Raw genomic sequence first — 72,089 nt, forward strand, 5'->3', positions numbered from 1 at the left:
AAGGACTGTGATCTGGGTAACAACCTCGACGGAGGACTAGATCAACCAGACAGTTCAAGGAATCTGATAAAATCCGCACCGTTGTACTTCTCTGGCATACCCCAGAAAGACAGACCCAAAATGAAGAACTAAAACACAGATGCAACAGAGGATAAGAAGAAAAACACGTACCTGAGATTTATACTTTCGAACTTCACAGCTACGAGCAGGACGTGTCACCACCGGAAATGCAGAATAGAGCTCTGAGAGACGAAGCAAGCTTTCCACTACAAATGACCAAATGATCTTCCCTCCAAAAGAAAAGGCACAAATACGAAGAGTTTTTTCTCCAACGGATACTCCAAAAGCCGTGAAATGTGTTAAACACAAACACCGGTTAGTGGGACACGTGGCGGGCAGGGGAAGCGTTTTACTCATAAAACACCCACGAGTGTCCTTAAACCCCCACGTAATCACTGCTGCATTTAATGCTCCTGATTGATTAGACATCTAATCCACCGTTCTTAAGCAGTCGAAGGTCATGATGACACTACAAAGCATCATTACCGCAGACAAACAACGACATGTGACTCAAAACACTACCGCATCTCATACACAAAGACATATAGCTCACGACCTTGTCACATAGACAACACCGCAAGCTAGGGGGCATCTAATCCGGATATAATATAGACCTAACCAGGGCCCAATGAACACATGGAAGCCCAAGCCCATAAAGGACCTAGAACAAGGCATAAAAGACAGGCACAGGACGCGATAACCCTATCGCGTCACACCAGCGCGATGTCCATATCGCGGAACACCAAGCACGATAGTCCCGTCGCGTCATACACGGCGTAATGCCTCATCACAGCATGCAAGATATACTTACTCCCCACGCAACAAGATACCTTCTGCAGACAGTAAACTCAAGGGCCAAGGCAACACCACCGCGCCCTCACACCAGTAAGCAATGGACAGCTCCAGCTAGCCACAACTCTACTAATAGACACCATGGCGGCAAGCTCCTCAACATTTAAACCATGACAGCCACACTACGTTGGCACCAAGGAACCTTTGCCTTCACCATGAAGAAAGGTCTCCTCCAAACACACATCTCGATTACTATATAAACATACGTTGTGCCACCAAGGGACGATCATCCTTTACTTTCACAACATAAACACCTGCCTCTGATACTGACTTGAGCGTCGGAGTGTCTTCGCAGGTACCCCCCTCATTCGGTGCAACGTGAAGGACGAAGGACAAAGAGCTTAGGCTCATCCCACATCAACAATACCAGGCCCAGGCTAGTAACCATCTAAGGAGTCTCAACCGTGTGTGATTTGGGCTTGATCGCATTGGGTTATCCCTACCGTATCTGGTCCGATCAGTATTTATTTATAGAAGGGTAGAATATTCCTTTGGTGCTGAAAGTGAGATACCAAAATTATTTGCCTAATGAACCCCACTCTGGCATGACCCCTCATATGCATCACCGGACCTGTATTGTTGCAAGTGTGTGCAAGTGCACACACAAATTTTTGGAAAATAAAATAAAATATATTGAGTCCTCAATAAAAATTGTTTGGGCTAATTTAAACTCTTAGAGAAAAAAAAGTCGACTCTCGGTCCTCTGAATTTCAAAATAGATCCGATTAGTTGAAATCATGATCTCTCTGAAATTCAAAGAAGACCTACATTAATCCCTCAAAAAGATTAACACGGGTCTATTTTGAAATTCAGAGGAATCACGAGTCAATTTTTTTTAAGAGATTAAATTGGGTCCCATAATTTTTGTTGAGGACCTAAAAGATACTTTATTTTTGTAGTAAGTGCAAGTTTTCTTTTTTTGTTTTTGTTTATATTCTTTTATTTTTTAATACATTTAAAACTTTCTTTAAAAAAAAATTTCGGGAATATTGTCTCTGAACCTCCATCTCTCTAAATAATATTTGTTGGGTCCGCAACTACTCATATGGAAGGGACACAGGTGCATGATGTTAGAAAAAAAAATTATGTGAGCAATATTAATTAATTAGTTTTGTGTTTTAAAATTAATCTGGTTAATGGATATTCCAATTCTAATATTTTGATTAACTCATTGTGATTATGTTGAGTTGAGCTTATGACATCTGTTGGTATTGGGCTTAATTGGGCAGTATTGTAAGTTTTAGTGTGACCCTAGTTTTCGTGATGGATGGACCCAATGGACATAAACTCTTTTATGAGAATCTGGCTAGGTCCCATCTCTAGCCTATTCAGCATAGAGTTGGAGTATGTCTGCCGTCTGCACTCTCATCGCAAAGGCTGCCAAGAACATATGTGATTGAGAGGAAGACCATAACATTAAGTTTCCTTCTTTCCTCTGGTTATGTGATGACATAACAAGGTATGCACATTTACACTTTTGATTCTATTGTTGTTTGGTATTTTATAATCCTATACACGATCCAGAATTATTAGATCTATCATTTGGAGAGACACTACACTAGGACTTTCCAGGAGGGCACCTATCCTAGTACTACTCTTGCCCAAGCACGCTCAACCGCGGATTCTGATGGGATCCAGTGCATTAGTGCTGTTATGATCACATCGACAGCCCAAGATCCAACATAAATCATTGATCCACTAAGATCAAATATTGGCACCATCTGTGGGGAGTGATAAACTTTGATCCTCATCCCAACATGGTCAACACACACAGCGCCTTGCAGAACCAGCAGTTGCAGTAACCATAGCTGCAACGGGGGACGTAGCAACAATGCGTAGACCCATCGATTGGCAACCACCAAGAGAATGAGGTGATCTCTGTTTCTATCCCTTAGACTCTACCAAATCCGCCAGTCGCGAGCCAAAGGGGAGACCCCATGAAGGCCAATGTGGCCAAAATCCTGCAAGGCCTTGACGACATGGAGAGGAGAATAAGGGAACAACAAGGAGAAAATATGCCACCCTCAACCCAGCCAATAACAAGCCAACCGGCAAGCTACCCAACAATAACAGGGAGAGAACCAACCTGCCCCCACACAAGACCGCCCTCTATCCCATCTCTAAGCCGGCAACACCATCCACCACCAACAAAACAACGACCTTGATGAGGAAGGATCTTTCACAAACCGAGTCATGAATGCACTCCTGCCTAACGGCTAGCAGCAATATGTCCTCCCCTAGTACAATGACACTCAAGACTCCTAGGAACATCTAGACATCTTCAAGATGAGCATGTTCCTAGATAGAGCACAAGAACCCTTCATTTCCAAGGTGTTTTACTTCGACTTTTCAAGGGCTGGCCCGATATCGGTTCAACTTCCTCCCACCACGCTCCATCAACTCCTTGAGGGACTTGGCCTAACCGTTCTAGACTGTAACACCTCGTGTATACCTGGTTTGTTAACATGTCATCGTATTAAGCCACGCTTAATTAAAAATGTGGAATAACTTTTTACTTCCAATTATGACGTCATTATCATTAACCAAGTTGATTATTAAATCATATTTCAAAACATTACATGTATGTAATTGCAAATGAACAGCTATCTACACTGAATAACCTCATAATATAAATAGGCGAGTATCTAAGTCACGGAACTACAACATGCAGTCCAGACCATAATCCTGATACATTAATACAACTCGAATCTGAAATAAGACATAGTCAATCAATGTGGCATGTACAACCCCATGCTCACCAAATAAGGCTATATAGCCCATCAGAGTCACAAATCAAACAACATGATAACAGATAAATGACATATCAGCATCCAACACATCATTATAACAACAGATTTCTAACTCAGCTCTGGCCTCCTGCCGCCCGAGGTCTTAACCCCCGAGTTACCTGAACCTGAAATATGTGCGCCAAACGTGGGGTGAGATCTCTAAACAGAAATCTCAGTAAGGAAAGGGGTCCTCAAGGAATTCTCCACCCCAAGCTCACTTACATGTGCAATATAAGTTCAAAAGCAGTAATATAATATAAGTTCCAAGATCAGTGCAATGAAGAATATAATCATGTCATGTGTGTCAACTATTCTGCTGGCCAGAGAAATGCAGGATGTATGTACATCTACAACCCACAATAGTACACGCCCATGCCGTACCTGCCCACAGGATCGCCATCCCGTCTAGGCGAAACACCACATACATATCATAAGGCATTTGCACTTAACAGCTCAAAAGCATTTTAATAAATCAATACATGGAAACACATCATGCATATAAACCATCCCCCTATGCGGTATGGTGGAACCAACAATGGCTAAACCGATGACACGAAAGCTTACCTTGCAAGCTAACTATCCAAGCCAAGCTCACACTAGCTCAATGCCCACAAACAGCACAATCACAATCTGTTTATACAATAATTAATCATCAATAATCATTGTCAAGATTCCATACGTGATTAAGGCTTTCCAACTCATTTTAAGTCATTGCATACAACTTCTGCAGGAGGTATTCGAATACTCCTCGATGAGTATTTGAATACTCCCTGTCTCCTGAAAGTATTCGACTATTTTCACTCAAGTATTCGAATACCACAAGGTATCCGAATACTTTACACCCAGTATCCGAATACCACCAGGTATCCGAATACAAATACCACAGTATTCGAATACTACCCAGTATTCGAATACTTACTCAAAGGTATCCGAATACTTTTCTTCCCAGAAAAGTATCCCAATACTCCTGCAAGGAGTATTCGACTACCAAGGGATAAGTATTTGAATACTACACGAAAAGTATTCGAATACTTATCTGACAGAATGTAGAAACTCGAGCATTCTTCTGCATAAGTCCATATTTAAGGGTCCATACTCGATTTGGAGTCCAATGACTCCTTAAACAGATGTTCCTTAACATGTTTAAGACTCAGAAACACAGTCCTTAACTCAAATGATCCAAGATTCACTTTTTAAAAGGATTAAACAAGCTTCAATCAAGAAAATGACAAAGAGGTGATCATGGTATACCTCAAGTGCTCAAAACTCTGAAAATGAGACACACAAGGGGTCCTCTACACAGCACCACAACACTGACTTAGAAAATACACAAATTTGACCACCAAGCTTGGCCCTTTAAGCCAAAAGATCACTTCTTGGCACCACAAAAGACATGAGCCTGGCCTCCACATGGTAGCTCATGAACTCAGCCCCCAAACAACATAACTCAGAAGCTAGAACTCGCAATGAATCAACACACTCCTTCACAACACTAACTACCAAGGGTTCACAAGGTTAGAGGTGAATAATCTCTCATAAAAGTGGTATCTTGAGGGATTTTGTGAAGAAATGGCAATGAAACAGTGAAGGAGAAGGGAGACACCAGCTGCTGACGAGCCACTCACGTAGAAGACATAAGGAATCAACCTATGTCTTTATGCCACTTTCTATTTATAGTTACATTAAGCTTAGCCACATTGTATTAGCACTAATAGCTACGCTTAACATTTTAATCCCAAACTTGAGATTCTGAATCTACTCATTTTTCTAAGATTTTTCATATTTTTATTTTATTTTTTGCAGCACATTTCCCGTATGCGCTTTTACATAGCCAGTATAAGTTCTGGCACCAGTTCTTATTATTTTGACTTGAAACTTGTTTTACTAGTCCTAGATATTATTCTAGGAATATTCCCACACTTATTATAATTTTCTGGGATACTTCATCAGTACGCATTTATACCGAGGAGCAGAACCGGTAACTGCACTTTTCGTCAGAAAAATGACTTTCAGCATTATTAATTACTTTCTATAATTATTCAAGCTTTCTCATAATTATTAAGGTCAATTATGGAATTATTTCCTAATTTCACATAATTAATTAATTAATTTCCTTAATTAACGGTGCGGGTTCTTACATAGACGAAATTCGCCATTAGTCATGTATTGTCAAAGTCATCCTACACCCTCTCTTATGTCAGACAACATGAGGATGAGCTATAGCAAGAGTACCTAGACCTGTTCAATGTGGAAGCAAATAAAGTCCACAACCTAGACCAAATGATACACCTTCACCTAGTCATCGCTAGACTTTGCAAAAGACCCTTCTGCAGATCGCTCTATAAGTCCCCGATGGCTGACCTGAGGGAATTCAAGGATAGGGCCTCCAAGTAAGTCAACATAGAAGATATCAAGTGAGCTCGCGATGAGATCGACTACAACCCAGCCCCACCCCCTAGAGACACGGACCACATCATGGATGTAGAGTGCTAGAAGTCAGGCCTAAAGACGTGGTTATCAAGCCCGCAAAGGGGAAGTACGACAATTACACTCCCCTCAACGTGCTGAGAAAATAAATTTGGAGAGATGTTGCCCAAACTGAACTCCACTGCGTCAAGCGACCACGACCTTTCTACAGTCGAGGTAAATGTTGTGCTTTTCACGATGATTTCAGTTACACTACAGATGAATGTTGCAAGTTGTGTGATACCATAAAGAAGTACAATACACTACCTTCTTGTCCAATTCATTTTAGTAAAAAAAAATTCCAATGGGACGTTGCGCATGTTCTTCAACTACATCGACCCCAACAAGGCCTGCCCAAAAAATTCATATCCACTGCTAAACATGGATCAACTTATAGATAACTCCTTAGGATTTTGCCTCTTATCCTTCACCAATGCCTACTTAGGATACAACTATATCGCCATGCACCCAAACGACGAAGAGAAAATCGCCTTCATCACTGAGAAGGCCAACTATTGCTACACAGAGATACCCTTTGGCCACAAGAAAGCTAGAGCCACCTACCAGTGCATGATGAGCAGCGTGTTTGGAGATCATATTATCAAATTCATTGAAGTATATATTAACTACATGATAGTTAAAATAAAGGAACCTAGAGACTTGAACTTCGATTTCAACTAAGTCTTCTCAGTGTTTATGCTCACAACATATGCCTGAATCCCTATAAGTGCACCTTTTGCGTCTCAGCTAGAAAGTTTCTGGGATTCATGCTCACACATAGAAGAATCAAGGTCAATAGAAAAGTGCAAGGCAATCTTAGACATGCCCAGCCCCATAAACAAAAAGAAGATCCAATATCTAATAGGTCAACTAGCTGCCCTGACCAGAGTCCTCCCTAAGTCGACCGAGAAATGTTTTTTCTTCTTCCGAATATTCAAGAAAGAGTAAGAATATGAGTGGACCTCAGAGTGCGAGGCTACTTTCACAAATATCAAAACTTGTCTTGCCACACTATCCGTCTTGTCGAAGCCTAGCCTGGGGGAACAACTGGTCTTATACCTAGCAGTGGCAGAAGAGGTCGTCAGTGCAGCTAGGGGTGGCAAAAATGAGCCAGCCCGTCGGGGTGGCTCGTAACCCGCACAAAACGAGCCGGGTTGGGTTAGCAAAAATGAGCTGTCAGCTCGATTTAGCTCGACCCGAGCCAACCCGAGCTCAAACGAGCCAGCTCGCGGGTTGAACGAGCCAGCTCGCGGGTTACTATTTTTTTTTTAATAAAATACAATAAAAAACAGTCACACGCATGAGTCACACGCACGAGTCACACTCATCATCAGACACTCTCACTCTCACTCACCGCTCCCTAGTCACTACCAGCAGCAGTCACCCCACCCCACCCAGGTCCCCCACCCCACCCCACCCACACCGACGGCGGGCGACGACATCCTCTCTTCCGCAACTTGAAGGTTTTTTTTCCCCCTTTCTTCTTGTTTCACTGATCTTGCATTTTATTAATTTTTTTTTCCATTTTTATTCCAGATCTTGGCAGCCAGTCAGCCACCGTGCTCTTCCTCTCCACCGACAGCCACCTCTGTGTTTTCACTCAGGTATTCTCTTTTTTCTTCTTAGTCTTAACCTTCAAATCTTCCTTTTTTTTTTCTTTTGGGGGTGATAAAATCAGAGATCTCAGATCAAGATGTATGCTTTTCTGTATTTTAGGGTCTTTTGTTGAATGTTTTACGATTTTGATGATATTCTAATTCCTTTACGTGGAAGAAAGGGAGGGGCCGAGGGGGATGGATTATGCAATCAGTAAGATGTTGTTTTGATTTTTTATTTTTTTAACTTAATAATTAATTTTTTTTACGATTCTGAAGCCTTCTCTTTTGAAAATATAATAAATCTGCTCTCACCAGTAGGCAGTAACCAAGTTTCTTCCCAAACATATTCAGGCTTAGCTATGCTCTAACAGAATAATAAAGAAGATAAAGAAAAAGAAAGCCTTCTAATGGCAATTTCTATAATCCCATTGACTTGTCTTTGTCTCAACCTATGGTTAAATAGAATATTGATTGCATATTGATTGCATAATAAAGCCTGTGATTGCATAATAAAGCCTTATTTTTTGTCATTATCTAGCATATTGATTGCATAGCATACTTGCTTTGGCGTACCTTCCAAATGTCATCAAAAGAAATATAACCCTTAGCAATGTTAAATAGAATCCTGTAGTAATACTGCAATTAATGAAGTTTTATTGTGTTAGATGTTTTCTTTGATTTTTATGATTGACTGGTCATGTTTATATTTTAAGGAAAATATTTTCTACTTGTCTGAAAAAGCTATAATAACTACAAAGAGATTCTGAGAGCTTTGATTTATAAATTTTGGTGTCAAATCAAGAGCTATCAAGTTTGGTTTTATGGCTATCCTTTTTGCCCAAATCCTTACTGTTTTAATTATGGAATAAACCTATCAGTGCTCTAATTTATATGGTGTTGCAACTGTCCTAGTAATTCATTTTCTGTTTTAAGACATGTCATTCCATTTCTCCATTGTGTATGTTGTAGCTACTGTCCTAGAAATTAATTTTGTGCATAAGAAAGGCTAAATTGATCGTGTACTAGTGATCTGTGATGCATTATGCTCTGCAGTCTGCATAACCCGTTTTGTTGGTTCATAAATAAATGCTTAGACTACTAAATATATTTTGAATTGCCGACCAATTATACACCAACCCTGCATACCATTAAGTGCTCAAACCTGATGCTTTAAAAGTCTATATGGAAGAACTTTAATTCAGACAAGATTTTAGATATTATAGTTGTGACTTTGTCACTTGATACTTATGGTTGTCATATGGTTGTTAGCTATAATCTAACTGTTGTATGATCTGTAATTAGGTATTGTTGTGACCGAAATCCCTCTCTACTACTTGGATTGTATCAATGCTGATGAGTTGTTTATATGGTCAGGAACCAAAGAGGAAGACAGATCATTATTGATCCTTCCCTTTACTTATCTTCGACTTCAAGTCTCTGAAATGGCTGATTCAAATAGGTTAATATTCTTCAATTTTTTTAAAATCTGTTTTAGTTTAAATTATCTTTTCCACGCTATAGTAATTTTATATTTAACTTTGATGTAGGGAAAGCTTGGCGATGCTTGAAGAAGGCAATGATGTTGATGCAGAAAGTGATGAATTGGAAGAAGTTGAAGAAGGACCTGCTTTTAAAAAGGCTAGGAAAAGGCAAGCTCGTTGCTGGAAACATTTCACAATAATAGGAGAAAAAAGGAATGAAAAGGCAAGATGCAATGGTTGCAAGACAGAGTACAAGATTGACAGTAAGACTTGTGGTACGTCTACTTTAAACCGTCACATTGATAAATGCACACAAATTAAACATGAAGATATTGGTCAAGTCATATTGGACATGCAAGGTAAAATGAAGGCTATAAAAATAGATATGAAGGTAGCACGTGAGATGTATGCTGAAGCTGTTATTGAACATGACCAACCTTTTAACTTTGCTGAGTATAGAAAGTTCAGGCGTTTCCATAATTACTTGAATCCAGATTGGACTGGCATTTCTAGATATACTCTTAAACAAGATGTTTTAAATTTGCACATGAGAGACAAGCTGAAGCTGAAAAAGATGTTTGGTAGCATTCAAAGTAGGATATGCTTAACTTCAGATTTGTGGACATCTTGTAATACTGAGGGTTATGTTTGCTTAACTGCCCATTTCATTGATGTCAATTGGAAGCTGAATAGTAAAATTATTGCCTTCCGTCATATGCCTCCTCCTCATACTGGATTTGAATTGACTCATAAAATACTTGGTTTGTTGAAGGAATGGGGCATAGAGAAGAAGATTTTTACCATTACTTTGGACAATGCATCTGCAAATGATTCTATGGTTGGTGGTTTGAGAAGCCAATTGAATATGCAAAAATTGTTGTTATGTGATGGGAAATTTTTTCATGTGCGTTGTTCTGCACACATATTGAATTTGATTGTTCAAGATGGAGTAAAAGTTGCAAATGATGCCTTGACTCGGATTAGAGAGAGTGTTAAATATATAAAAGGCACAGAATCAAGAATGATCAAATTTAAGGAGTGCATTGAACAAGTTGGTGGTGAGAAAACTGTAACTGCATTGATAGCAGATGTACCCACTAGATGGAATTCCACTTATGAAATGCTTAATCGTGCTCTCAAATTCAGGCGTGAGTTAGCAATTCTCCAATTGAGTGATAGAAATTACAAGTATTATCCTTCAGAAGAAGAGTGGAATAGGTTGGAAATTCTTTGTCGGTTCTTGCATCCATTTTGTGAGATCACTAATTTGATGTCTGGCATTTCTTATCCTACTTCTAACTTGTATTTTCTACAAGTTTGGAAAATTCAGCGGGTTCTCATTCGTATGAGTAATGATGAAGATGTGGTTGTAAGTAGCATGGCTAATAAGATGATGGATAAGTTTCAAAAATATTGGGAAGATTATAGTGATGTGCTTTCACTAGGAGCTGTTCTTGATCCTCGCATTAAGTTTACTATATTATCTTTTTGTCATAGAAAGATTGATGCTTACACACATGATGACAAGATGGAAAATATAAAGGCAAACGTGTATAAGCTCTTTGAGAATTATGTAAAAATTAATTCATCAACTACCATTGATCAAAGTCAAGATAACACCCACTCTTCAAGTCAAGGGTCAATGGAATCGAGAGGATGGGATGATGAGATATTGGATGTAAGTTCATGTTTAGCAAAAAGCTTTAATTATGTTATATCATATTCATTTTCACGCCTTTATTTATGCATGTACTTACTTACTTAAATTATTATGTTTTTGCACTTCTCAAATATGATAGGAATTGACCTTGCACACTCAACACCAAGCAATAAATGCTGGAAAATCTGAACTTGATGTTTATTTAGAGGAGCCGCCTGTAATGGTTATTCACAGCTGGAATAGTTTAGATGCATTGCAATGGTGGAAAGATAATAGTTGTCGTTTTCCGAGTCTATCATTAATGGCTCGTGACTTGTTAAGCATTCCTATTACCACTGTGGCATCTGAATCTGCTTTTAGCATTGGATCACGTGTGCTTAACAAATATAGAAATAAGTTGTTGTCAAAGAATGTTGAAGCTTTGATATGTACCCGCAATTGGTTGGCTGGTTTTGTTGCCAATGGTAATTTATTTATTCTCTCTGCAATTAAAATTTCATTTTTCATTTGTCATTGTAACCTTAATTGATTATTTACATTTTATGGTTTGTGTTTTGTAGATGATGATGATGATGAGGATGGTATTTCCCATATATTAGCTTCTTCGCGGGGATCTAATGGTCATGAAACTTTTTAGATGATCTAATGATGATGGTGTACTTTTGGATGTTTATATTTTGTTATTGTACTGTATTGGTCATGGGAACTCATAGGACAATTTTTATTTTGTAATGTGTTTGTCTACTGCTATGTTGGGATTTCTTAATTTATTGGTTATGTTTTATTAGTTACTGTATTTACACCATTATCCATTAGGCAATCAATAGTTTTGGCAGTGTTGATAATTTGATAATTATATACAGGAGAACAAACCACAAAAATTAAAATTTTTGAGCCAACTCGCGAGTCAACCCGCGAGCCAACCCGCGAGCCAATATTTCGAGCTAACCAACCCGCGAGCCAACTCACTGGCACCATTTCGAGCTAACTCGTGAGCTTTTTTTGAGCCAACCCGTGAGCTTTTTTCCGAGCCAACCCGCGAGCTGATTATCGAGCCAACCCGCGAGCCACCCTAACCCGGCTCGGGTCGAGCCGGGTTGGGTTTTCTGGCTCGTTTTTTTTTTCGAGCCAACCCGACTCGACCCATTTTTTTAGGGTTGAATGCGGGTTGGGCCGGGTCGAGCCGGGTTGGCCCGTTTTGCCAACCCTAAGTGCAGCACTGGTAAGGGAGGGTATAAGTAAACATCAATTAGTGTACTTCGTCAGTCGCTCACTCTAGCTCCTTGAGTTAAGGTACCAGAAGCTTGAAAAGGTAGCCTTCGTCCTACTCGTCATATCACGGCGCTTGCGCCCCTACTTCCAATGTAATTCCATACTAGTAAGGACAAATATACCATAAAGGCATATCCTTCACAAGCCCGACTTGGTAGGTGAAATGATCATGTGGGCAGTCAAACTATTTGAATATGACATCTCCTACGAAGCACTACACACCATTAACTCCCAGGAACTAGCTGATTTCCTAGCAGAAATGACGCCCAACTCGAGCATCCAACTGGTTGAGAAAATCCTGTCATGGACCATATACATCAATGGATTCTCAAAAAGTAAGTTAGTAGTGTAGGAATTATAATCGAGACCCCAGAGGGGTTCAGTATCGAGCACTCCTTCAATCTCAGGTTCCTGACCTTAAACAACCAGACAAAGTATGAGGCTGTCATCACAAGACTTTGCCATGCCAAAGAGAACGGGCAACCTGAGTCAAGGTATGAAGCGACTCTCAGCTTGTTACCTCATAGGTAGAAGGAAAATATCAAGCCTCATGGCGAAGTATCTAGCCTTGGTCAAGGAGCTCCTCGCAGAAATTGATGAGGCTAGCATCTGGTATATCTCATGAACGAGAATTCCAAGGTAGACATACTATTAAAATTGGCAAACATTAAGATCCTAAGCAACCATAGGACAATGGTGCAATAAAACATCCCTGAGTTGAGTTGCATCCTAGCCATCACCACGACATAAAACTAGAGGAAATCCATAATGACCTAACTAGAGAAAGGGAAATTAATAGGAAAACCCATGGATGCTAAGAAGCTAGTGAGAAACTCCCCATGATACTCACCGATGCTGAAGTGTCTATATTCGGAGGAGGCCGAATATGTCCTAGCTGAGATCCATGAGGGGATCAATGGACACCACATGGGTGGCAAGTCGCTAGCCAGGAAAGTACTCTGGACTAAATACTACTGGCCAACCAGAAAAGCAAACACCAAGGCTCATGTCTAGAGGTTCCAAAAGTGCCATGACCCCACACAAATCCAAGAATGAAGGCATTGCTATCCCCATCATACTCCACTGTAAGATGACCAATTGACCATCAAAGTTATACCCTAATAACTCCATCCATATCGGAGCCGTCATGACTATGTCCACACCGCAAACAAGGGACCTCAGCTCACCCTGTGTATAGTTGAGGTTATGGTAGAAGGCCCTCACCATAACCTCTGAATATGGGCACAACATCTCAGTCAGCATTCTCAGATGTGACCCCTCCAACAATGCCACTATGTCAAATCCCTTCAACGTAAAGAATATCGCATCCAATGACTTCGGCTGACAAATGGGTCTGCTAACAAGATCACGCATAAATCTAGCATGCTACGAGGGGTCATCATCAAGCAAATAGCCAAATGTGGCCTCAAAGAAGAAGGACAATCCTAGAGTTGCTTGGTCCATCTTTCGCCATCGGTGTTCCTTGAAGATCGTCCGTGGGAAGCCATAATAACAAAGGAAACCCACAATAACACATGATAATTTATCAACAAACATAATAAAAAATAATAATACAAAAATCAAAACCGAAAAATTCGACAAAAAAAATTATCTATAAAACCTAAACCCTAAACTACATACATAACCCTAAATCTAAACTAAAGAGCCATCAAACCGAAGATTCAAAGAATGGGAGTGAGCCAATCGAACCAAACTAGGGTTCATAAATCAGGAAAAAAAACAAAGAAAATTTAAAAAAAAAAATGAAGAATACATACCAATAAGTGAGAGGAATGAGCGATTGATGTTGTTTAGTGAACCCTCCATATGTAACCAATATAAAAATTATAAATTAAAAGATAAAAAATTAATTTTTCAAAAAATACGTATAATTAATACAAAAGAATTATGTATAAAAAAATACAAAAAAATTAATTCAAATAAAAAAAATGATATGACACCCCATATAATTAAAAATTTCATTATTATGATTGAATTATGGATTAGAGGGCTTAATTAGTGAAAATCCTGAATTACAGGTAAATATACGCTTGAAGGGCAAAATGGTAATTTGACAATTTCTGAACCCTAAAATTATGAAATGATATAATTAGACATTATTTGGAGAAAATAATGTTGGTTTTGGATTTAGAATGAAATTTGGAAGTGGGCAAACACTTTTCTGGATAATTGATAAATAGTGATTTTTAAGGGATGAAATACTGCAGTATAATTTTAGAGAGGGACTCAAAAATTGTAAAAATATTCTGGGAATGGATATATGTTGAAAGAAGTGTTTAGAACCAAGAGAAATTATTATTTGAATTATTTGGTGAATTTTGATATTTTTGAAAAATACAGTGAGTTTGTGAATAGAGGTAAAAATGGAATTATTCAAAAATTGCCCTGATCTTTTTAACACTGTATTGTGACATTATTAAAATATAATTGTGCATCTTGAATTTATGAAAATACCTTAGTCTTGAAATTAATTAAGATTTCAAGAAGATTAATTAAGTAATTGAATTTAGATATTTTTATAACTTTTTGTAAAGTGTCAAATAAAGTGGCTAAGCTTTGAATACCCTTGTAATTAGTCATTTTGGCTCATCTTCTTCCTCCTTTAGCATGCATGACCGAAACCTCCATGGTTGGTGAGCTTAGGTTTTTATTTTGACACCGAAATAAGAAAGTTACAACATGAAAAATACACGGAATCTCTTGGTGATCAAAAATCCTAAAAGAATTTCTTGAAAAAGTGAGTGTGTGAGGAGATCCAAGATCTTGAAGGTGGAGATTTCTTGGTGTTAGTGTAGCCATTGTTGGCGGTTTTTGTTGCTTGGAAGCTTGTATATTGATCTCTTGAAGCCTAGGAACCTATTGGTGGGAAGATTTCTCAATTTCACTGAGTATTTTGTATGGATCGAAATTTTGGTTATAATATGATGTGTATGTTGGTGACCATGGTTAGAGAGGTTTTATGGGCATGTTCCTTTGGAATTTATTGTTCGTATGGATAAATAATCGGTAGAAATGCAATAAAAATTTAAGTGATTTTGGTTTCAACACTTAGACAAATTTTCAAGGAAGAAAGAATGATGATTTGTGAAGGAAGTCTTTGATGGATGATGTAATTGATTGGTGGTGGTTTGGATCATAAATTATGGAGTTTTGTAAGAGTTTTAAGCTTGCGAATTGTTGAAAATTACCTTGACTCCATTGATCTACAATTCGGCCATGTTGAGAAAATTAAGGAAAAATGATGTAAATTGTGTTATGGCTTGATGGAAGATGTGTAAATGTATTAGTGATTTGGTTGATAAGGTTATTCAAGTGATGTAATTGGTTTGTTGAAATTAAAGCACAATTGGTAATACTTTGGGATTTAATAGCCGTGAGCTAGGGTTTTTCTGAGAGTTGTTGTTTATGTTTGCTTGTGTATTCTTAAGCATGTGATTGATCATATTGTGGTATGATCATTGTAGGTTGACTCTCTTTGATCCAATCTTGGAGGATTAAGCTTTGGAAGCTTCTCTCTGTTGGTTGTGAACTTGGTTGTGGAACTTTTTACAGGTAAATTTCGGTGTGTTCTGGGGTTTTTCCCTTTGTGTACTCTGCTATGTCTTTTGGGAATGGTTGAATTTGTGATCTTTGATAATGTGTGATAGAGTATGATCATGCATTTTTACCTGTATTCTTGTCTGGTATATGTTTTTATATACTAGTATCTCTGGCCAGTAGATAAATTTATATGGACTTCCACCGGATAGGACTCTAGTTAGGGAGTTTCGGTTGGCGCGGTGCCTTAAAGTTGCTCTAGGAATGTATCAAAAGTTATATGATGGGATCCTTACATAATATCCTTGTTGGGATATTCTTGGATGTTTTCCCAGTGCCGGGATCCTTGAACAATAGCTCTTGGATGTTTTCCCAATGGTAATCGTAATTGGGATCCTTGAGTAGTAGTCCTTGGATGTTTGCCCAGTTATTGTTGGAATTGTGTATGTTATACTATTCATATGTTTATCATTTCATGCACATTGAGTGAGCCATTGGATGGAGTGACCCTCCAGGACCCGTGTTTTACTGAGATTGTCAAATCTCACCCCTCGTTATGGGGCATTATTTCAAATACCACTAGTGCTGCTGGAGAGGCTTTGGGCAAGAAGCCCACTTAGTGTGGATACGATCATATGGAGTAGCTTGACATGTACAAAGGAGTGCATGAGATTTACTTGGCATTTTAAGATATCATTTTGATGCACTTGGTAGTTGTTCATTTTGTATCATTGACTTAGTACATGGACATTCGTCTTGTATGAGATGTTGTGGACATGTTAAAATTGTTCATGCTTTTGTGTCTAAGTCATTTGATTATTATGTTAATGATGTAATATTTAAATTTGATAGTTGATCTAAATGTAATTGTACCATTGAAGAACTTTGTATATGTAAGTATTGATGTATGTGATGGAAGGGCTTTAGGTCTATTGTAGTTATTGACGTTGTTAAATTATAATGAAAGATAAAGAGACATAATGTGAGTTGATGGATATTGTGGGTTGTAAGTGCACCAAGGTTTGTTGACCCTTTGGATGTCACCATTTTGGTCAATTAAGTACCTTTTTTGAGTAATATAACACACTTGTATAAAGTGAAAAAACATTGTAAAAATAAAGGAGACTCTGTCGAAATTTCTAGAAAAACAGTGAGATTTTACTCTAACTTTGAGAGACCATAACTCTCTCTACAATGGTCCAATTAAGACGTACCATACCTTATTTTGAAGCTTAAGATGTCCCCTATATTGTCATAAAATTTGGGGTCATTTGAAGATGTAGAAATTACCCAGTTTTCATTTGAATGAGGGTTGTTCAATTCGCGCTATATTTTACAACATTGATGTTCGTTTTTGAAAAATTCATATCTCTCATTTCTTACCCAAATTAAGCTTATAATATATGAAGCTGAAGCTTGAGGTGTCTTCGAGAACACATTAAAATTTGAGAGAAAATAGATGTGTGAAACATCTGCAGTTTAAAAAGCAGTGAAGTATGTTTGAGTATTGAAAATGTAGTTTTGACATTTTTAAGGAAATAACTTACGACGAGCGTATCCGGAGTCGTAGAACTAGAAATGGGACGTGTGATACCTTGTTGGAAAGGTAAAAAAGTGTAGAATAACATACCAAAAGATGGAAATTTATGGACAAGTAGTCCAGCTGCAGTTTTGGAAAAACTGAGTGTATCTTAAGTCTGTAAAACATCAAATGGTGTTTTTTGTTTTGTTGGTTTATAGGAACCACTTAGCAGTTCTTTTATAGACTTTATATGGTGTTAAGCAATAGTATTTATGATTCTGTAATAGTTTTGAGTTACGATCACATTTTTTAAAAATGTTAAATACGGACGTTTTATAAACGTAAAGATTCTGAAAATGGTATTAAAAAGAAAAAGTTTTACTGTATTTTAAATTAACTGTTGTGATTGTAACAACGCTTAATATCATAAACAATGATAACATGACCGGTCGCGAACGGGGTGTTACAAATGACATCTACCATCGTGTAAAAGAAAATTATAAAAATTTAATCACTATAAAAATGAATAATTATTTAATGACCAGTTACCATCCATCTCCTCCATCGTAAAAGATGTTTGGAATTAAGTATTTTAAATACTATTTTAATATTTCTCACTACTTTCTGCATGAATAATTATTAAGCCTATTAATAATTTTTATAATTGTGTTTATTGTGTGGGAAAATATGTAATATTTAAAATTCAAACTTTTTAAATTTGAATTTTAAACTTTAGGTGGGAAAAGAGTTGAACATTTAATGTTTCTGCAGTGGGATATATATATATATATATATATATATATATATATATATATATATATATATATGGGGTTCGCTTCTACAGTCAATGTAGATAACTTATCTACATTGAGCCCAAAACGACGTCATTTTGAGGAGAGAAATCAAGGTATTTTTATAATTATAATTTATTTCAAGGTTATAATAATCGTTTTCATTATAAATTTTTAATTTTTTATCTCAAAACGACATCGTTTTGGGAGCGAATGTAGATAACTTATCTACATTCCCTTTAAAAACATTAAATATATATATATATATATATATATATATATATAATATTTAAATTTCTTATAAAATTATATAGTAAAAAAAAATATAAAAATATATGTATAGTTGATAAAAAAATAATTTAAATTTGAAATTTAAATGCAAAAAAATAAGAAATGACATATTTATACTATAAAAGAAAATAAATTAAAAATTTAACTTAAAAAAATAATACAAAAAGTTAAAAAAATTTCGTACAAATATTTTTATTTTAACATAAATATTTTAAATATATATGTATAACCAATATAAACATTATAAATTAAAAGATAAAAATTAAATTTTCAAAAAATGTATAATTACTACAAAAGAATTCAAATTTTTGATTTAAATAAAATAATGACATCTCTCATTCTGTAAAAAAAATTATAAAAATTTATAAAAATGAATGATCGTTTAGTGTCTAGTGACTATCCAATTCCTACATCGAAAAAGATGTTTGTCATTAAGTATTTTACAGACTATTTTAATGTTTTCCGCTACTTTTTGCACGAAAATTTTTTAAGCCTATTATTAATGTTTATTATTATCTCTATTGGGTAGGAAAATATTTAATATTTTAAACTCAAATTTTTTAAATTTTAATTTTGAACTTGATAGGTAGGAAAAGAGTTGAGCATTTAACATTTCTGCATAAGGAAAAAATATGTATATATATAATAAATTTAAATATAATATAAAATTATAGATTAAGTCAAAAAATATTTAAAATTACAAAAATATATGTAGAATTGATAAAAAAAAACAATTTAAATTGGAAATTTAACAGCAAAAAAATAAGAAATTACATATTTATACTTAAAAAGAAAATAAATTAAAATATTAACTTAAAAATATAATACAAAAAGAGAAAAAAAAATTCCTACAAGCATTTTCTTTTAAAAATTTTAAACATAAACATTTTAAAATTATATCCATAACGAATAAAAAATTATAAATTAAAAGACAAAAAATAATTTTTCAAAAGATATACATAATTAATACAAAAGAATTATGTATAAAAAAACACAAAAAAATCTAAATTTTAAATTTAAATAGGAACATGATATCTATTATTCAGTAAAAATTAAATTTAAAAATAAATGATTATTTAGTGACCATCCAAAACTCTTGCATCATAAAAAGATGTTAGTCATTAAGTATTTTATAGACTATTTTAATATTTTTGACTACTTTCTGCATCAAAAATTATTAAGTCTATTAATATTGTTTATTATTATGTCTATTATGTGTGAAAATTCAAGCTATTTAAATTTGAATACTTGATGGATAGGAAAAGAGTTCAGCATTTAATGTTTTAATAGTGGCAAAAAATACATATATAATAAATTTAAATATAATACAAAATTATAGATTAAATGAAAAATATTTAAATTTATAAAAATATATGTAGTGTTAATAAAAAATAATTTAAATTTGAAGTTTGAATGCAAAAAAAATAAGAAATGGCATATTTATACTTTAAAAGAAAATAAATTAAAATTTAACTTAAAAAAATATTACAAAAGCAGAAAAATATTTCGTACAAGTATATTTTTTAATTTTTTTAGTATAAACAATTTAAATATATATGTATAACCAATATAAAATTATAAATTAAAAGATAAAAAATTAATTTTTCAAAAAATAAGTATAATTAATAAAAAATATTTATGTATAAAAAAATAAAAAATATTTTAAATGCAAAAAAAATAACAATGACTTATTTAGACTTTAAAAGAAAATAAACTAAAAATTTAAACTTAAAAAAAATAAGAAAAGAGAAAAAATAATTTCATACAAATATTTTTCTAAAAAAATATTTAACATAAACGTTTTAAATATATGTGTATAATCAATATAAAATAATAAATTAAAAGGAAAAAATTAATTTTGCAAAAAATATGTATAATCAATACAAAAGAATTCAAATTTTTAATTTAAATAAAAAAAATGACATCTATCATTCTGTAAAAAAGAAATTGTAAAAATTTAATGACTAAAAATTGAATGGTCATTCATTGACCAGTGACCATCCAATTCCTGCATCATAAAAAGATGTTTGCCATTAAATTTTTTACAAACTATTTTAATGTATACCACTACTTTTTGTATGGAAAATTGTTAAGTGTGTTAATAATGTTTATTATTATGTCTATTGAGTGGGAAAATATTTAATATTTAAAAATAAAATTTTTTAAATTTGAATTTTAACATGATAGGTAGGAAAAGAGTTCAGTATTTAATGTTTCTACGGAAGGAAAATATATATATATATATATATATATATATATATATATATATATATATATATATATGAGGTTTACATTTCTGCAGCTGCTGTACGTGTAGTAATCAAATACTTGTCATATATATACTTGAAAGCATTAAATGCAGGAAATCATAACCATACAAAAGATGAAAACAATAAATGTGGGGAATCATAACCATACACCTGTCGTAGCTGTACGTAAAGCGGCTGCAGAAATGATTTTACCTATATATATAATATATTTAAATTTTATAAAAAATTATAAATTAAATAGAGAAATATTTAAATTATAAAAATATATGTAGAATTGATAAAACAATAATTTAAGTTTGAAATTTAACAAAAAAAATTAGAATTACATATTTATACTTTAAAAGAAAATAAATGAAAATTTTAACTTAAAAATATAACACAAAAAGAGAATAAAAATTCGTACAAGTATTTTTTATAATTTTTAAAATAAAAATTTTAAATATATATGTATAACTCATAAAAAAATTATAAATTAAAAGGCAAAAATTAATTTTTCAAAAAATAAGTATAATTAATACAAAAGAATTATGTATAAAAAAGTACCAAAAAGTTTAAAATTTAAATTTAAATAAAAGAGCTATCTATTATTCAGTAAAAAACAAATTTTAAAAATTTAATCACTATAGAATTTAATGATTCTTCAGTGACCATCCAACTCTTGCATCGTAAAAAGATGTTAGCAATTAAAGAAGTTTACAAATTATTTTAATGTTTTTCACTATTTTCTGCATGAAAAATTGTTAAGTCTATTAATAGTGTTTATTATTATGTCTATTAGGTGAAAAATATTTAAATTTAAAATTCAAACTATTTAAATTTGAATTTTGAACTTGATAGGTAAGAAAAGAGTTCAGCATTTAGTGTTTCTTTAGTGGCAAATATGTGTGTGTGTGTGTGGCCGTTGATTTCCGTTAATATAATGGTTGTAATTTATTGGGTCATACTTATTAATTAATTATTAATTTATAATAAATTATAACAGTAAGATTGACGGAAATCAACGGTTAAAATTTTGTAGTAAGAGGTAGTAAATAAGAGAGGTAATAACTATAACCCCTCTCTCTCTCTATATATATATATATAATAATAATAATAATAATAATTTTAAATGTAATACAAAATTATAGATTAAATGAAGAAATATTTAAATTTATAAAAATATATGTAGAGTTGATAAAAAAGAATTTAAATTTAAAATTTTGACTGCAAAAAGATAAGAATAACTTATTTAGACTTTAAAAGAAAATAAAATTAAAAATTTGAACTTAAAAAAATAATTCAAAAAGAGAAAAAAAAAATCGTACAAGTATTTTTTTTTTAAAGTATTTAACATAAATTTTTTAAATATATGTGTATAACAATATAAAAATTATAAATTAAGAGATAAAAACTAATTTTACAAAAAATATGTATAATCAATACAAAAGAATTCAAATTTTTAATTTAAATAAAAAAATGACATCTATCATTTTGTAAAAAATAAATTATAAAAATTTAATCACTATAAAATTAAATGACCATTCAATGACCAGTGACCATCGAACTCCTGCATCGTAAAAAGATGTTTGCCATTAAGCCTGTTAATAATGTTTTTTTATTATGTCTATTGGGTGGAAAAATATTTAATATTTAAAGTCCAAACTTTTTAAATTTGAATTTCAACTTGATAGGTAGGAAAAGAGTTTAGTATTTAATATTTCTATAGTGGAAAAAATATGTATATAATACATTTAAATTTAATAAAAAAATTCGAGATTAAATGAATTTTTTTTTAAATTATAAAAATATATGTATATTTGATAAAAAAAATAGTTTAAATTTGAAATTTAAATGCAAAAAATTAAGAAATGACATATTCATACTATAAATAAAAGAAATTAGAAATTTAACTTTAAAAAATAATACAAATAGAGAAAATTTCAACACGTTTAAAGGGTCAGCCCGTCGAACGGGTGAGTTAACCCGCCAACACATTTTTATAATTAAATTAAAATTTCATTTTTTATCTTTTATAATTAAATTCCTAAATCTGATTTCAATTTTATAAATACTAATTTGTAAAGTTCCAAATACTAAGGTCATAAATCCTAGAAAAAAAATAATTATTTATTCTTATTAATTACTCAATTAAAAGGAATGACAATTCAATATATTGCAATATATTATTATTTTAATGTTATTTAGCCTGCCAACTATGAAGTGTTTGTTAGAATATTAAACATTATAACTTAAATATTTTTCAACTCTTCATCTAATATATATGTAAAAAAGACACACATCTCAAAGAATTGATTTAGAGGCAACTATAAAAAACATAGATAGACAGTAATATAGACGCGATTATAAGAACCTTTTTTTTTATAGATAAATATAAAAACCTATTACATGCAGATATTAAGTGCTGGCGGCTAGAGGTGGCAAAATGGGCTCGACCTGCCCTACCCGACAACACTTATATATATATATATATATATATATATATGGTTCATTTTTTTTACAGTTACTTCAAATAAGTTAACTGCAGTAAGCCCAATACGACGTCGTTTTTGGCGAAAATCATAGTGTTTTTGTAATTTTAATTTATTTCAGGTTATTATAGTCTTTATAATTATAATTTTTAATATTTCAATCCCAAAATGACGTCGTTTTAGGAGTAAATACAGATAATTTATCTGCAGTAACTGTAGAAATATTTTTCTCATATTTATATATATATATATATATATATATATTTACTGTACAACAAACTTGCCTTTGTGTGGCTAAGATCATTGGATTAGTGTTGTAAATATTTCATAAACAAGCATCAAAGCAAAATGAACAATCAGATTGTGATAAATGAAAGTCCATCTCTGATAAATACTGAAAGAAGCCGAGTCAAACTACATAATTTTTGAATGACTACAAGACAAGTTAAAATACAATGATATACTTTTACGATTTGCGTTAACTTTTATGAGATAAACAAATGGAAGGAGTTTTACTTATTTATTTTAATTGGGGTTGTTGTTACATTTACAATCAAAAAAATTAGCCATGATATCGAATTGTGGAGTAATATCGGCCAATTCTTTAAAAAGTAAAACAAAATAATTGAATATATATACTTAAAATCAAAGTAAAATTACACTTATAATTATATTTATTTTTTTAAAATTTTATGTGACTTTAAAATATAAATCAGGTATAGCTTATTATTTTTAAATATAAAAACTTTACATGCTAACATAAACTGTTGATAGTTAGAGATAACAAATTGGTTTTGGCCTAGAGGGCCGACCCACCCTGCCGGCCAACACATTTTTCTTCTTCTTATATTTACTGTCTAACAACTCCGTCTTTGTGTGGCTAAGTGTTTGTTAGAATATTAAATGTAATAACTCAAATATTTATCAACTCTTCATCTAATATATATGTCACAAATACACACACGTCAGAAAAGTCGATTTAGAGACAACTCTTCATTTATTACATGTTGATATAAAATGCTGACAATTAAAGGTGATAAAATGGGTTCGAATCGTGGTTAGCCCACCAACATGTTTTTTTTTCTTATATTTGTTGTCTAACAAACCATATTGATATAAAATGTTGACAGTTAGAGATGACAAAATAAGCTCGGTCGGAGGGCCGTTACTGTCTATCTAACACTATAAGTACCTAACTCCAATATTTTGTACATGTAGAGTTGGTTAAATATTTAAGTTAGTACGTTTAATATTCTAACAAACACTTTATAGTTAAAATTAAATGTGGTAATTCAGTTTACCAAAAAAGAAATGTGATAATTCAAAAGATCATTTATTATCTTTTTTTTTTTAATTTGGTACATATCATTCATTATCTTAATTGCATAAAATGCAGCGATATATTTTTATGATTTGCATTAATTTTACGAGACAAATAAACCGATTTTTTTTCTTACATCGCATGAATAATACACTAATATATATATATATATATATATATATATATATATATATATATAAGAATATAGTGACACATTCTTTCTTTTAGAGATTAACCAACGACGATCGCCGGCAAAAAATTTGATCTTTTTCTCTCGTGCATCGCACGGATAATGCACTAGTATTAAAAAATTCAAAAACAAAAAATTTGATTTTTTTCTCTCGTGCATCGCACGAATAATGCACTAGTATTACAAAATGCAAAAACTTAGTTATAAGGGTGATAGAGGGAGGCTACCAAGAAACCCCAATTTGGGAGATAAGAAAAACTTAACATTGTCTCAATGAGGTTGGTTGTTAAGGTAGACCTTTATGAATATATATATATATTTTTTGATAACATAAATATATTTATATTTTTAACAATGTTGCTTTCTTTTTTCACATGTATAAAATCATTCTCATATTTTAAATTCATTGAAAATATATGTGATTTTAATTAGTTTGTAAATTAACTTTTATATTTAAAGTAAAATAAATTTTAACTTATTATATTTTAACTAGAATGTTTCACTTATACATCATAAAAGACAATCAATATAGTATTAATATTTTTAAGTAATAATTTAAGTTTTATCATGATTAGAGTATAATTCTATCTTAATATTTGTGTTTATTATTTATTTAATTATCATAATTCATAGCTTGTATTAATATATGACTGCTAATTTCAATATAAATATAATTTTTGAAAAAACGACAATGAGATGATGTCAATTAATAAATTTAAAATATTTTACCTTTTAATAAATCTCTAATATTTAACTGTACAATTCTTTGTTTTCAATAAAATAGTATATTTCAGAGGAAAAAGTGGTTACGAAGCGGTGATAATTTCGAATATTATAATTTTTCAAAGTTATTTACTTTACCGTAGATGAAGATTAGCTGTACAACACATAGAATAAACCAGAGTGATCAGGATTCAGATCTCAATACAAAATAAAAAAGCAAAAGCAATGGAAGCTCAGGTTGTTTAACATAGAACAATTGGTTTTTGACCTTATATGACATTACATGGCATTGTCTATTAAAAGAGTATGAGACAAAGTTCAATTTCCTATAAGGCCTCTACACCTCTTACTCCATCTCATGAGCTATCCTCTGACTTTTTTAAAAGTAAAAAAAGGTTTGCACCGAAAGGACTATTTTGTTTTTCAAATATTTTAAATCTACTAAAATTCAAGTCTAAAATAAAAGATAAGGGAAGATAAAAGTCAAAACATTAAACCAATGAACACTTCACCAGAGCCTAAATGTCCTAAAACACATGAACATTTTTCACAAGTCACACACCCAATGGGCTCGCACTAATCCACCTAACAGAACAGATCCCAACACCATACAAAACAAACCCAACAATCTCCATAAAGTTCCATGTACCTCATCCAAAACCTTCTCAAGAAACTGTAGCTGTTGTAGATGATGGTGAAGTTAAGGATAATATCTTCTCCTCCTTATTAGCAGCTACATCGGTAACTCCGCCTTCAATACTATTCAAAACTGCAATCGTATTGATATCACTATCAGCAGGTTCTGTGTTTAACAGAACATCAATATCTTCCTCAAAGCCTGCATCATCAAACATGTCCATTAAATCCTCAGATTTGCTGAAAGCCAAGTCTGGGTCTTGAATGGGAAATAACCCATTATACAGACAGCTCCATGGTAAGTCCTGCTCAAGGATATTGTCCATAACAGCTACTAGTGATGATTCCTCACTTAGAGGGATATGGTTCTGTTGAACTTGTTGCTGCTGTTCCTGTTGTTGCTGGGGCAGATTTTCAGGTGGGGATGCAATTGTTGGTTCTACCTGTGTCTCTTCAGAATCAGAGGAGTTATGAGCTATTTCTGTTACTGGTTCTGTTTGTTGCGATGGGTCATTTTTCTTCTTTATTTTGTCAGTATATTTGCTTATATCAAAATTTGTCACTGCTTTGATTCCTCTGTACTCTATTGCTGCCATATCATATGCCATAGCTGCCTCCTCTTGAGTTTCTTCAAGGTTCAAATCAACGGAAAAATTATACCAAAAGATTAGCAATTAATAAAAAAGTAATAATTATGTACTAAAAAAAATAGAGTAGTAATTAAAAAATTGTTGGTGACTTATTAATTCATGAAAGAATAAAATTTGCAAAAAAAATAACTTTATGCATAGAATCTCACGAAGTTAGAGTATCACTGCCAGCATTAGAACGCACGTGTCCACTGGATTTTTTGGTGTGAAAAGTTGTTAGGGTGTTGTGTCCTGATCTAGTTTTCTTTTTAATTTTATTATAGCTTTTATGGCTTAATATAAAAATATTTCACAAAACTTCATTTTATTTATACTTTTGAGATTGACAAATTTTTAATTATTACTTTTGACCGACATGTTTGCAGGAGATTGTGGATATGGCATGAACTCTGAATCATTTTATGAACAAAGTACTAGTCAGGGATTGTGCTAAGGGAAAAAAAAAAAAAGTACTAGTCAAGGATCCGCTGTATCCTCCGACATGCTTGTCTACTGGGAATAGCCGAATGGGGGCCATTTAGGGTCTCTATAGTCAAATGTTAGATTGGACTTGGCCAACTAATTGTGCATGAAACATAGGTAAATAGTACAACAACATTATTTAGACAATTTTTTCATTTTAACAAAAATCTTTGCACATAACAATATTTAAATTTGAGGTATGACACATAAACATCTTTCTATCAAGTGGTATGCAAATACGTCTATAATATGTCACAATTTATTAAAAAAAAAATCAGTGTGGTTGCACAAGAACTAGAATTGTGGACATGTGACTAGCACAACTTTGGCTCTGTTAAAAGCAAATAGAAGAGCTATTACCCCAAAAATAAAAATTCAAAAAGGGCTTTTTTTACCTGTTTAGTGTTGAAAGTTAGCATTTTTTAAAAATTCAAATATTTTGTTAAAATAATATAATAAGATGCACATAAAATGTACACGTTCAAGTCTCTCAAGTAACGAATGAAGGCTGTGCACGACTTGTAAAAAATGAGTGTGCACTTATCATGTGCGCACATCTCACCATGTACACTGCATACAAACATTCATTTATTTTTGCACAAATCACGCACCAGCATTGAATATATATTTTATGTGTATTTATCTGCATTATTTTCATCAAATATTTAAATTTAAAATTAACACTTAATAGCTACATTTCTCACATTATTATGATAATAATAATAATAAAAACCGACCCTTGTTTCGCACATTATAGGGGACAAGGGAGTACACGTGCCTTACTACTTAGCGCTTGCAGCGGTGACTTTCCTATGCTTTAATTTTTATGTGATTCATACTGTCATACCAGAAATCGATACTGTAGCTAGTAGACAACAGTACTGCAGTTACAGTGCATGCAACGAGCACAACCCACACATGGAGCTAAAATCGGTACCTTTAACCGATTTCATTGTCAGTACTTATTAGAACTGCAGTTTTCCAACTGTATTGCATCTTTGTCATTTAAAAAAAATGAAATTTAGAAGAAGCTACTAGTTACTTATAATTATGGGATAAGAGGTGAGCATATGCATATCGGTGTATTATTATCAAATAAACAAGACAGATATCGGTCTAATTGCATAAATATATAATTAATGAATGCCTCTAGCTAGGATGACTAATATCAAAATCAATAAAATTCTAGGAGACTGAATAATATACGGTGAAAAAAACATCTATTAATTATGTGCAATTTACGCTTTTGATGATACAACGGAACAAATTTCTTTTGCTGGAGGTAAATGAATTTCATGCGATACAAATTGGAAATTAGTGCTTTGTGGTCTACAAATTGTACTTTCCCCGCTTATGGATTGTCACATGTCATCTGACATCTTTTTACTAGGCTTGGTTTGCTTAATTAGAAAGAGAAAATTACAGTTAGTTATCAAATATATATTACAATTCTTTATATTTTCCTATAGAATTTCTAAGAATTCACCTTAGTTTCATTAAAATGCTTTCTCAGAATCCAGAAATTCGAAATAATTTTATATTAGAAGAAAAAGAAGAGACAACTTACTATATGTCCCCAAGTAGATGTACTTGTTACCAGATACTCTTCCAATGCGAGCTTCCCAGCGACCATTATGGTGATGCCTATTCAAATTCAAATGTATGGTCTGTATTAATAACATAATATATATTTTATTAAAAAAATTGCACCATCTGAGATGTTTAATTCCAAAGCAAAAGACAAAATGTGCCTATAACTAGAGTGGTGTCAATTTTACATTGCTTCAATTCTTGTACAAGAATTGGTACCCACACAAACCTGGTAAAAGTGAGTAGTGAAAAAATAAAAAAACAATCCAAGATATTAATGATGTGAACATATCATTTCAATGCAACTAACCTAGCCACCCCACGATACTTAGAAACGCCCCTAGAAAAGCCACTGCTTTGCCGCCGCAAAGAAGCCAGGTATTCTTCTTTTGTGGTCTTCTCCATTTCCTCAATGTCTTTGGTATATGTTTCTATCTGCACAGTTCATGCACAATTAAGTAATGATGTTAGATACAATATTTTAATTATTTTATTATAACCTTATACATAAAAATTAAATTAAAATAAATTAATATACCGGGAAATTCAAGGTTGCCTTCTTTCCCCAATACTTAAGGGCTGCAAGATCATAGGTACGAGCTGCAGCTTCTTCAGATTCATATGCCCCTATATGAACAAAACAAATAATTAAATTAAAATTGGAGAAATGGGTCCAAGTCACCGCATCATGATCAGAATCTTTCTTGACCTTAATTTGGAAAAAGGGGTAGTGCAGTACAATTAAAAATTGCAAAAAAATGAAAAGCTGACTAGGATACTGTGAGATCTCAAAGTACATGAGAAAGGACTTACCCAAATAAACTATAACAGCCACAAATGCGTATACGAACGTTGCAATGACAGAGATATCAGGAATAAAACAAGGTCAGAATAGATAATAATAACTATTAAAAAAATACACAGCGAAAATAATAAACAAAAGATAATAGATCTCTTTGATTTCCTCTCAATTGTTTATTATTTTTTTTTTTATTTTTTTTTTCTTAATATAATAACATTTTTCTCACTATTCAAGGAAAATTACCTTGTCGTCCCTTCTTGTTCTGAATGCTGTTCCAAGAAGTCTTGTCCCATAAATGAGCTTCAAACCTCCCTGTCCACCTATGCCTGTTGATCAAAGGCACGAAGTTACATGCAAATGATGCAATTGAAAACCCATTAAGAAAAATTGCAAAGAGAAATCGAAAAAGTAACTGAAACCTGGTAACTCCTCTGTAAATGGAGCTTCTTCTGCCACCAGCTGTGGTTTGGTTCTGCTTACATTTCGGTGAATTGGGACTCTCTTTTTTATGCTTAGGACTTTTATTCTCTGATTGAATGAGATCAGTTTCAACCCCAACAGATGAAGATGATGATGAACTCGAAGATGTAGGAGACCTCTTCATTTTGGCCTCAATCTCAATGCCAACAATACCAACTTTTTGGTCCAAAAAAAAAGAAAGAACACAACGTGTGTGTGTGTCCTTGGAGATGAATTAGACAAAAAAAAAAATGGCCTTTGAATGTGTTACCAAGTCTTCTCTTTCCCCTCTTCTGGTAGATTCTATGATACCATCTTTGTATTTGTAGTAATAGTAGTAATCTGGTTACCTAAAGTGGTTTACCAAATCATAGAGAAAGGCAGAACATGAGACAGTGAAAGAAGGAAAGGAAATAGGGTGAGGATTAAAAGGAGGAGAAAAAAAATATATATATATATATAAAAATATGCAATTGAATCTGTAATTCTGGGTGTGGTGGGAAGTGAAGAAATGCTTTAACCTTGGGTTGAAGTTTAACTGGGTCAATTAACCATGGGCTAATCAAATTGCTTAGATTTTAACAACACTTGGCAAGGTGGTGCAGCCATGCTGCCAATGGGGTTTTGTTTTCTAAGCTGGCTCTCCTGGTTTAGGAATCTTAACTTTTTGTCAGCATTTTTTATTATTTTTTTAAAAAAAGAAAATTTAAATACTTACCTGGCTTTTTGTTGTCAAGTGTCCACGTCATCGGTTACTATTTTGCTTCTGAAATACTAGTTGGGACTTGGGACATGGGACATGGTATGTGAGGGGAGCAAAAGTATCTAAATCTGAATTTAGTTGAGAATGTTTTGAAAAGTTCATAAAATTTAACCAAATAGTGGAAATAAACAAATGTTCACTTAGACTATGCAATAATAGAAGATCATCATGTTTTGTTTTATTTGCTTGTTTTTTTTCTTTTTTTCAGAATATGATGATTTTTGGCCTTTTTTATTTTTTTGACACCGGAGTATAATGAATCTTGTCAATTTTGTTGTGCAATCTACATGACAGAGAATATTCGATGACTTAAAAGTTGAATCACATCAAGTAATATTGTAAATTTGAATACCTTACACAGATTCAAGCGTTAATTAATTCATTTTGTCATAATACAAAAACTAATTAGTTTGAATTAATTTCACATTATCTTTGACCCTAACTCTTTGATTTTATCTGTTTGGAGAGACAAGTTACATAGCCATTTGATAACTTTTTAATTTATTATCTTTGTTTATGAAAAATGTATTAATTAAGCACAGAGGTAACCAATAAAGTAATATTTAAAAATGTTGACATTTTACTGATAAATATTAGTTTAAAAAGTTCCTACTAAGGAAAGGTAAATGTTTTATTACCTTCTAAAAGTAGCTTCGCCAATGAGTTTACTTTGGCAACCTAAGATTATTTTGGTCAATGAAATTGAATTTTACATCTCTACAAGTTATATTATTCCTTATTTGGTAATGAGTTACACGTTTCATAGTCTTCTAATATTTGAACACGTCAAGGGAGTTGCTTTTTAATGTGCGTGACGCGCGTTTGTCTTGTCAATTTTTTGTTTTCGATTTTTTTTCTTTTTGAAACAATTTGTTTTCGAAAATTAATGACGGTGATAGTTCACAAAATATTTTTAAGAACATATATGAATATGTTAGGTTCATTGCATCTTATAATTAAGATGATTACAAATTTGTAGTGTATAAGACTATAAGTACTGCACTTAAAATCAAATAGTTCACGTTTTTTTTTTTTAAACAATTTGTTTTTGAAATTTAATGACGGTGATAGTTCACAAATGTTTTTAAGAACATATATGAATATGTTAGGTTCACTGCATCCTATAAGTAAGATGATTACAAATTTGTAGTGTATAAGACTGTAAGTATTGCACTTAAAATCAAATAGTTCACTTTTTTTTTTCTAAGCCTCGATTTTCACAATTCCTGATAATTTTTTGAGTAGTGATTTTAAGTCTTTGACGCATCAAAAGTTTCATATTATTTTTATACTTTAAGTTTTGAGAAAATATTTCTCCAGTCATAGAAGATAAAATTATCTTCAGTGAGCTTAAAACGATGTCGTTTTGAGTTATAAGATTAAAAAATTATAATGATAAAGACTAATATAACCCTGCAATATATTATAATTACAAAAATACATTGATTTTCATCCTAAAATGACATCATTTTAGACTCACTGAAAATAACTTATCTCTGTTGACTGGAGAAATCATTTACCCTTAATTTCTATGAAAAAAAAGTAAAAAGCATGTTGTTGGAATTTTGAAGCATGGAGATAAAAATTATTACCTAATTCCAAGATTTATCATCTAGGACAGTTCATATCAAATAATCAGAAAAAAAAATATAAAGAGTGGAAGTTAACCTAAATCCATAGTGATGGATGAAATTTCTGATTAAAAAATGGGTGATCTTTCAAGCTTTAAAAACTACAACCAATCTTTACATAGCTGTGAGCAATATCCTTAACTACTAATTTAGCCAATCATCAAATTAGAAATTATATTTTGGCCTCTATATATCGGAGGTTTACACTTAAAATGCATTAATAACTCTATAAATTCCTCATGAATTGAATTTAATGATTTTAATTGGGTTAGTCTTTTGCGAAAATATAATTTTTTGGTTTAACCAAATAATGTATGGCCATTTAATGATAAAGTTGGCCCTCCACAAGTTTTTCTCATAAATCTAATGAAAAGTGTTAATTCCCACGATTTTTTTCTTCTTCAAAATATACATGAATTAGTTGGATTTAATGCATCTTATAAATAAAATATTAGTGCTGGATGATATAGAATGGAATGCCACCAATAATGTAACGGAAATAATAGCATCATGTTGTATAAAAAAATTATCTTATGTCATATATCCTAGAATTTCGTCTCTATTTTTTTATATTTTTTTTCTTTTTAAATTATAAACCCCACATATTTGTGTTACCCACATGAGAATATTATATCATGTAACATGTTATTAGTAAATCCCACTATGTAATTATGTTTGTTTTCTTTTGACAGTTATATTTGAAACTTTGACTACCCTTCATTTATAATCATTGAATGCCTGATTGGTCAGTGCTCATTCGTAATAACTTTCATTGAAATTATTTTGCACCAAAAATATACCGTCGCTCTATAAATAAATTGTTACAAATTTTGATGGAGTTCAGAATTATTATTATTGTTTTCTTTTGGAGAATTATGGAGTCCAGAATTATAATTTGAGAATTTTCATCTCTTTATCAGAGCAAAAGATTTATCTTATCCTATATAATTGAATGTATATTATCAGTTAAATTGGGAGATTAATGTCTATAATGATGAAATAATCCACATTATAAAAGTACAAAACGTATTTCTAAAAGATAAATAAATAGTACAAAACAAAAAATTTCTCCTACTTTAGGAATGTTTTTTATGCACGCTAAGGGACAGCATATGATAAATATATAGATAAGTCACAATACAAATTTTCACAATTAAATTTGCGCTTTTGATTAATATCCCGAAGTGCTCAATAGAAGAATGTGAAATTTATTTTAACATTTTTTTATATTTTTTTATTGTGTATTGCTGGTGCATGCAGTCTAACGAAAGTTGTATTATTTGTATTAATATTTGTTTATATTTTGTATTACAAAAAAAAAAAAAATTTGTTTATATTTTTATTTTTTTTCCCGTCCTTTGTATTGTCCTCTAACCCGTTTTGAATCTAGAACCAAACATATTTTTGTCCTGTTAGTTTTTCAAATTTTAGCGTATATTTTTTAATTAAAAAAAATACGCTGAAATTTGAAAAAATAATAGTATATCAAAGAATTGCTCAAGAAAGATATTTCTGCCATAGAGTAGTGATTGGCGTCGAGTTTGTGAGAAGGCTTAGGAGCAGTATAACATCAAATTATTTACAAAAAATGAAATATTCCAATATTCAAATTAGTTTCTTTTCGAATAATAATGAAAATAGATTTTTCAGATTAAAATTTTACAAAATAAATTTATATGAAAAAAATTATCGATCTTTTTTTTCATAAGTATTTAAATGGAAATATCATAATTTTTTTTATTAAAAGGGTTCGATACAAGTAGGGGTGTGCAAAATAACCAAAAAATTGAGTCAAATCATGAATCGAATCGAACCGAACCGCCCCATAAAATAACCGATTTTTAAAAACCAGTTCATGAACCGAACTAATTTTTAGAACCGGTTTAAGAACCGAACCAGTTTAAGAACCGAACCGGTTTTTAGAACCAGTTTAATAACCGAACCGTTTCCGAACCGAACCGAACCATTCTCAAACCGAACCAAATTAATTTTTATAACTTTATTTTTAATTTTTTTAATTTTTTTTTCAAAAGAAGGTCGACCCGAACCGGTTTCGAACCAGTTTCGAACCGGTTCCAAACCACTTCCGAACCGAACCGAACCACATTCGAACCAAACCATTTAAACCAATTCGGTTCGATTTTTCAAAAAATCTGGTTCAGTTCGACCCATGCACATCCCTAGATACAAGAGGATTGGGATGTCCAACCAATGCTTGATAATTATATCTTAGATCAATACCCTCACATAAGTTCATGGAAGAGATGCTGCAAGGGGCAACAGATCACTATGCACAATAATAATAGCGTATAGCCGAAGGCGTGACTGTGTGCACGGAGACAACTAAAAGAGAATAGAGTTCGAAATATATACTTGGTTAGCTTAATCCTTTATTGATAGATGAGTTACATAGTAGGAGTAGAATTTTGTGGGGGTGTCAAAATAGGTCGATAGGACACGAATTTGACACTACATGAACACGAGAATTCGTGTCAGAATCTTCGACACAAACATAACATGAATTTTTTGCGGGTTGACACGACACGACACGAATGACATGCAAATTATGGTCAAAACGGTAATTAACCAAAAAAAATTTAAAAAATGGGTTGAAATTAAAAAACAATAAAAAATATGGGTCGAATTCGTGTTGACACGACACGACATGTGACTCGGTATGAATTTTCTATGTGTCATTTTTTCCAACATGAAGACGACACAAATTTTTTTGCGAGTCAACCCGAACATAAATTTTGGTGTCGTGTCACAGGTAGACTTGCATGCCATAATCTATTTTGACACTCCTAGAATTCTAGTCTACTAAGGAATATTGGAGGCCTGATCCACTAATGATATGATAAGATCGACATCTTATTTGATAGGATTGTTTCCTTATCTCTCTTAGGTAATTGTCCCTTGTGGGCTATTAAGATATGAGCCCATTGGATGGGTCCATAACAGTTGCCCCCCAGTCTAGCAATCTAAGAGCTGGGGTTGCCAGGCTGTAATGTTTCTTCTCGCACCTCGGCCACGTCCGAGTTTATTATGTCTGAGGGTTCTATTTGGAGTTATTGGGTTGTCTTGTGCCCTTTTAATACGGGTGAGCTCTACCTTGGTGTGACGAGGTTTGAGCTCCACGTCAAGCCATGGTCCCGCTCGCCAAGTTGCTTGTAGCCTGCTGGTGCTTCAATCGCTTCGGGGCATCTAGACAAGGTCCGATTTCGCATGATTTCACAAGTTGACTGAACGTGGTTTGGACTGGAGTACCTAGCCTTCATGGGGGCGGAAAAATCTGATTTCTTATGTTGCCTCGTCTGGGTTGACCATGGTGGTGGTTTTTTGGTTTCTCCACGCCTTTTCTGGCGATTACATCTTTACATGTGTCTCACACTTATTGGAGCGATGTGTATTGGGAAACGTGTGTTGCCCTTGTGCTTTGTATCTTGTAGACGAGCCTCAATTTTTCTTGATGTAGCTTAGGGAGGGCACCAGGTTGCTAGTCCCTAACGTGCCCGTTCAGGTTGCTTGGGCCTTTGCTGGTGAGATGAATTAGCAAAATTATGGCTTCTGAGTGAGGTCTGAACCTATTATAATCTTATAGGTCGGGTGGTGCGCAAATTTTCTTATCTTGGAGCTCGAGGCAATGGCTGAGCTGCTAAACTTGGAGCTCTAGGTGATGGCCAAGCTACTAAACTTGGAGCTCGAGGCTATAACCAAGCTTCTAACTTACCGATTTATTTTCCAATTTCTTGCTTTATGTTTTGACGCAACTTTTACAAGTTGCTTTGGCTTGGCATGTGGCCTGGAGCCAATTTTTCATTTTGAGGATTCCGTATTTAGCATCTCAACTTAACTTGTCATAGTAATTTTGGGTTCTTGTGGGAGCTCATTTGTTTGCCTTGATCCTTGGTTGTACCCTTATGAGGGTACTTTTGGTGCTTGGGCTCGTAGTCCGGAATCTAGGTTACAATTCTTGACCAATGTGGGCCTTTCATGAATAGACCTGGCTCATTGGCTGAGGCATTGGATTGCAATTTGGCTTATAATGCCAAAATCTATCCTTGTCTCTTTTAGCTTGCCACTTATCTTTATTGTTGCTTCTAAAAACTATGCACCATTAGATGGGTCTAGAACAGTTGCCCCTAATCCGGTAATCGGAGAACTCAAACTGTTGGGCTGTAATCCTACTGCTTTGTTGAACCTCAGGATGTAAACCAAGACCATGGCAAGTCTTGTAGGTATGTAAATCCTTTTTGAGGTAGAAAATCTGACCATGTAGTGGTCTTCTTTTGTTGGCCAGAGTATTACCAGTGTATCTTCATTGGGCTTGTTGGCCATTTGTATCACCTTTGGATGCTTCAAGTCTTGAGAATTACTGATCGAAGTCCTTTTGATGTATCTCTCTAGTCAGGTGTGAGAATCTGGCTAGGATCACACTCAGATTCTTCAATTCTTCTGAGTTGCTGACTGAAGTCTTCCGGTGTTTCCCTCTAGTCGGGTTTGCTGGAATTGCACTCAAATGCTTCAGGTCTTCCATGAGATTTGGGTCTGTGGTAGGTTGCTCTAGTTGGGACCGTGATTGGTCGCTCTAGTCAGACTGTGGTAGTCTTTTTGGCTAGGACTGTGGCAGGTCGCTTTGGCTGGGTGATAAACTCTTAGTTCATCAAGTTTTTCAGCATGAATTAGTATCAATTTTTGTGATTAAATGATGGAAAAAGAGGTTAATGTCCTAGAATTTCCTCAACTACAAGTTCAAGAAGCTTTATTGAGAATTTGTATTGTTCTTGTAGGAAAAGCTAGCTAAAAAGGCAACTGGAGAAGGAAGGAGATTTTGAAGAGGAGAAAAATGCCTAAGTGTTGAGTGCTAAAACGTCCACACAGAACGTTTTAGCGCCCTGTTGCAGAAAGAAGCCGAAACTTGCTGGTGTTAAGCGCTAAAACGGCCACACAAAACGTTTTAGCGCGCTGCTACATTCTGAGGACGAAAAGTTGCTGGTCTTGGGCGTTAAAACTTCCTTCAACGAACGTTTTAGCGCCCCAATGTTAAAAAATCTCTGGTCTCCAACGTTAAAACGTCCAAACTAAGTGTTCTAGCGCTGGAGTCAGTTGAGGACAGTTGAGTATTCACAAGGCATGGACGCTAAAACGTCCAATTATGAACATTTAAACGTTCAAGTTAGTTTAAAGCAGTTGGGCATCCGTCAAGCATGGACGCTAAAATGCTCATTATGAACGTTTTAGCGCCCATATTAAAATTCTGTTTTAAATTGAAAAACTATATAAGGCAAAGGCCTTCACAAGTTGGGAGATCTGGAGTCTTTCTCTCTCTCTCTCTTACATCAGAATTTCTGATCTGACTTCTCTCTAAAACTCTTAGACTTAGTCTTTGTATTAGTTAGTTTCTCTATTGTAATTGCACTTGGAGATTGAAGATTCACTACATGGAAATGGAGTTTGATCTTTCTTCTCTTTTATCTTCTTTTGTTATGTCTGAGTAGAGTCATTGTAGTCTGAATTCAATGGAACTCAATGATACTCTTATGTATATTTGATTAATATGATGAAGTGTTTTTCATGTGTTGATATGAGATTTTCTGATTCAATTCTTTCTACTAAGGGAAGAGTGTAGAACAGGAATGTTTACACTATTCATATATTTGACAATTTCATCATCAGGATTATAGTACTCAAGGAATTGATGCTATAGTTCTGATGTAGTCTTAAGACCTTAATATTTCATGCATATATTAAGAAAGGAATCACCAAGGGATTGGGGTCTCTGATTAATGTATCTATCAGGGTAGTAAGGGATTACATCTTGAGGATAAGTAAAAGGTTGATTAACATCACATGAAAAAGATTTCATCATATGATTAGTTTACTTGAGTTCATTGTTGAGGAAAGTTGTTTTCTGACTACTGGTTTTTATAAATCTTAATTCAAATTGTTAGTATTAAATTAATTCACTTTCAAATTAACTTTCTGGTGACAAAACATTCATGATTTTTATAATGAGGACCTTATAGTCATAAATGGAATGAGTATAAAATTATAAGAATTTTGATACCCATATTGAGGTATTATGCACAGATGAATTTTTATCTGTTAAATTTGACTGCTGACGTAATAACAGTTAGTAGAATAGCTCCAAGTTAGCAAATTATAGTTAGAGAGCTAATCTAATGATATAAACATCATGAATGAGGTTAGGATATGATTTGGTGAAGATTGATACCCATATTGGGGTATTTTTGAAAAGTCACTTCTGTCGGGTATTTTGTACTGCTGTAGCAGCATCCGGTAGAATCCCGGAACAAGAAAAAGATAAGAAAATAGAAATAAAGACCAATATATGCCTAACAAGTCATAATTAGACCAAAAATGTTAAAGTTAAGAAGATTATGAAATCCGGGTACAGTTAAGAACACCGGTAAAGACTAAAGTGCAATTAAACAACTGTTAGTGGATCTGTGATCTACTAATCAAATGTTTAAGTTATGAACATGATAATTAGACAAAATTAATGTTAAGTACTTAAAGTTAGAGTCTTGAGAGTTTTCGGGTAAAAATTTGACGACGGATCAGTTAAAAATTACACCGGGTCTCACTAAAGGACGAATATCACTTAAGTGACATGGCACCCCTCATTAGGGCACCCTCCTCTCCTTCCCTTCCATTTCTGATAAGCAGCCCCTTAATCTCCTTCTCTCTCTAAGTTTCAAATTTTAAAAACTCTCTCACTTCTCTCTAAGATTTCTTCACCTAAATCTCTCTAAACCACCAAACTTCCTTCACAAAGATTGTTCCCCTCACTCTCCTCTTCACAACCATACCATTTTCATGGTGTGAATCAAAAATTTCGTGTCCCTTATCATCCCAAACAGCCATGGTTTTGTGGAGAGCAAAGGCTATGAAGTTGTGTTCTTGAGCTCTCTTGAAGAATCACACTTGCTTGCTTGTTTCCTTTGATTTTTGGGTAAGTGTTCTTAAATTTTTTTCATGAAAAATATCATCTTTTCTTCTTACGTTCTTGAGCCTAACTCATGAGCATGTTCATGAAGGTGTGTGCTTGCCTAAAGGTGTGTTCTTGGTGGAAAAAGGTGGAGACTTGAGCTAAAGGAGAAACCTTGAAGATGTAAGCTCCCACTTGGGAAATATGAACCAAAAAGCCTCCCTTTTTCTTGTTGAGTGCCTTGGTTTTGATATGTTCATGAGGAGAATGTTGTTTAAAATTTCGTAATGTCATGGTTTGATGATGATTCTTAAGTGTGTGTGTGTGTTTGGAACCATGGAATGATGGATTGGATGACTAAAGGTGCCACCTTTGGACCTTTGAGTGATGTTCATGTAAAAAGATGACTATGAACTCAAAAATGGACCACGAACATTTCAGCCATATCATGTAAGGATAGGGTTTGATGACAAAAAAATGTGATTAAGTTGTTAAGTGTGGAAAAATGAATAGAAAGATTAACTAGGTGGGTTAACTCTAAGTAAAACTCACTAATCATGATTAATAATGGCTAAAAATCCTAATTAATATAGCTAATCAAATCTGCCCCATAAAGTACATAAGGGTTTAGTTGTGTTAAAATTAAGGAGATGATGAATTAGGTGATTAATTAAGGGTAGAGATTAATTAACAAAAGTAATCAAGGATTTAACTCTAAAATTGGACTAAAGTAAGGTTTAGGTACACTAATTAAATAATTAGTAAAATTTAAGTATCATGACATAATGGGACTAAGGATATTTCATAATGTGACTTAATAATAGAAAAATCCAAGAATTAATGTGAATTAGGATTTATAATCAAAAGTAATTAAGGTTTGTTAAGTAAACACATTTAAGGCTAAGTAACCAGTTTTTAGGCAAAATTGGGGAGAGTATATCTTCCTCCACAGAGGTCATATAGGGATGTGCCTTATATCAAATTGAATATTGAGATGTTATCTACGTGGTGTCAAAATTTGGTATCAATTGAAGATATATTTCATTCTGTATGTTCGTTTGAGTGAGAACTGCACAGGGAGGCATGTGCAGGGGCGCTGTACATGGCTGACACTTCCATGAATTTTTTCTCCCTCAATTATTACTCAAATTAGGCTCGTAATATGTCTAATTAAAGATAAAGGTGTCTAGTTGTCTATATAAAAATTTTAGAGCAATTTATTTAGTAGAATTTCCATAATCGCAGAAATGGTAAATGATGTTTAGGGCCCTGTTCGGAGTTGGCAAACAACTTTGTTTGTCCAACTTCAAATGGTGATAACCGGAGCTAGGAAACTTCAAATGAGGCATATGATACCTTTTTGGAAAGGTAATTGAGTCTAGATTAACATAATAAAAGATGAGAATTTTATAACAAGTGAGTCACGCCCAGTAACTAGAAAACAGAAGCATGTACAGTTATGGAAAAACCGTAAAAGTGATATTTAAGCTAAGTGGGCTTAGGGGAACACTTAGTAACTTATAATAATCATAAATATGACTTGGATGAGTTGAAAATAATCTAAGTGAGCCTTGCATGTGATTCTAAGCTATGTAAGTAATTGAAGATTAAAGTGGCTTGTAATAATGCACTAAAATATGTAATAAGTAATAATTGGTCTAGGCTTGTAATGGGCATATTATTGGCATATGAGTATGAAAAGTGGAATCATTAAATGATTAAGTTGTGGATATGACTTGATTAATTAATATGTAATTAATGATGTGAATGGTTCCTACTCTAGGTGTGCCTAGAGAACCGTGCACTTGAGGATTTTGTTGGAGCATACGTATTATATTGGAGTGTGGGCTTGTGCTAAGCTCCCTAAGGTAAGCTCCTAGTTCTAGTTGACTCCTCTCTCTTGTGGCCCCACCATGATGGTGGGCATTATGGTTATATTGTATGAAAGTATATGGTATGATGTATATGTGCATTCATTCACATTCATATAGATGTTATATGATCTTGATGTTATGATGATGCACTGATGATATATGTTATGAGGATCCTGGCCAGTGATCATGGTATGTAGGCTGCCTATGACTTGACTCTGGGAGCTATTTCATACTGAGGTTGTATTGACTGTCTATGGCTTGACCCTGGAAGTCACACATGTGTAACCGTCTATGGCTTTGACCCTGGGGTTACACAAGGATGATATGATGATGCTATGTTTATGCTGTATGTCTGTATTATATGCTTTGTATCTGACTTGTTATGCAGGAAGTGGGCTCAGGGGTTAGAGGATCCTCTATGAACCTTGAGCTTACTGAGATGTTGTTATCTTACCCCGTTTGGGGACATCATTTCAGGTACCCAGAGTAGTGGTGATGCTTCTAGGGGCAAGGTCCCCGCATTGGAGTAGTTGATGATGTAGCTGATGATTTTATATTATGTTTAGATTTGATGTTGGCATGTAGACTTGTTAACATGCTTAATTATTTTATGGAGATTATTGTATGTATTTATTTAGGTTCATGATAGTATTCTTAGAGCCATGGATTATTTACTGATACTTTTATACTTCGAATTAATATAGACTTGATGCATGTATTCAGTTAATTTGGGCATGGAGCCTTATTAGTTGTATTGACCCATTAAGGGGATTGCAGTCCGTGTGGGACTTGCAAGCTATCTGTTTAAATTGTTGTATTAATTAGGTTATCTGTATGTGTGGAATCATGTTTCTAGTTATCCGAAATACAGCCGTTATGCTGTCCGTGAGACTCCGTCAGGAATGACACTTGATGTCATATCTTGATGGTTAATGGCCACTAATACTGGCTCATGGGATTAATTAGTAGATGTATATTCAGATTTACGCTTTTGCAGTATCTGACGTGAACGTTTTTAGAAATGTTTTTATGAAATGTTTTGGAAAAAGTTTACTCGTATTTTTATAAGATGCTTTATTCCTTTTCAAATAAAGTCTTCCGCTGTGAATGTTAAATATCATGTATGTTAACAACCGGAGTACTACGGGATGTTACAGTTTTTATAAATCTTAATTCAAATTGTTAGTATTAAATTAATTTACTTTCAAATTAACTTTCTGGTGACAAAATATTCATGATTTTTACAAACTTTTGTTTAATTCAAATTAGTTTTCTATGGTTCATTGGTGTTTGAATACAAATCTCTGTGAGAACGATCTTTACTCATCATTTTATTACTTGTACGACTAGTACACTTGCTAAAGTTGCAACACTGGGATTGTGATTGGTCGCTCTGGTAGAGACTGTGGTAGTCCGCTCTGGCAAGGACTGTGGTTGGTCACTCTAACCAAGATTGTGGTTGGTAATTGGTATCCCTCAAATTGCTCTGGGCCTTGATGGTTAGCTTGGTCGCTAGGGTAGCAGTGCTTGTACATTGAAGGTGAAAATTGGTGTGTTACAGTGGACACCCTGCAACATGAAAGTTTACAACAAATATTGTTGGGTAACTGATGATAAGTAACTGAGGGTAACGTCTTTTGTCCACTTAGGCAATGTTGTCAAAATCGAGTTTCTATGCAAAAATGAAAAAGGATGGTAGAAACGTAAAACGTAGAAGCGACACGAAATGTAAATTTTCTTCTATATATATATGGGACATGATCATTTGACACTAATGTCAAAAAAAAAGTTGGACACCTTATCTGAAAGTCGTTGATCTTGTTTTTATCTAACGACTTTGATTTGTAAGCATGTGCACCGTTGATCTGCCTTAATCTAACGGTCCTCAAATAAGGTGTCAAATGATCCTACCCTTATATATATATACAATGTAAAATAAACACATAAGTCATTACTCAAAATTCACTGAATAACATATTTAAAAGAAATAAATCACATAACTATATAAGACGTAAATCCAAAAACACAAAAAGAGTTGTTAAACTCCTATAACCAAGTTCTAAAACATCAAAAGAATAAAGTTAAACAACTCTTAAATTATATTAATTGATTCAAATCAAACACATTATCTTGCATTAGTTGCAATTCCTCAATGTCCTCTTCTCTAGATCCTCTAACAAGTTCATTTACAAAACTTGGATTGTCCAAATCATGGCCATCCATAGGTTCCCTCATTTCAACTTCAACCATGTTTTCCTCATCATGGGCATCAACATCTAAGTTGTCTACATCTTCCCACTCTTCTTCATTTTCCACTTTTCTATTTTTAGGTCTAAGTAAAAGAATAAAAACTTGTGTTTATACCGTTTTTACGCGATGTTTTTAATGAGAAACATTTTTACTTATGTTTTGACACTTGTGACTTCAATAAAAACGTAAAAACATATGTCTCTACTTTTTTAGTCGAGTTTCTGACAATAGTGCGCTCAAGACAAGCAAGCTCTTTTTGAGAAATTGGAGATGATAAATGATGGAGGGCGGAAACCTCTGTCATTGTGGAGCTCGAGGTGCTCGTTGGGCTATATGGATCAGCGAGTGGTGAGGGTAGCGACCTTTTTGCAATTTTGGAATTTGGATTATAGGCAAGCTCTTCTTTAGCGATCTCAAATAATAACTGATTATGACGACCCATAATCCACCTCATGAGCTATGTGTATAGCCGAGCTCTTTTTGAGGTATTGTAGTGGATGAAGGCAATTTATTCGCTTAGGAGCTTGGCCTTTTAGTCTATCTTGGTATAGCTCGGAGAGTGCTCTGAGTTTATTGAACCTTAGCGTGCTTGACTAGGTTACTTTGGACCTTAGTAGTGAGGTGTCTGGCCGGGCTGTGACTTCTTGGATGAGGTCTGGATCTGCTTCATTCTCTCAGCCTATGCGCCGAGTTGCTTAACTTGGAGCTCGAGGCAATGGCTGAGCTACTGCCGTTTTGGAGCTTGAGCCGATGGCCGAGCTTGATTTGAAACTCGAGGTAATGGTCGAGCTATTTAACTCAGAGCTCGAGGCGATGGCCAAGCTGTTTGACTTGGGCTTGAGGTGATGGCCGAGCTTATTTGGAGCTAATTGTGATGGCTGAGCTACTGAACTTGGAGCTCAAGGTTAAGGATGAGCTGCTTACTTGGCACTCGAGATGAAAGTTGAACTGTTTAACTTAGAGCTCAAGGCTATGGCCAAGCTGCTGAACTTGAAGCTCTATGCATGCCTGAGCTGCTTGCTTGGCACTCTAGGTGATGGTTGAGCTATTTAACTTGGAACTAAAGGCTATGGATAGGCTATTTAACATTGTGCTTGCTTGACTATTCGTCTGGACCTTGCTATCTGGGTGCAGCTCTCCGTGCATGACATTATGTAGTTGTTATTATTTGATGATGGTTTTGTGGTGGCAGCTATGGTGTTGGGGGCTTTACACTACTTTACGTGTGCTCATCAAGATTGGGTGGGAATCGAAGTTTATCGTTTCCCACATAAAATGGCAATATTCTATCCAAGAGAATCAGGATGTCCAACTGGTGGTTGGTCATTATATCTTGGATCATTACCCTCTCGTGAGTCCATGGAGGAGAAGCCACAAGGGGCAACAGATGACTATGCACAATAATAATGGCGTATGGCCGAAGGCGTAGGGTGTATACACAGTGACAATTAAGAGTATGAAATTCAGTTATTGACACCTAAGATGATTTAACTTGTTCATCTTTTAAATCCTAAGAGATCATCATTACACAACTACTAACATGTGGACGTCTAAAATTGAGAGAAGACTGCAGCAGCAAACGTGGAACATCCCCTATTCGACTACGCTTCTTGTTTTTGGAGATTTTAGCCCTTTGCGTTTTCATCATACGAACGACATTATATGACTCATTGAGTCACCGATTTTGGCCTAGTCAAAGTCACTCCTGGTTTACTACATAATTGATCCAATATGCAACTCAGACCGCTTTATCATTAGAAACAGCAAGTCCAATTCGAGTTTTTTTACACTGATCCATACGTTTTCAAGCCTTGGATTCTCAAATACACTCTGCATTAGACTAATAAATAACTGTTTTAACATTATTACTTTGAGATTAGTATTTTCCATGTAGTAACAGATAATTTTATCTCCTACATACATAAAAATATGTGGAGCCATGCAAAAAAAAGAAAGAGAAAAAGAAAATATAAATCTTATATACTTTTATGTGTGTGTAGAAAATAAAATTTATCTCTTACAAAATAAAAAACATTATTCCCTATTACTTTAGTTCTCATAATAACACTTTGTAGACAAAAATATCTCGCGCATAGGGGGCTTAGAGAAACAGAAAGAAGCTATTATATATTTACATGTGCATTTCGATATATAGTACTCGTGAAAAGGACACGGTCAGAATAACAAGGCATATATGAATGAAGGTTTTTTAATCCACACTTCCCTAGTCAAATCCCTATTCCATAAGATTTAGATGACAATATGTTACCACCACCACAGAGTAATAAACTACCAGACTCAATTCTACTTTTTAGGTGTACCCTTTCAACAAACCAGCTCTCAGCTGATGATTGAAAATTATACTCACCGAGGTCATAATAATTTGACCTCTTGGTCGACAACTTCAAAACATTTTTTTCGAACTTTTTTATGTATTGTTGAAGTCCAGAGGTTTCAGATTCTGATGGTTTTTGTGCAAATGAGAAGGATTTGCAACCAGTTTCTGTGTTGCCAGAGATTGAACTGACTTCACCACCGTGAAAAGCTCCCACACTAACAGTGCTGGGAGCTGGTTGTGAAATGTTAAAATGGATGTTCATGGATTGTCCTTGAGTGCCCGATTCCTGTGAAAATGTAAAAGATTTATTTTCAGAAAACTCATATCCATAATATCAATCAATGTGGCTGTGCATGCGTTTATCTTAATACTCATTCTTAGAGATCTATAAATATGTTAGTATTACTTAATAATAATTGTGTATTAATTTCTTAAGCCATCTACATAATAGAAGATTTCAAATATTTACAATGAAATAAGTTTCAGTAAACAAGAATCATTATTTGAGAAGTTTGTTAATGGATTCAAAAAACTATTATGCAACACAAGAATATCAAGAGGGACTTGTTAATTAGTGAGGAAACTACTGATGAAGTTAGAAACAGAAGCATGTGAACTTGCCTCGGTTAAACACATATTGCTACTAGATGGAGTAGGTGGACCAACCAAACTGAGTGGAGGATCCTCCGGGGATGAAAAGTCAGAACTATCAAATGGTGATAGTGATACACACTCGTCAAAATAAGCTTTGGCATCTTCTGCAAGACGTTTTGACATCCTCCTCCTTTCAATGCTAGTCTGTCACCATGTTTTGGTTCATTAACAAAGGAATAGAAACAAAAAAACAAAAGCATGCACACAGCACAAATAGTAAGCCATAGTTTCCAAATATCTATCGCAACAACTACTATGCTATCTTTTACCCAAGAGATCCGTGAGGTTAATGAGTTAAAATATGAAATGCATAAAATCAAGTTGTCCGCATCTATGATTGAAAACATCAACAAGGGAAATATTGATATCTTCAACTCGTGAAAAGGAGATGCGGAATTTGCTATTTAATATTTTGAATTTCATGTGGTTAGAATTATTACACTTCAATAATAATACAACAAAAGTATAAAAGGTTCTGTTCTTCATGAAAAAATCAATAGATGAAGATGCATAATTAAAAAGATGAATTTTATGCTTACAATTAGGGCTTTTCTCAAGCCTTCACTCTAGTTTTTTCTGCTTTTAACCTATATCCCTCCCAGGCAAATCTTTCCTCTCTACATATGTAAGTGTAAAGAATATGTTCCGCATACAAAACAGAAAACATACACGCTATATATTTTGTGATGAGCAAAGTATTCAAGAACTTCATACGACAAGTTTGAAAAGATGCATTAGACTAAACAAAATGCAGAAAGAACCTACTTTTCTTGCTGGACGAGACTTTTGAACATTAATAGGAGTCCTGGGATATGGAAGAACTTCTTTCAAGATTCTATCCAGTTCTAGTCCACGATGTTCTTCAACAGCCAGATCTGCTCGAAGATTTCTAGCTCGCTCCTGGGACTGTAATAGTATGACAAGGTCTACTTAATAGAGTACAATTTAAAAGAGACAGACTAAAACACAGATACACAATATAACCAAAAGAGGAAAAACTCAATAAGGGGAAGATTATCTGTATTGTTTTGGTCTGGAGAAAAGAAGGGGAAATGAATTGGTGGCTCTTTTAAGAGTCTCCATGTAAAAGAATAAAAGGACTTCAAAAAAACATGATCTAGGACAACAAAGACACCCACCCTCATCTTGAACTATGACATAACCATCTACTATGTAGTAGAGAAAAATGATTAAAAATAAAAAAGAAAGAGAATTTAACCATACTCCATCTACAAGTATAAAAGGGAATATCACCTCTTCAAGCTTTTTAGCATACTCTCTTCTGATCTCCAAAACCAATTCTACCGCTCCAGGGTTTACCATGTCTGGAGGAATATCAGACACGTTGGCAACAGCGGCGGCAGTGACATTACTCCTTTGGATAGCCTGATTCCAAAGAGCCAGAAAGGCAGAAACAAGTTAAAGAATAGCATAAAACTTCCTTTTACAATCTTTGTAGTACAATTAAAAATTAGTCGTGCATGCATCAACAATTAATTGCACTAAACTATTTAGTCCTTATGATGATGAATCAAAATTTTGGAGTACATATGAAGCTATAAATTAAGAAATATAATAAGTAAATGACCTGTGCGAGTAGGCTTACATCCCAAAAAATAAATAAATATGAAATGAAATTCACAAGAAATGTAGGAATTGATATAATTCATGTAAAATGCAAAGTTGTATGAAAGTAATAGACCTGACCAGCACAATTTTTATATTCGAAAAAGCATCTGAGACGTGAAGAGTTTTTCCTAAGATTCTTATTGGCTAAAAGTTTATGAACCATTCCCAGAGAATGAACTGCCATGCCCTGCTTTTTGGCTGATTCTGTTATATTGTAAAACCTATGTCTAAACCTATTCATCCTCTCTTTTATTTTTGTTTTAAAAATTTGTGAAAAAACGACAACAATTGGAGATAAAAGCCAGAATCTTGAAGGACATTTTTTTTTTCCAATCACCATTTATATGGGATAAAGTGGTCCTTTTTTATTCTTTTTGTAGTGGTGCTCAACTAGTAGCTACTTTATAATAATTACTAGTGAATAATCCAATATTTTTCTTTTGATGTCTTTCTGCATATTTATAACATGAGGTAGGATACTTTGACACTAGTGTCAAATTTGAAATTTGACACCTCATCTGAGAGCGGTTAGATAATAAAAATCAACAACTCTGATTTGTAAGCATGTGACACCATTGATCTTTTTTATCTAACGGCTCTCAGATGAGGTGTCAAATTTCAAATTTGACACTGGTGTCAAATGATCCTGCCTCTTATAACATTGCTATTAATTATTAGTCTTACACATATACACACACATAACACACGGAGTGAGAGAGAGGGAGAGCTTTCCGTTAAACAGTGGCAAACTGTACCAATTATCATTGGCTAAATCAAATAAAATGCAGCAAGTTGACTTAGAGTTAACAAAGAGAAAGTCAGGAACTCATGAAACTTACACTCTCAAGGTCAATCTGAATCTCAGAAATAGCACGCTTCACTTCAGAACGAACCGTTTCATATATATCATTGGCTTCCAGTGGATTTCCTTGTACTGACTGCAGAAGTTAAGACCCAAATTTATACCAAAAATTATCTAACATGAAGAACAAATACCAAATTTCTGCCTGGTGTTATACTGTAGAAGCATTAAATTTTCTTCCAATGACGAATAATTTGTCATGGATTGAAATTTCCTAGATTTAGGATAATATGATCCACATCAACAAACCACGGCACCAAGTATTTTTTCAAGCATACTTGACAGCATGACAGCGTGAAAAGAAATGGAATAAAATTACTAAAGAATAAGTTAGTTTAATCTCATACCCTCGAAACTAGGAAAAAAGAAAATTAGAAAAATTGAATAGAATGAGATGGAATAAATTCCATCAGGTTCCATTTCATTCAACCTTGTTTGAAATCATCCAAACAATGACAACTAATGTCATTCCATTAATTCCACTCCGTTCCATCCCTTCCTGTCAAAATGAACATAGCTGCATAGATAACCTATAACTCACATTCATCTGTTCACAAACTGCTCTGATAGTTTTCTCATCAGAACCAAACCCAGAACTCGCCGTGGAAACAGCATCATCAGCATTTTGAGTTTGCAAACCAGACTGCGAGATTAAAAAAAATTAGTATAAACCCATCTCAATCATTTTAAAAATACTGCAAACATACACCAACCAGCAAGGGAAAGGAAAGTACAAAAGTTGCAGCAAAAAAATCCAAGACCTCAATCGACGAATGCCGACTGGACCACGTGTTCAAATCCTTCACTTGATCCCTCACACCATCATCACTTGTTCCAACCAAACCACCTTTTCTATTACTCCCCAATAACTTCAAACCATTCCCACTTTTAAATTCAGCTTCACTCTGCACAAACAACAAAAATATGCAAAATAAGCTTAATTCCTTTCCTTCCATTCCTTTCCATTCCCTTCTTTCAATGTCCCACATCAAAACAACAAAAAAGAGCCTCAACTCTCAAACACAAATAAACCCTCTCATATTAGAATTTCATATAACAAATATCTTATATGATATTGTGATGTAAAAAATTTGTATCTATCATTATAGACTTTAACAAAATTCATGCATTTATATGAATATACAATAAAATAAAATAAAAAGACACAAAATTTTCATTTAATAACTGAGAGTATAAATTCCCGCCATAAAAACACGAAAAAGGAAACTTTTTCATTTAATGTGTTTCGTGTACCTCGGAAGTCGAATAATTCAAATGCCGCCTCGAAACCGGGCATTGCGAAGCGGAGCGGGTGCGTCGACCCGAGTCCGCTCGAGACAAGCTCCGACCCGATTCATTCCGACCCGGTTCTGCGCTTCGCGCCACGGAACGTCCTCTTGCGATGCCCTCTGCGGGTGTGGAAGTTTCTAGAAGATTCTTGGTGGGTTGGGTTTGGTCGGCGGTTGAGAAGAGAGGGTTGTCCCTCTTGTTGAGGAACTCAGTGGAAAGGTCAGAGTTGGTCCTCGAGAACGCGCTCACGCTCCTTGACCTTCGAATCGGAGGAGCTCTGTTTGTGGGTCTGCCGGAAGATGATGAGGTGTTTGAGGGAGTGGAAGATTGGTTTCCTCTTCGGGAAGAGGATTTGAAGGCTGCAACTGCCATCACACAAAGTGACGGAAAATGAAGGAAAATGAGAGAAAAGAATGGAAAGTGGAAGGAAGGAAGGTTGTCTCCATCTTCGTATGAATCGCAACCACCGAAGCTTTTTGTTTGTTTATTTCTTTTATTATTATTATTATTATTATTTTATTTTCGCAGTTGCGTACAATTTTGGACTGAATCTCCTCAATATTTAATGGAAGTTTATTAATTGTCACGGGTCAAACGTTTCTATATGAACGAAGGGTTAAAGAATTGTTTTATCGTATCGTATGAGATTTTCAAGGGTCTTTAATTGTTAGAATTTACATTTAAAAAAAAAAATTATAGATTTAAATATTTTATTTAAGAGTCATGATGTATACTTGTTTTTGTGCGGAATCTAGTTGTTTCTTTCCTTTTTGACGTGAAATACTTTTTCTCTTTCTTTTTTGTGTCATGGTTCTTTCTTTTTGGTTTTTTTTTTTTTTTCCTTTTTTAATGTGGAGTTGTTGACCTGCTTTCCACTTTCCAGTAACATCATTATTCGATTCTATAATGTGTGCATGCTTCATTTTTTTTAGGATAATTTTGGCTAGTGTAATAAAGATACCTATTGTAATTCCAAAAATCGTAATTGGATAAAATATTTGGAAGGTATTTTATTTGTCTATAATGATATACAAAACCATCATTATCTATGAAGTGAAATCTTTCGCATAAATCAATGCAATTTAGGAGGATTCGATGAAAGGACATCAATTAAAATCCTGGATTTTCGAATTGAGAGAGATATTGAGAGCCTCCCGCCGGGGCCCGCTATACCCAAAGCGAGAGAAACTACATCCCTCTCTTTCCTTTTTTTCGCCCCACCCCGTAGGAACTGCGAGATCACCCCAAGGACGCCTTCGGCATCCAGGGGTCGCGGACCGACCATATAACCCTGTTCAAAAACAAAAAGCGGAACGCATCAGCTATCCGCTCTCAGATTGGACAGTAAGGGTCAGGCTTTCCAACCCATTTTAGTACAAGGGCGTGCTATTTGTTTACATCAGTCAAATAAGATAAATTATTTTAAAGGTTTAGAGTGATATTAAATCATTAAAAGGTTTGAACCCATGTACATAACAGAAGAGATTAATGATCAGAATTATCAAACACAGTGCAATAAGAAAATTAGAATAGACTTACAGGATGTCAGATTATGAGACAGAATGATCAAGTATGCAGTATGATGAAATAAATCCGAGCCCACAGAATGTGTCTCCTTAAGACAATTTGCTCCCTCATTGATGCCAAAGGTTGATAGATTATGCTTCCCGGCAAGTATACCGATCACACAAGTAATATAATAATAAGAAAAGTTCGTCTCCACATGGATTGTGATCGTATATTAATTAATAGTCCTTTCAAGAATGGAGGAGTTCAAAGAGTTTGTGACAAATATTGTCGATTTGTATAAAATGAAAACTGAAAATAAAAACTTGTTTTGAATTTTTATATTGAAGAATAAAAATACAAACGAAGATTGATTTTTGCAAATAAGAGAAAAGCATTGTAGCTAGAGTACATTCACCATATGATCCCTACTTCTTACTTTGGATTGATTTATAATATTCAATTATATAATTACTCAGATAAATTATTATCTAAAGATATTAATAGTTAACACTCAATTCCTTGTAAGGTTAACCCTTTAATCCCAATTGAAACCCCAATTTCTTGCAATGTTTCTCATGGCATTAAGCAATGAACTCAATAATTTAAGCATCCCCAATTAAATACATATCTATTCCTAGTATGCATATAAATTGTTATCCTACCCCCTTTCAAGATCAAAACCTCAATATTCCTATTTAGGGTTCTAACCCTCAAACTATCATCAACTATTAGATTGATCAAGTCTAACAAAGAAGATATAAAATACGCATAGGGTAGAGATAAAGACAATTATACAAATGAAGAATTATAAACCAATCTGTCGTAACAAGGGTTCACATAGGGTTTGTGACCCTAACTACAATAAAAAGTAAATTAGCTAACCATTATCATGGCTAAATATTCAATATTCATAAACCTGGTAATTTAAAAGTAGAGAAAGAAGAAGAAGAAGTCGATCTCCGGAATCCTCTCTGAGCACCACCGTCGTCTCTCTTCAATAGAATAGGTCTAACCCCTCAATTCTGTCATGAGGATCATATTTATAAGTCTCTTACTTTCTTCCAAAATTGTCCTTCAGAAAACACGGTACTGCAATTCCCGTAAACCGGCGCCAGTTGGCGCCGGTGTGGCGCCCCTTAGCGCCACACCTCTGTCCAATTAACAAAAGTCGGGACAATTTCCTCGTAACTTGGCGCTAGGTAGCATCAAAGTGGCGCTAGGTGGCTTCATTTTGGCGCCAAGTAGCGCCACACTACTGCCACCATTGAATTTTTCATGAATTTGGCGCCAGTTGGAGCCATATTGGCGCCATTGGGCGCCACTCAAAAACCTCCGCTGTGCAGTTCGTAAATTGGCGCGGGTTTGCGCCAATGTGGTGCCGGTCCATGCCATGTTGCTGGAAATTGTATTGTGATACACCCGTGTGGAGTCGTGTCAACATGCTTTTTATAATTTGTAATTTTCACTTCTTTTACCTGTATAAACACAACCAATAGGTGAGAAATATTATTGACATAGAAAGTAGGGATGGGCATGGGTCGACCCGAACCGGATTTTTTGGAGAACCGAAAACCGGTTCGGTTCTTGGAACCGGTTTTTTTTTTAAAATGAAACTGGTTAGGTTCGGTTTAAAACCGGTTCGAACCGAACCACTTATGAACTGGTTTCAAACCGGTTTCGAACTAGAACCACTTCCGAACCGGTTGCGAACCACTTCCGAACCGGTTCCGAACCACTTCCGAACCGGTTCCGAACCACTTCCGAACCGGTTCCGAACCACTTCCGAACCGATTTTAAAGAAGAATTTTTTTAATAGCATTTAATGCTGCTATTTCTTCTATGTTCTGAACCAATTTATGTAACGTTCAGGTAAATCCACATAGTTGAAATCATCAACTAGGCCCCGACCCTGTATGGAAAAGTAAGTGTTTGAATGTTCATTCTCTATGTAAGAAAGTGTTGTAGTTAAGGAAATTGTTCCAGAAAATTGTTCCATCAAATCACCATCTCAGTCTAAAAAAGGTATAAACACCATCTTCATTTCTTCCAATTTTTCTTTCTACCAAGAAAGGACATTAAATTTTCAATACTCAACGATTTATCCTATTTTTACTTTTTCTGCTTTTGATTCTAACAAGCACATCCTTGAACCGTCATGGATGCCACCATCATTAGATTGTCCAATAAGAAAAGCTTCAAACAACATTCTCATATTATTGTAGCTATCTTCTTTGCATTTTGAATCTGGAGACTGGTTTTGAATATTGAGAATCAGGAACCTGCCAAAATCAAATTCATGATTAATTGATTATCATAGATTTAAGACGATGATAAAACTGCAAAGCATCATGGTACAAATCAGTAAATCTCCCTGTAAGGAAGTTGATCTTTGTTCTCTTGAAGTTGTTTGAACATTCTCAGCATGCTCTATTATGGAGCCTGTAAAAGCATGCATAAAATATTTATTCAAGAAAATTATCAGCTTCAATGATCATTCAATGTAATCAGAGGTTCTTCCAGCAGCTAAGGAACCAATGCACAAAGGTTTAAGATTCCTGCTAGAATCCCACAACCCCTTTCATAAAAAAAATAACATGGAAGAAGGCACTAAGCCAGCCATATGGGAGGTATTATAATTCATAAAGCAAAAGCTTCATAAGCAGAAAATCAGACTGAAAAAGCAGTGACTTTTACAATCCACCAATTACACCAACATATACCATATAAGCTTAACAAAATCATCACAATAGAAATTGAAAGTACAATTCATTTTTGAAACACAATTCAACTGAAAATAAACAATGGTCAATCAATATCATGGGCAACTGAGGTCGAACAGGTAGCATTTTGTTGGGAAACCATCTCTACAAAATAAAAAATCTGATTAATTATTAAATCACAATATAATAAAAACATCTTAATTAATTTTATTATCTTACCTTCCTCAATTTTCTCAAGCTCCTCAAGGTCTTCATTTGAAAGCTTCAAAAAAGGTGTTCGTTTTACCCAATCTTGTGTGCAGACAAGCGCTTCCACTGTTTTAGCTGTTAATCTACTACGGTAAGGATCAAGTACCCTTCCTCCAGTGCTAAATGCTGACTCAGAGGCTACAGTAGAGACAGGTATAGCTAACACCTTTCTAGCAATGCTTGCAAGTATTGGAAATCGACTTGAATTTGCTTTCCACCAAGTTAAGATATCAAAATCTGAATAGTTCTCTATAGCTTCATCCAGGTACTTATTTAATTCAGATTTAGCATTTGATTTATGCCCAGTTGTTTGCTGAAAATGATTAACAAAATCATCATCATCATCATCGAACTGTGTTTCCTGTGAATTATCTTGAGACACCCCTTCATTGCCAATATATTCTTCAAAAATGGACTTCAAACACCTCTCTAACTTCTCTCTCAAGCCAGCTGCCTCACCACTATTAAAACTATCTTTAATAGACCAAGTTAAGAAACTCATTTTGCACCTAGGATCCAGTACAACTGCAATCATCAACAACATATTCAGATTATCAGGATTTTCCCAATACTTATCATATTTTTTCTTCATCCTTTGAGCCATCTCACTAACACTTGAATCATTGGACTCGCACATCTGTCGAATCCTCTTTGCAATTTTGAATACCTCTATCATATATCTATTACTAGTAACATAAGAAGTACCAGAAACAGACAAAGTAACTCGATAGAAGATCTTTAAAAATGGCAAAATTAACCGAGCATAGTACCAGTCTTCATATGTAGGCACACACTTGCCTTTTTCTAACTCATGATAATAATTCTTATCTTGCAATTCAAGCTGCTCAAATGCCCTTTCATGCTTCAAAGCTGCCTCTAACATAAGATAAGTTGAATTCCATCTAGTTTCAACATCTAAACTAGGTGCACCCTTGTATTCAATCTTTTGCTTTTCTGCACACGCCTTGAATTTTTCAAACCTGGATGGAAAAGATCTAATGTATTTAACTGCAGCACGGATTCTTAAAATGTAACTCACTATACATCATATGAACACATCAGATTAAAAAATCATTAAAAGTCTAAATGTTTACCCTCATAAATACACTATCTTGTTATAGGAATGAGTATGAGTTTGGAAACTCCACAGTGTTTTAACAGTCGAACATCACTTAGTTGTCTCTTTGAACCTAGTTTGTGGGATCTTCACTCATCAAGGTAGAGTTACCGCAATGATCAATAATTGATAGGCCTTAAACTCATTCCTTTTGACAAATTCTCAACCAATTCTCTAGAAATCCCTTTGGTTAACAGATCCTCTATGTTCCCTTTAGACTTAACATAGTCAATTGTAATGATTCCATTCGAGAGTAGTTGTCTTACGGTATCATGTCTATGATGTATATGTCTAGACTTACCATTATACATGACGTTCTTGGCCCTTCCAATAACAAATTAGCTTTCACAGTGTATGCATACGATCGGTACCAGCTTTGGCCAATTAGGAACATCCTCAATAAAATTATAAAGTCATTCGGCTTCTTTATTGGCTTTATCTAAATCAATAAATTCTACTTCCATGATTGACCTTGCAATGCAAGTTTGTTTGGACGATTTCCAAGACACATCACCCCCATCAAGGGTGAACACATATCCACTTATGAATCTCGTGTCATTAGAGTCGGTGATCCAATTTGCATCACAATACCCTTCTAAAACTGCGGGGTATTTCTCATAATGCAAAGCAAAATTTTGAGTGTACTTCAAACATAGACACATTTGTCGCATTTATTAATTCGAAATCCATTTGATAGCATAAAGACAAACAATGGCAAATCCTTTCTCAGTATTTCGAACATAGACATATTTATCGCATTCATCATTTCGAAATCCATTCGATAGCATAACTTTATCAAATTTTGCAAGCCATTGTTTTGGAGCTTGTTTTAACCAGTAAATGGATTTTGTTAAGCGACAGACTTTCCGTTCTTGCCCTGGGACAGCAAAACCTTCAGGTTATTCTAAATATATCTCTTCTTCTAAGTCGCCATTCAAGAAGGCGGTTTTAACATCCATTTGATGTATTTCTAATCCATTCAACGCAGCTACCGCGATCAACATCCTGATGGATGTAATTCATGTAACAGGTGAATAAGTATCGAAGTAGTTGAGTCCTTGTAACAGGTAAATCCTTTTTGACATGAAATACTTTTTCTCTTTCTTTTTTGTGCCAGGGTTCTTTTTTTTTTTAATGTGGAGTTGTTGACCTTATTTCCACTTTCCAGTAACAACATTGTTCGATTCTATAATTTGTGCATGCTTTATTTTTTAGGGTAAAGGATTTCTTCAGTCAGAGAAAATAAGTTATTTAAAAGGTCAACCATGGAAGCAAAACTGTTATTTAGAAGATAGCAGGTGATATTTAATCACTAAAAGGTTTGAACCCATATATAGAACAAAAGAGATTAATTATCAGAATTATCAAACACAGTGCAAAAAAAAAAATGAAAACAAATTTACAGGATGTTAGATAATGAGACAGAATGATCAAGTAAACAATATGATGAAATAAATCCGAGCCTACGAAATGTGTCTCCTTAAGACAATTTGCCCCCTCACTGATGCCAAATGTTGATGGACAAGTGTCTCTCAGAATAGAGCGGATTGTGTTTGAGGAATGGCGGCACTATCAGTCAACAACCCGAACGAACACAATAAGATGCCATAGGAAAGTAAATCGGAAAGCAGAAGGAAACATGCAAACCAGATAGAGGAAAAAAATCCGGCAGAGTGTCAGTGCAGAAAATCGGATAAAATTTCTGAAAGGGTCAGGGTATGTATATAGATACTAACCGGTCACAATGAACCGCCGCCAGCGGCGATGACGGCCGCGAACGGGTACGACCGGTGACCGGTGAATAGGTAAGAACCAATTTGGTTCAAAAAACCAACGAAAAGAAACGTTTGGGTTGAAGAATCTGGAGGGAAGCAACAGATAGAAACAGAGATATTTTGGACAAAAAATTAAAAATTTAAAAAAATTTATTTCACACACACGTACGAACCGAACCGAGCCGAGCTTGCCGGACGGACGACAGTGCACGTGTGTGTGGTGGACCAAAAGCCACCTAGCTCCTCTCCCATCCATAAAAGTGTAGTGCCCCAAGGGGCAATTTAGGAGTGTGAAGTGGGAGCTTATAAACTCTCTCACCTCCTATTAGTTGTCCAATGTGGGACTTCTTAAAATCCACACACCCCTTCAACTTCTCTCATTTCTTTTCTTCCTTAACCCATTTCTTATTCATAACTCATAGGATATATTATGTATATTCCAAAGAGTTGTTGACCTTATTTCCACTTTCCAATAACAACATTTTTCGATTCTATAATGTGTGCATGCTTTATTTTTAGGATAAATAATTTCTCCAGTCAAAGGGGATAAGTTATCTCCGGTGAGCCCAAAACGACGTCGTTTTGGGGCAGAAATCAATGTATTTTTGTAATTCTAATATATTGCAGGTTATATTAGTCTTTATTATTATAATTTTTTAATCTTATAACCCAAAACAACGTCGTTTTGAGCTCAATGTAGATAACTTTATCTCTAATGACCGGAGAAATACTTTTCCCTTATAAGGAAAATTATTCTTGTTAATTTGTGATAGCTATACAGATTTATGTTTTGAATTACTCATGTATAATTCAAGTGAGGAAAACTTTGCCTATATTATCTTCCTCAAAATAAAAAATATCCCTAACTTTTTTTAATGAATAATACTCTTTTTTTTTTTTGGAAATATAATGAATAATACTCTTGATGCTTAAAATACTTATACTAATAAATTTTAGATGTTGAGACTATTTGTTCGTCCAGCTTTTTGTCAGTATGAATTAATTACTAAAAATTTAAGCAATCACTCCATCCAACTGGATGGCAAAATTATCACAATATAATAAATTTAACAACATTATTTAAAATTAACATGTGGATATAAATATTTTAAATATTAGAAAATTATTAATTAAGAAAATTAAATCTAAGAAAACGCTAGGTGTATTTTTAAATTTTTTCCTGTATTTAGAATTTCTTGCTTTGATATTTTTAGGATAGTCTCATGCCTTGTACTTAAAAAACACTATGACCTTTAAACCCTATGAAGACAAGAGATATGATATCGGATGCTTTTGATAGTATATGGATAAAAATAAAATAAAAAATATGAATATTAAGGTTAGTGTGTACCACTAGACATTTTTCCAAAAAGAATTTTAATTTCTGATAAAAAATAATGTATTTTGGTATGAAAAGCGGAGTAAAAGCCCAAAACCACGATTACAAAAAAAAAAAAGCAACTATGAAAGAGCAAAAAAACATGCCTATGATCAAGGACAAATAAACATAGAGGGTGTTTGGTATGGGAAATTTTTTTTATTATTGAGAAAAAAAATTCTCCAAATATGATGGGTAATGTTTTTGGCCCGGATAAGTTACAAAAAGGTGTTTGGTAGGCAAAAAATTTACTGGAAAAGTTGGGTTATTTTTACTAATACTATGTTTGGTTAATGGTGAAATATTGATAGGAATGTGTTATGATATTACGAAATTACCCATATTAATGGTCAAATAATGTTAAAATATTATAATGACAGTCAACAAATGTACATTGTATCCATTGTAGTTTTCAAAATTTATGATTCTAAGGGTGTACATGGCAACCATTCTGTTCCCTGACATTGTTTCTGAAAAGAAACAATTCTTTTCTATTTCTGTGCCTTGGAACAATTTTTGAGAAAAAAATGTGTTTGATAACATGTTTAATTTTTATTCTGAGAATAAGAATTGCGTTTGATAACACAACAAATAATAAAATAAAAAATTATTCCTATTAAGCATAAATTTTTTTCAGATCATCACTTTCCTTTTCATACGGTGTGGTGGCGGCGGCGGTGGTGGTTGTAGTAGTGGCGTTGTGGTGGCGGTAGCAGTGGTGTTACGGTGGTGGTGGAGGTGGTGGCATGGTGGTGGTAATGGTGGTGGCAATAGTGGTGATGGCATGCATGGTAGCAGCGGCAGCGACGGTGGTAATGGTGGTGGTAGTGGTATAGTGGTGGTGACGGTAGTAGCTACGGCGATGGTAATGGTGATGGTGGAGGTGACAGCAGTGGCCGCAACGATGGTGGTGATAATGGTGGCGATGGTGGTGGTGATGGTGACGACATGGTGGTGGTGGTGGTGGCAATGACGTGATAATGGCAGTGGTGGCAGCGGTAGTGGTGGTAACGGTGGCATAGTGGCAGTGGTGGCGGTAGTGGTGGTGGTGGTGGTGGTGACGGCGACGACGGTGATGATGATGACATGGTGGTGGCGGTGGCGGTGGTGTAGTGGTGGCGGTGGCAGTGGCATGTTAATGGTAGTGGCGGCGGTGGCGGTAATGGTGGTGGCAACAGTAGTGTCTACGACGATGGTGATGGAGATGACATGGTGGTGATGGTGGCAGTGGCGGTGGTTGCGGCAGCGGCGATGACGGTAATAGTGGTAGCGTGGTGGTGGTGGTGGTAATGGCAATGACTACGATGATGGTGGTGATGGTGGTGATAATGGTGGTAATAGTGGTGGTGGTGGTGGTAATGACGGTGGTGGTGACGTGGAGGTGGTGGTGGTGGTGATGGTACGATGATGGTAGCGGTGGTCGTGTCGGGATGGTGGTGGCAGTGGTGATGATGGTAGTGGTGAAGAGTAATTGAGAGAGATAAGTGTTTCTCATTCTGTATCCAGAATCAAAAAAGCAGACATTTTTTGATTCTTTTTTCTGTTCCCCAACACAAAAAATAAACCGATTCATCCCGAGAATAAAAAATAAACCGATTTTACCAAACAAGTTTCCTATCCATTTCTATTCCCGGGAACATAAATTCAAGAAAAATTGATTCCGAAAAGGTTGTCATGCATACCCTAAGAAATTTTGCTGAACCTCTCTCCTCTCTCTGGCATTGGAGACTCAGATTAAAAAAAATACCATACTTCAGATTGCAAATTTTTTTCCATTGCGCAGTACAAAACGAAATGCATGGGAGGAATATTATACCGGTATTCTCTAACTTGAAGACATACCAAACAAGGTTAATATATTTTAGTATATTTCTATCAAATTCTTTGTACCAAACATCGATAGAGGCAAATAAAAGAAAAGGTGCTCGCCAAGCTCATTATAGTTGTGTCCAAGTTGAGAAAAAGCATTTGCAAACTGTATTTGCTTCTGCAGGAATATTTGTGGAATATTTGTAAAGTCCATATGTGACATGCCCGTCTTTTTAAAAAAATCTCCTATTTGAAAAACTTTATAGAAAGTTGAGGTCTTGTTTGCCGACAGGTGTGAATGAGCTGCAAAGCATTTTGTGATTCAGAATATGTTACTTACTTTAGAGTTGAAACATTTAAAATAAAGATAAGAAAAATAGAAACTGATACATGATCTTTAAAACGTTAAAAAAATTCAACTCGATCAACGCACTAGTCTCTTCACAAAATATTTCTGTCACTGGGACAGAATAGTTACGAATTATAATATATATATGGGAGAAATATTTCTCCGGTAACTTGAGATAAGTTTATCTCTGGTCACTTCAAAACTACATCGTTTTGTTTATTTATTTTCTTATATTAATTGATTCACCTTTGAATGATTATGATTCCTTTTTTCTCTCTATTCTTTTATCACCATTGATCTATTTTTGTACGGTTATGATTTAGTAGCTAGAGATAACTTTATCTCCGGTAGCTTGAGAAATGATAACCCCTATATATATATTTATATTCTAATTTATATTTAAGGAAATTTATAATTTTACAATTTATAATTATTGTATTTGTCAATAGTGTCATATATGTGATAAATACCATACATATATTTATTTTATTGTTCGTGTTTATTTTTTCATTTTCATTATTTTGATATGTGATGTCTTTAAATTTTTATGTAAATTACACGGTAAATTTTCTATGATTAAATTTTTTATAACTTATATTTTTATGGAGCCTTTTTTAGGTATCTGCATATTTGTCTGCCTAAAGAATTTACAGGATTCTCCATAGAAGATAATCTAAATATGTGCATAGTCAAGAAATTGAGTTTCTTGAGTTTAAGAATAAATTCCTTAGACATGATGAGACAAGGGGACGCCCTTATGATGAATAGGAAAATTAATGCTTATGAAAATGTATAGATAATGTTATATATATAGAGAGAGAGAGGAATGATCATTTGGCACCAGTGTCAAATTTGAAATTTGACACTTCATTTGAGAATCGTTAGATCAAAAAAGATCAACGACTCTGATTTGTAAGCATGAGACACCATTGATCTTTTTTGATCTAACAACTATCAGATGAGGTGTCAAAGGATCCTATATATATATATATATATATATATATATATATATATATATTTGTAATGTTAGATTATTTTGAAATATTATGATGTTAATATTATTCACTTGAAACTATAGATTTTTCATACTAAGTTATGGCTGAAAACACTATAAGTAAAAAAAAAAAACTTTTTAAATTGTTATCTTCTCTAGGATAAATATCTCATTAAGTATGTGTTTTCATGTGTGGAGGACAAGGTTTAAAGTAGATGTTGTGTGTGTGCAAGGAAGAAGTATTAGCCAATAAAATTTGCACTTTTATCTAGTTGTGAAATTATGTACTACGATCACGATCAACAATGGCGGTTCGTACAAGAAGTAGCAGCCAACAGCCACAACATCCAAACCTTCCATTGGATCCTGTATTGGAAGAAGTAAATTAGCCTCAAAATCAACCAGAAAACGAGGTTGATTATGATGCAGTTCATGTGAGTGATCACGTCTCGAACACTGCCTCAACACCAGCTCCTCGAAACCGAGTTGCAGATCCTCCTCCCCTGAATCCTGCAGATACGGCTGCCTGCGTTGCACTTGCAGCAGACCCAAATTCTCGTCTTGCCCAAAACGCATTTGCTGCGATCATAAGGCGGATGGAGGATATGGAAAATCATAACAACCTCCAGCGACAAGAGGATTTCAGAAGAATTCAAGAAGAAAATATGATAAGGATGCGAGAAATGGAGCAACGCTTAATGTAGGCAGGGGATTAAGCTGAGATGGAGTTCAGATCCGAGATGACAATAATCGGAACGTGGACCATAACCCGGATACACAAATGCAGTGTGGAGATGCTAAGGTGATATGTGTCCAATTTATTATGTATTAAGGGTTAATATGAGCAGGAAATTGATTTAAGATAATTAAAATATATGAGAACTACAATTAAATTGTTATTTTATTCTCATTAAGATTCTCATAATTTTTTTTATATTTTGCAGTAATTTTCAGCTCATTAAAGAGACAAATTGGAGAGCTCAACTGTATTTACTTTGGATTTCTGAATCATATAATTGATTGAAGAGGTTATTGAATATTTTCTTGAATATTTTTAAGGAAAGTTTTCCTTTAAAATATAAAGGGGAAGATTTTAAGGATATGATTGAAGATTCTAGTGAAGATTCCATTGAAGATATTATTGAAAATTAAAAGATATGGTTTCATCACTATAAAAAGGTAACTCTTGGAAACAAAAAAGAGCTAGCACATTCAGAGTACAGAGAAGCTTTTGCTGGAGATTGAAGAATTTCATAGAGAGAAGAACTGGAAGAATTTGAGCACCATTGATTTGTTCTTCTTCTTCTTCTTCTTTATTGTGTTTAAGCTAGCTATGTCTGGCTAAGTTTCTTTTGTAGTTAGGAATATGGATCCCACGTGAATCCTTATTTTGGTTTAATTCTTTTCATTAATAAACTGTTTCAAATTATTTGTGTTTATCTTGATTTGCATGTTTGAATTCTTGTATGATTTGGCCACTTATATAGGGATAAAGAGGGTTAGGGTTCACAATAGACATATTGGGATCTTGATCTGACAGGGGTAGAACACCAATTCTTGCATGATCTAGACATTGGCTTGTAGGAATTGTAAACTTTTGTAATTCATCGCACTTAAGGCTTAATCTAAAAGGGATTTCTAAGTCATTAGAATTCCTATTGGGTTAAAGGGTTAAAGAACTAAGATATTAGGATTTAACCAATTAATTTTTAGATGATGAATTGTGTGAAATAATTGAGATAGAATATTATTGAATTATAATTAAACCAATTAAGGGGGATCAGAGGTGAAGTAAACCTAACTGCATTTTTATTCATAATTTCAAGTTCATCTTTTTAATTAATTTTTTTTACTGTCATCTCTATTTAATTTTTAATTAAATTTTGGTTACCTGTGAAATAACCTTTTGAATTGTCTAACTTAGATAAAAACGGTGAAATTATTGCTTGTAATTAGTCCTCGTGAGAACGATACTCTACTTATTCACTTTATTACTTGTACGACCAGTATACTTGCTGTGTTTGCAACAAGTTTTTGGCGTCGAGTTTCAGCTCCTGAAAAGAAAAAGAAAGAAGATAAAAACAAGAAGGATGATTCTAATAATGAAGAATTTCCAGAAGCCAAGTTTGACTATAATGTGATTAGTGGAGCTCTTGGTGAAGGTGGAGACACTATAACTTCAAAAGAAGATATCTCAGAGAAATGCTTCCAGTCAGGGATCGACCAAAGTTCAAGGAAGATCCCAGCAAACCAGATCCTCCTCTACTTTATTTCACTAAAGAGGACATGCAAGGTGTGCTATCAGGACATGAAGATGGTCTGGTTATTACAGGAATCCTGGTTAATTGCCAGGTTAAAAAGATCTTCATAGATGCCGGCATTTGTCAGATATTATCCTTGGGATGCTTTCAAAAGAATGAATCTGGATGCAGAAGATCCCAAGTCTTGTAAGACTACCCTGATAGCCTTTAATAGGAAAAATACACCTTCTAAAGGCTATATAGACCTCAGACTTACTCTATGAACGAAAGAAGCATTCAAATCAGACCGAGTAAGATTTATTGTTGTCGACTTCCCCTCTCCATATAATTTGATCCTAGGAAGACCAACCCTGCATAAATGGGACATGCTGGTTTCCACAAAATACCAGAAGCTGAAGATGGTGAGAAATAAGAACGAAATCATCACCATTCAGGGAGATAAAAAAGAATCACAACAGTGTTATTTTGAAGTCGTCAAAGAGAATGAAGGTGGGCACTTAAGTTCACCTCAGATTCGTCCAGGAAACAAAACCGGGAAGAAGGTAACCTCTCAACATTCAAGCAAACCAGTTAATATGATTGAGTTGGATATGAGAGAAGAGGATGTCATTCCAAGACCTGAACCAGATGGTGAATTGGAAGACCTTATCCTGGGAGATAAGTCTGATCAATTTACCAAAATTAGTAAGACCATCAACTCTAAGATTAAAGCCAAGTCGATTGAGTTTCTAAAGAATAACAAGGATGTCTTCGCATGGAAATCATCCAAGATACCAGTATAGATCGAAAGTTCTGTTGTCATAAGCTGGCGATCTATCCTGGATCAACTTCAGTGGCTCAAAAGAAAAGGAAATTGGGACCAGAAAGAAACCCAGTGTTGGAGGAACATGTCAAAGAAATACTCGATGCCGAGTTCATAAGCGAAATCCAATATACTACATGGCTTGCTAATGTAGTCATGGTGAAGAAGCCCAGTGGGAAATGGAGGGTTTGTATGGATTATACTGACCTCAATAAGGTATGTCCAAAAGACTCTTATCCAATGCGCAACATAGACCTGCTGGTACATAATTCAGTCAGATTCTATTTGTTATCCTTCATGGATGCTTATTCCGACTACAATCAAATACCAATGTACCCAGAAGATCAGGAAAAAAATAGCTTTTATTGCTGAGAAGGCAAATTATTGTTACAATGTAATGCCTTTCGGGCTAAAAAATTCAGGAGCCACATATCAAAGGATGATCAACAAAGTGTTCGAAGATCAACTCGGTAAGAATGTGGAAGTATACATAGACGACATGATTGTTAAATTGTTAGATATAACAAATCATGCACGAGATCTGGACCAAACGTTTCAGAAACTTAGAGCTCACCACATTCATTTGAACCCGATTAAATGTACATTTGGAGTCCCGACTGGGAAATTCTTGGGTTTTATGTTAACCCATATAGGAATTGAAGCAAATCCAGATAAATGCAATGTTGTACTGGACATGAAGGCTCCTAAAAGTAAGAAATAGGTTCAACAGCTGACGGGTAGGCTAGCTGCCCTGACCAGATTTTTGCCTAAGTCGGCTGAAAATGCCCTCCCATTTTTCAAGTTACTAAAGAAAGAAGCTAAGCGTGGATGGAACTCGGATTGTGAATCCGCATTTGAGAAAATAAAGAAATGCTTGACAGCACCGCCAATATTGTCAAAGCCAGAACCTGAAAAAATCCTGATCTTATACTTGGCTGTTGGAGAAGAAGCAATAAATACCGTACTGGTAAAAGAAATTAGTAAAGGCCAGGAGCCAATATATTTTGTTAGCAGAGCTCTTCAACGGCCTGAACTGAGGTATCACAAGCTAAAGAAAATGGCATTCTCCTTACTCATCACGGCAAGAAGACTACGACCATATTTTTAAGGACATCATATAGTAGTCAGAACTAACCAATTGATATGACAAGTTTTGCATAAGCTAGATTTGGCTGGGAGAATGACTAACTGGGCAATAGAGCTCTCTGAATATGACATAATGTATGAAACTCGGCATGCCATTAAGTCACAAGCTTTGACCGACTTATAATAGAGCTCACCCCGGCAGATAAAGGAAGTGCAGAACCAAATGACGTTTGGAAGGTATACATAGATGGATCATTAAACAACAAGGAAAATGGAGCCGAGATAATACTTGAAAGCCCAGAAGGAGTTTCAATAGAACACTCCTTGTATTTGAACTTTCCAACTTCAAAAAATCAGGCAGAGTATGAAGCCTTGATAGCTGGATTGATGCAGGTTCAAGAACATGGGGCTAGAAAAGTGAAAGTTTTTAGTGATTTCCAACTCGTCACTTCCTAAATTGAGGCCAAATATCAAGCCGAAGGTCCTCTGCTGATGAAATATTTAAACAAGGTCAAAGAAATTATGGTTGAGTTTGAAGAAGTGATAATCACTCATATTCCCCGAGGAGAGAACAACAGAGCCGACATCTTGTCTAAGTTGGCAAGCACTATGAACCATGGTAATCATAGGACCGTTGTTCAACAGTGCATTGCAGAGTCGAGTTGTGTGATGGTAATTGTAAGAACCTGCACCGTTAAAGTAGGAATTTAATTAATTTAAATATGAATTTAGGAAATAATTCCATAGTTGACCCTAATAATTATGAGAAGGCTTAAATAATTATAGTAAGTGATTAATAATGTTGAAAGTTGCTTTTCTGACGAAAAGTGTAGATACCGGTTCTGCCTCACGGTATAAATGCATACCGATGAAGTATCCCAGAAAATTATGAAAAGTATGTATATATCACTAGAATAATATCTAGGACTAGTATAACAAGTTTGGAGTCAAGATAATGAGAACTGGCGTAAGAACTGATACCGGCTACATAAAAGTGCGTATCGACAAAGTGCTACGAAAAATAAAATACAAATATGACAAATCTTAGAAAAATAGCTAGGTTTAGAATTCAAAGTTTGGGATTAAAATGGTAAGCGTAACTATTAGTGCTAATACAATGTGTTTAAACTTAAGCGGACTATATATAGACTTGGCACACACTTCTAGGTCAGATTCTATTGCCTCTTACGTGAAGTTTCTGAGTGTGGGCTGCTGCCACCTTCCTTCATAGTTCTCCATACATGAGAAATCCCTCAAGACACCATTTTTGCTATAGATTCTTCATCCCTAGCCTTCTATACACTTGAGAGCAACCTTGAGTGGGTGAGAGGTCCTTGTTTCTGAGTTAAGGTCTCTGCTCGGTGAGATTCTTGGGGCTGAGTTCTTGAACCTTGTTGTGGGAGCCTAGGTCTTGGCATTTTGAGCTTCAAGAAGCCATTTTTTAGTGAGAAATGACCAAGCTTTGTGTGTCATTTTCGTGCACCTTTGAAGTCAGACTTCTGGAGCTTCATAGAGAGCTCCAAGAGCACTCTTACCTCTGTTTTAAGCTTGGTTGGTAAGCACCATAACTTGTCATGAGTTTTCCTTTGATAAAAGTGAAGTCTTGGCATGTAAAATGGTAGGATTAACTAGTTTGCATGATCACTGACCTAAATGTGCTTAAAGTTGCATGCTTTAACGTTTAAAAGTCTTAAAAATAGAATCTTGGAAGGGATATATCACGAAATGCATAAACTGAATTCTGTCGCGAAATATCCGGATATGATATCCGGATATTGATATCCAGATATAGGGTTGGAGATATCCGGATATAATATCGGGATATGATATCCGGATATCGCCCCGACATATATCCGGATATCGCCCCGACATATATCCGGATATTCTGGGAATTACGAGACAATTATTGTCTGTTTCATACAGAACTGAATATAGGGTTTATGGACCTTAGATTGGTTAAGTTGAACCTCTGTAATAATCAAACTAAGTCAGAATCAATTGGATTAAGGGCTTATGGCTTTGAGAGAAGCCTAATGGCATGAAACGATAAAGAGAAAATTGTCATTGTGTCATGAACTCTTAGATTATAAATATTGATATGATTGCAGGTCTAAACAGATTGTGATTGTGCTGTTTGTGGACCTTGAGCTAGTGTGGACTTTGGCTTGGATTGATTGCTTAAGAGGTAAGCTTTTGTGTCCTCGATTTTGTCATTGTTGGTTCCACCATACCTCATGGAGGGATGGTTTATATGCATGATGTGTTTTCATGTATTGAGATTTGAAATGCTATTAAGTTGTTAAGTGCAAGTGCCTTAAAAAAAATGTATGTGTTGTTCCACCTAGAGGGTAAGCCTGAGTATGGGGCGTCATACAATATGGTGATTCTGTGGGTGGGTGCAAGTAGCATCTTGCACTGATCGTAGGTTATAGACGTATGTAATTCCTGCATGTTCTCTGGCCAGTAGGATTTTGACACACATGGCATGATTATATGCTGCATTGCACGGATTTTGGATTATTATATTATTATACTGCTTTTGAACTTATATTGCACATGTAAGTGAGCTTGGGGTGGAGAGATCCTTGAGGACCCCTTGTCTTAGATTTCGTTTTAAATATCTCACCTCACGTTTGGGGCACATTTCCAGGTTCAGGTAACTCGGGGGTTGATACCTCGGGCGACAGGAGGCCGGAGCTAAGCTGAGATATATGTTGTTACGATGATATGTCTGGATATTGATTTTATTACCTTCGGCATATCTGTATTTGATTTTAGACTCTGTTGGGCTTGTTGTCTTATTTGGTGAGCATGGTGATTGTCCATGCCACATTGACTTGATTATGTTATTTAGAGTTGAGTTGTATAATTGTATCAGGATATTGTCCGATCTACGTGTTGTAGTTTCGTGGCTAGATACACACTTAATTATGTTATGAGGTTATTCAGTGTAGTTAGCTTTTATTGCAATTTACATACATGCGATGTTTTGAAAAAAGATTAAGTAATCAACTTGGTTAATAATAATGACGTCATAATTGAATGTTTTAAAATTTTAGTTCCATATTTTAATTAAACAACGTTTAATATGATGATATGATAACAAATCGGGTATACACGGGGTGTTACATTTTATGATATCAGAGCACTTTCTAGGGAAAAGCCTGTATGTATTGCAATAACTTAGGATTTCTTGCTGTGTGTTTTTGTCTGTTGTGTTCTTTAGGGTTTTACTATGATGATGCATGTGTGACCACATTGCGTGGGCCTGATCAACTCATTCTTTGTGTAACTTGTGCAGAGTTATGGTACTACCTCATAGGGACCGAGAGACTAGAGAGGGTCAACCCGACCTGGTGCTGGCTGCACTAGCTGAGTTGCAGGAAACTCGACAAGCCGACCAGGAGACCATGAGAATGGAAACCCAGGCTATGCTGGACGCCGTTAGAGAGCGAACAGGAAAGCTATAGAGGATGTGCTGGAGGCGAACCGCCTGGCGAACATGACCATGATGAGGGTCATGTTGGAGGAGATGACGACTGGTCCTGTTTGTGGCTAGCATCCTCTGCCACCACCTCCACCGCCACCACCGTTGCCGCCTCCACCTCCACTTAGTCATCAGGACGAGAGTCATAGCCACTTGGAGGGTGCCAGTCATCTTACTGGGATGATGCAACCTTATTTTGAGCTCGCAGAGGACAAAGATAAGATCGACAACCGGCTGAATGCTTTCCGCAAGCATAAGCCACCTTCTTTTGATGGGTCCTATGATCCTATTGCTGCTGTTAGATGGCTTTAGGCCCCGGACAAGATATTCAGGGTGATGCAGTGCACAAATCTCCAGAAGCTGATGTTTTCCACGTATATGCAAGAGGGAGACACACATGAGTGGTGGACGAACACCTCTCACGCTTATGAGATGCAGGGTCATGTCATCACATGGCCATTCTTTGAGGCTTGCTTTCTGGGTAGATATTTTTCCTACGATGCGCAAGAGAGGAAACAGGGAGAGTTTGGTCGATTGGTGCAGGGCTCGTTGACTGTGGACGAGTACTTGGCTAAAGGGAAAGGGAAGCAGTTGGCTGCTAGGCAGGCGCCTAGCCAGTTCAAGAGGACTTCTATGCAGGAGAGTGCAGCTAGACTTCCTACTCCCAGGTGTACGGGATATGGGAAATTTCATGTTAGGCCGTATGCTACCGACCAGATTATCTGTTTCCAGTGTGGCAAGGAGGGCCACTATTCCAGAGATTGTCCATCGTCTATTGCGAGAGCTGCAGCGGTTCAGGCGATCCCATTGCTGATGATTCCTACTGCACCTACACCGGCACCTGCAGTGCCACCTTCCACCGGCCGAGTTTATACGTTGGATAGGCAGCAGTCAGACAGAGCTTCGAATCTTGTGAGAGGTACCATTTCTATTGGTAGTCGTTCCGTAGATGTATTGTTTGATTCCGGAGCGACGCATTCTTTCATCGCGACCCCGATTGCTGTGGGGCTTGAGTTGCCCAGTTTTGTGCTTTCTCCGCCGTTGCGGGTGACTACCGCCACCGAAAAAAAGTGTGATACCTCCACTGTACATCGAGATGTCGTGTTTCAGTGGGATGGCCGTGAGTTTTCGGTGGGTCTGATAGGATTGCCGATGGCTAATTTGGAGATCATCCTTGGCATGGATTGGTTGTCCAAGAATTGTGTGATAATTGATTGTTGTGCAAAGCAAGTGGTGATGTCTCCGTGTGATTCCACAGCTAGTTCCTCGCCTTCTATTTCAGTGCTGCAGGCTAGGAGAGCCTTAAGAGCAGGGGCATTTGGATATGTCATGTTGGGAGGTTTGGTGAGTGGGACACAGGAGGATATCACTGGCATTCCTGTGGTGGGGGAATTTCTTGAAGTGTTTCCTGAGGAGATTCCTGAGTTTTCGCCACAGAGGGAGATAGAGTTCTCCATTGATTTGTTGCCTGGTGCAGGGCATATTTCATTAGCTCCATATCGGATGTCTCCACTAGAGTTGGCAGAGCTGAAGAAGCATATTGAGGATCTTTCGGCGAAAGACTTCATTCGACCGAGCGTGTCTCCATGGGGAGCACTGGTCATTTTTGTAAAAAAGAAGGATGGAACTATGCGATTGTGCACTGACTACAGACAATTAAACAAGGTGACAATCAAGAACAAGTATCCCCTCCCTCGTATTGATGATCTGTTGGATCAACTTAGGGGTGCTTGCGTGTACTCGAAGATTGATCTCCGATTCGAATACCATCAGATTCTGGTTAAGCCAGAGGATGTCCCTAAGACCGCGTTTCGTTCGAGATACGGTCACTATGTCGTGTATGTGTCCAAGTGTTTGATATGCCAGAAGGTGAAGATAGAACACTAGAAGCCGTCTGGTAAGCTTCAACCTCTTGAGATACCGCAATGGAAATATGAGAGCATTTCCATAGACTTCGTGGTGGGATTGCCTAAGACTCAGGCTGGATGCGACTCTATCTGGGTCATTGTGGATAGATTGACTAAGTCTGCCCATTTTCTTCCGGTAAAGGTGAGCTTCACTACAGAGCAGTTGGCTAAGCTTTATGTTCGCGAGATTGTGAGGCTTCATGGGGTGCCCGAGAGTATCATCAGTGATAGGGACCCGAAGTTCACATCTCGGTTCTGGGAGGCGCTGCAGGGAGCTTTTGGTACTCAGTTGAGATTGAGCACCGCCTATCACCCTCAAACTGATGGAGAGACTGAGCGGACCATCCAGACATTGGAGGACATGTTGAGGGCTTGCACCTTGGAGCAAGGTTCAGCATGGGATCGGTACTTACCGCTGGTGGAATTTTTGTACAACAATAGTTTTCATACTTGCCTGGGCATGGCGCCCTACGAGGCACTGTATGGTAGGAG

At 35.0% G+C, this 72,089-nt stretch overlaps 3 protein-coding genes across 4 annotated transcripts; 1 reads left to right on the forward strand and 2 right to left on the reverse strand.

Annotated features, from left to right (window-relative positions):
- The first annotated feature begins 6,629 nt into the window (after nt 1-6,629).
- Nucleotides 6,630-11,543, forward strand: LOC133295426 (zinc finger BED domain-containing protein RICESLEEPER 2-like). The gene is made up of 6 exons (XM_061494262.1): nt 6,630-6,751; nt 7,704-7,771; nt 9,068-9,224; nt 9,313-10,924; nt 11,046-11,370; nt 11,467-11,543. Exons 1-6 carry the CDS (start codon nt 6,630-6,632, stop codon nt 11,541-11,543), a joined length of 2,361 nt encoding a protein of 786 aa, XP_061350246.1.
- Nucleotides 11,544-25,859: 14,316 nt separating this feature from the next.
- Nucleotides 25,860-30,056, reverse strand: LOC133295429 (ethylene-responsive transcription factor WRI1-like). The gene is made up of 7 exons (XM_061494266.1): nt 29,872-30,056; nt 29,696-29,778; nt 29,464-29,472; nt 29,189-29,277; nt 28,961-29,085; nt 28,628-28,704; nt 25,860-26,576 (listed from the first exon to the last, which is right to left on the reverse strand). The coding sequence occupies exons 1-7, from the start codon at nt 30,054-30,056 to the stop codon at nt 25,978-25,980; spliced, it is 1,167 nt and encodes a 388-aa protein (XP_061350250.1). The 3' UTR covers nt 25,860-25,977.
- A 15,370-nt stretch (nt 30,057-45,426) lies between these two features.
- LOC133295430 (uncharacterized) lies at nt 45,427-50,625 on the reverse strand. Of its 2 annotated transcripts, none has more exons than XM_061494268.1 (8): nt 50,119-50,625; nt 49,626-49,769; nt 49,406-49,507; nt 48,842-48,940; nt 47,628-47,759; nt 47,139-47,279; nt 46,341-46,517; nt 45,427-46,005 (listed from the first exon to the last, which is right to left on the reverse strand). In XM_061494268.1, the coding sequence occupies exons 1-8, from the start codon at nt 50,524-50,526 to the stop codon at nt 45,610-45,612; spliced, it is 1,599 nt and encodes a 532-aa protein (XP_061350252.1). In that variant the 5' UTR covers nt 50,527-50,625; the 3' UTR covers nt 45,427-45,609. The 2 variants fall into 2 exon arrangements, with proteins under 2 accessions (XP_061350252.1, XP_061350251.1); XM_061494267.1 differs by having other exon boundaries at nt 49,599-49,769.
- Nucleotides 50,626-72,089: the final 21,464 nt, after the last annotated feature.

This window comes from Gastrolobium bilobum, unplaced genomic scaffold (genome assembly GCF_033153095.1).
Source record: "Gastrolobium bilobum isolate Gb01-03AN ecotype WA unplaced genomic scaffold, APGP_CSIRO_Gbil_v1 utg98795, whole genome shotgun sequence".
Classification (NCBI taxonomy): domain Eukaryota; kingdom Viridiplantae; phylum Streptophyta; class Magnoliopsida; order Fabales; family Fabaceae; genus Gastrolobium; species Gastrolobium bilobum.

What these genes read in the sequence shown, in the direction of transcription:
- LOC133295426 (XM_061494262.1), top strand. Translation starts at nt 6,630, where the DNA reads ATGCACCCAAACGACGAAGAGAAAATCGCCTTCATCACTGAGAAGGCC. An exon ending in CAGTGCATGATGAGCAGCGT is followed by an intron (nt 6,752 to 7,703) that starts GTTTGGAGATCA and finishes TTTTTATTCCAG; the next exon opens with ATCTTGGCAGCCAGTCAGCC. An exon ending in GAAATGGCTGATTCAAATAG is followed by an intron (nt 9,225 to 9,312) that starts GTTAATATTCTT and finishes ACTTTGATGTAG; the next exon opens with GGAAAGCTTGGCGATGCTTG.
- LOC133295429 (XM_061494266.1), bottom strand. Translation starts at nt 30,056, where the DNA reads ATGAAGAGGTCTCCTACATCTTCGAGTTCATCATCATCTTCATCTGTT. An exon ending in ATTTACAGAGGAGTTACCAG is followed by an intron (nt 29,779 to 29,871) that starts GTTTCAGTTACT and finishes TTTGATCAACAG; the next exon opens with GCATAGGTGGACAGGGAGGT. An exon ending in AAGTATCGTGGGGTGGCTAG is followed by an intron (nt 28,705 to 28,960) that starts GTTAGTTGCATT and finishes GAATTTGAATAG; the next exon opens with GCATCACCATAATGGTCGCT.
- LOC133295430 (XM_061494267.1), bottom strand. Translation starts at nt 50,526, where the DNA reads ATGGCAGTTGCAGCCTTCAAATCCTCTTCCCGAAGAGGAAACCAATCT. An exon ending in ATTTTTTTGCTGCAACTTTT is followed by an intron (nt 49,508 to 49,598) that starts GTACTTTCCTTT and finishes TTAATCTCGCAG; the next exon opens with TCTGGTTTGCAAACTCAAAA. An exon ending in AGTCTCGTCCAGCAAGAAAA is followed by an intron (nt 46,518 to 47,138) that starts GTAGGTTCTTTC and finishes ACATGGTGACAG; the next exon opens with ACTAGCATTGAAAGGAGGAG.